Source organism: Arachis ipaensis, chromosome B2 (genome assembly GCF_059453495.1).
Source record: "Arachis ipaensis isolate K30076 ecotype BB chromosome B2, ASM5945349v1, whole genome shotgun sequence".
Taxonomy (NCBI): Eukaryota; Viridiplantae; Streptophyta; class Magnoliopsida; order Fabales; family Fabaceae; genus Arachis; species Arachis ipaensis.
In genome coordinates, this window is record NC_142437.1 from 1,488,445 (window position 1) to 1,548,297 (window position 59,853).

Genomic DNA, 59,853 nt, shown 5'->3' on the forward strand with positions numbered 1-59,853 from the left:
TTGACATGTATGTCAAGTGTAGTAAGATGGATCAACAAATAGGGTTTTTAAAAGGACGAAGTTGAAGGATGTTGTTTCTTGGAATGTTATGATCACGAGGTATTCTCATACTAGAATGTTTGGGCTCTCTCTCTCTCTCCATAAGTTAGGAGAAGAAGGGGAGGAGAAAGATGCAGAAGTTAGGGTTTCATGACCAAATTAGGTCCAAAATACAAATCTTGCTACATCAGCTAGTCATTACAGCATCCATGTAGCAAGAAGGGTGTCATTTCAGCATTCTATTTGTTGAGTCATCGCTAGAAAAGGATTGAGAGACCAAATTGGTACCCGAACCTGAATGTGGAAGACCACTATAGATAATTTTAAATCTTGGAGATCAAAATAGGTAATCACGTGAATCTAGGGACTAAAATAAGAATTTACTATGAAGATTGAATTTGAATATAACTCTCTTCTTTTTATTTTTTCTTTCTTTGGTAGTAGTTTTTTGGATAGGCTTCTTTGGACGTTTAGAAAGCCCAAAGAGTTCTAAAATGTCAAAATAAGCCCAAGCCTAGAAACAAAAGCCCCAAAAAAATTAAAATTTGGTTGGGCCTTTTGGCCCACACCGCACCCATAAAAAAAATTAAAACTTGGTTGAAAATACTATATATTATATATGCAAATGAAAAATCCCATGCACACAAAAATACAAAATAGTAACTCTTAGTCTCTTACTAAATGAAACAATCAATATACCATTATTAATTAATAACATACATATTTTTTTAGGAACTGATTGAAGAATTATTAGTAATTAAACTGAATAATACGTTTAGATTTATGAAAGTGTCACCCTTATATATCCCTTCCATCTACCATATATTTTCATTATCTCTAATAATTTGCATAATTATAGACACATAAATGAATACAGGAATTCTTGAAGTGCTTCTTGTTAATGCTAAAGGAATTAAGCACACAAACCTTGTTGGTATATATTTCTTTTTCTTTTAACTCAAATTTAGAAATTTTCTTTGCTTATAACTAATTTATGGCATTATATAGGAATACCTTCCTACTATGTTATTATTGAGTGTGGGTGTCAATGTCAAAGAAGCAAAGTTTCAAAAGGTTAGACTACCTTAATTAATTAATTTTTCTTTATTTCCGTAGTGATTCTAAATTCTAATTAAATAGTAACCTGAATAATTAATGGTGATACAGGGAAACATAAGAAACCTTGGTGGAATGAGAAATTCATATTTGATTTCTCATCTTTGGATTATAAAAATTCAACCTATCTTAACTGCACAATCATGGACACAAAACCCTATAGACATGGTGGATTTGTGGGTGAAGCCAAGTAATTAATTAATTCATCTCATGCATATTTTTTTCTTACTCTTTATTTGATGTCTTAAAGTTAAAAGGTAAATTCTATAGTATTTATAAATTGGTGTCTAATTTTGGTTTAATTTATTTTTTATGATAAATTTTAAATATTTAATAATTATTTATTTTTATATTTTTAAAATTAAATATTAATTTTTTATTTTTTTAATAAGTTAAGTAAACACTTTTAGACATAATAGCAATCACCAAATTAAAAATCAAACAACAAACTTTATAGAAAAGTGTGTAATAATTTTTAATTTTAATTGGTATTGTATTATCGAAAATGTTAACAAAAAATTTAACTAAAAATAATTAGAATTTATTTTATATAATATTTATTAATTATTGTTAGAATTAATAAATGCTAAATATGTGTCAGCAGATTTTTAGTAGATTGACATTTGAATATGTGTCAGTATATTTATAGTAAAAAAAAGTTTAATTATTCTATTGGTCCTTATAATTTCGCAAAATTTTCAATTAGGTCCCTATACTTTTTTTCTTTTAATTGGGTCCCTGCACTATTTTTTTTCAATTAGGTCCCTCTTAACAGTAATTGATTTAATTTTATAGGGACCCAACTAAAAAAAATTTGGTGCAGGGATCCAAATAAAAGAAAAAAAATGTAGGGACCCAATTTAAAAAAAAAAATTGGTGCAAGGACTCAATTAAAAGAAAAAAAAGTACATGACCTAATTAAAAATTTTACGAAACTATAAGGACCAATAGAGTAATTAAACCTAAAAAAAATTACTACCTTTAGTGTAACATCCCAATTTTTTGAATCAAATCATTATTTAATAACTAATTAATTAATTAAAATGGTAATGATTTAAGATTTGAATTTAAAATTTAAACATATGAAAGCACTAGTGGTAGTAAATCTCTAACCGACAATAAAACAACCTTTTAAAATATAGTCATAATTAATTCTACATTTGTTAGATTTGAATGATATTTAGTTATATGAAAAGATAAGAATACTAGCTCTATTCCTTAAGTTCAGTATAAAATCAAATTCAAATTAAATTAGATAGATAAATCGGTTACGAGTTCAGAGTAGAAAATCGCGCTCTTATCAGCCAGCCTGATATACTAACAGTATTTCGGGAATATCTCAAGCTGTGGTTATCCGATTTACTTCGTTTAAGATTCGTTTTAAAGCTCATTCAATTCTCTATAAATTTGTCTCTAATAGCTAATTCCAAATTCCAAACGTAGAAAAAGTTATAGGGCTCACAAAGTGACGATCCAGATTGAAGATTTCATCTAAATGCCTCCTAACATAATCTGCACATGTCCGAGAGCTATTTGATCCTTCCTTTCTCATTCTATACCCTTTTTCTATACAAAACATTCTAGTATACACAAAGTCTAGCCATGAAACAAGTCTCTCTTCACTAACAAAGCGCATCTATTTGCATCGGAATACCTAGCGGAACTTCACTCGAGGTAGGGGGTTTTTGTGCTAATTTTTATATGTCATGTTTTAAATGTTTTCGAACATAGATGTTAGCTTTATTTGCATGTCATGGTAGAATGTCTCTTTCCTTCATACGCTTTATGTATTATAATAACAATCTTATGTGCATTAAAGAACTGAGGGAATGATCCTTCGGTAAGGGAAGGTGACCCCCAAAGACAAGATAATCGAGATGATCCTTCGGTAAGGGAAGGTGATCGAATCGAGATGATCCTTCGGTAAGGGAAGGTGATCGGCAAACTTTTGGGAACCTTCGGTAAGGGAAGGGGACTCCCATCAATTTTATATAATAAGATATATTTGTTGATATAACTCTTTTCTTGTGTATGTCTAAATAATATTGATTGTAAATTGAACTGAGGGAATGATCCTTCGGTAAGGGAAGGTGACCCCCAAAGACAAGATATCGATATGATCCTTCGGTAAGGGAAGGTGATCGATCGAGATGATCCTTCGGTAAGGGAAGGTGATCGCCAAAACGTTTGGGATAAGAACCTTCGGTAAGGGAAGGGGATTCCCACTTTTTATACCGGTTTGAGCTCAATACCTTCCATAAAAGCTACGAGAAAAAGTAATGAAAAGTACAATGAAAGTGTGATCATGATTGTTCTTCTTTTATCTTTTTTGATTTATGATTATGTTTATTATTGCATTCAAAGATCATTCTTTTATCCAAAGTTCCTTTTTGAAATCTATGATATTCGTTAATGTCTTTATTTTATTAAGATCTATTCTATTTGACTTTTCTATGCCAATGTTACTATTGTTCTCTTGTTTATTATTTATTTTGCCTCGCTTTATGGCCTATGAGAACATCATACCAAGGTTTGTGAGTTTACATTTATATGTTTTAACGCTATAGGCATTTTGTATGCATTACACATGTCATAACATAAGTAAATGAGAAGCATCTAAAAGTCACACCACTCCGACTAATCAAGACTTTTGAAAATAATAATTGAACAACATTGCATCATCACTGTTTTTACTTTAAAAACTCGGAGTGGCTGGGGATGGATACGATGACACCATATAGATAAAAACTACTGAGAAACTTTTGTTTCTCACCCCTCTATCCGTACCATCTTCAGGAACGATGCAGTACGAAGCAATACAGTTGAGGTGAAAAGACAGGTGCACTAGTAGGAGCAAGCTACCGAGGATGTAGATACAAAACATTAAACGTTTACTTTAAGAAGGAAGAATATGCGATTGTTTTAGCCATAGTTAAACAAAATAAGAGAATTAGGATTTCCTATGTGTTTTGTTTTATCCTTTTTGACTGATTGCAATTGTAACTATGATGTTTTCTTTTTTATTTGGTATGAGTAAAGCTTGTCATTGTTGTGCCTTCATAGTTTAGCACACTGGTTTTTCATGTTAGTATTCTTAGATTCACGTATATTTTTCAACTAGTAACTCTTCTAATAAAGACTAGTTATTCAAATTTTTTTTATATAAATTATTTCATATTTGTTTTAAAAAGAAACAAAATTTCACATAGATTTCAGAATATCACCTACTAAATATAATCCAGATAAAGTTAATCTCAGTTTAAAAGTATTAGGGTGTTACATTTTGGTATCAGAGCAATTTGATCCCACAGGGTGCTTGCAAGATTAATCTATTACCATTTAGTTATAATTAGTGTTATACAGTGAAATCTTTTCTATGTGATGAAATTAGATTAGAAATATTTGATCATCTAATAGTAAAAGTTATTGTGCTCTTAAATGTTTTGTTTGAGGCTTATTGTCGTAATTTTGTGATCAAAATGTATAGGTGTTACAGGTCAAAACATAGATTGTCTAAGAACACTCTACTCATACTTAAAGACATAGCAAAATGCACGTGAGACATTCTCAAAAAAAAAAAAAAAGCTAGAAAATTATATTTTTGTCACATTATATGCTTAGCATGTGTTTTATTTATCCTCTCATCTTCATGTTGTTATATGATGTCTTTGTTATCATGATTATCGTTTTATACTTTATTTTCTTATTTTATACGCATACATTTTAATCATTCAAATTCTTTCATATGCAAAATCCATCATCTTTAAGTCTTTGTAATCGAGAGTACATGCATATTCTTATGTTTTTTTTATAAATTCTATTTTTATAATTATTACTACTATCTCGCAAGCCATTTAAGCCAAGAGTACATGTATTTTTATAAACTCTATGTGATTATTTAGTATGTCCTATTTGATCAGAGAAAAAAAAAAAAAAAAAATGAAGCAACTGACTTGCATGAGACTAATTACCTTTACTTTTTCGAACCCTGTTTATTATGTTTTTACTTAGCTTGATTGGACATTAGCTTCCTTGATTAGTTTTTTTTTTTTCTTTTCTTCCTCTTTGGTGTTTGAAAAAAAAAAAATGAATGAAATTATCTTTCATGTGAATCTATTTTATATATAATCATATTAAACTTAAACGTTTAATTCACATTTAGTGCACTTAGTTAGTTCATGATGAGAATAGAGAATAAAACTGTTTTGTAACTTTACTTGATTTGATTGAATGTATGGATTGATTGAACTTATGTATGTTAGGAACTATCATATATTCCTATAAAAAAAAAAGGGCAGATAAAAGGTAGATAAAACCTACTAGGATAAGATGAGATTGATTAGTATGTTCTTAGAAGAGGCGAATTTTGAGGACAAAATTCTTTTTTTAAGGGGGTGAGAATGTAACATCCCAATTTTTTGAATCAAATCATTATTTAATAACTAATTAATTAATTAAAATGGTAATGATTTAAGATTTGAATTTAAAATTTAAACATATGAAAGCACTAGTGGTAGTAAATCTCTAACCGACAATAAAACAACCTTTTAAAATATAGTCATAATTAATTCTACATTTGTTAGATTTGAATGATATTTAGTTATATGAAAAGATAAGAATACTAGCTCTATTCCTTAAGTTCAGTATAAAATCAAATTCAAATTAAATTAGATAGATAAATCGGTTACGAGTTCAGAGTAGAAAATCGCGCTCTTATCAGCCAGCCTGATATACTAACAGTATTTCGGGAATATCTCAAGCTGTGGTTATCCGATTTACTTCGTTTAAGATTCGTTTTAAAGCTCATTCAATTCTCTATAAATTTGTCTCTAATAGCTAATTCCAAATTCCAAACGTAGAAAAAGTTATAGGGCTCACAAAGTGACGATCCAGATTGAAGATTTCATCTAAATGCCTCCTAACATAATCTGCACATGTCCGAGAGCTATTTGATCCTTCCTTTCTCATTCTATACCCTTTTTCTATACAAAACATTCTAGTATACACAAAGTCTAGCCATGAAACAAGTCTCTCTTCACTAACAAAGCGCATCTATTTGCATCGGAATACCTAGCGGAACTTCACTCGAGGTAGGGGGTTTTTGTGCTAATTTTTATATGTCATGTTTTAAATGTTTTCGAACATAGATGTTAGCTTTATTTGCATGTCATGGTAGAATGTCTCTTTCCTTCATACGCTTTATGTATTATAATAACAATCTTATGTGCATTAAAGAACTGAGGGAATGATCCTTCGGTAAGGGAAGGTGACCCCCAAAGACAAGATAATCGAGATGATCCTTCGGTAAGGGAAGGTGATCGAATCGAGATGATCCTTCGGTAAGGGAAGGTGATCGAATCGAGATGATCCTTCGGTAAGGGAAGGTGATCGGCAAACTTTTGGGAACCTTCGGTAAGGGAAGGGGACTCCCATCAATTTTATATAATAAGATATATTTGTTGATATAACTCTTTTCTTGTGTATGTCTAAATAATATTGATTGTAAATTGAACTGAGGGAATGATCCTTCGGTAAGGGAAGGTGACCCCCAAAGACAAGATATCGATATGATCCTTCGGTAAGGGAAGGTGATCGATCGAGATGATCCTTCGGTAAGGGAAGGTGATCGCCAAAACGTTTGGGATAAGAACCTTCGGTAAGGGAAGGGGATTCCCACTTTTTATACCGGTTTGAGCTCAATACCTTCCATAAAAGCTACGAGAAAAAGTAATGAAAAGTACAATGAAAGTGTGATCATGATTGTTCTTCTTTTATCTTTTTTGATTTATGATTATGTTTATTATTGCATTCAAAGATCATTCTTTTATCCAAAGTTCCTTTTTGAAATCTATGATATTCGTTAATGTCTTTATTTTATTAAGATCTATTCTATTTGACTTTTCTATGCCAATGTTACTATTGTTCTCTTGTTTATTATTTATTTTGCCTCGCTTTATGGCCTATGAGAACATCATACCAAGGTTTGTGAGTTTACATTTATATGTTTTAACGCTATAGGCATTTTGTATGCATTACACATGTCATAACATAAGTAAATGAGAAGCATCTAAAAGTCACACCACTCCGACTAATCAAGACTTTTGAAAATAATAATTGAACAACATTGCATCATCACTGTTTTTACTTTAAAAACTCGGAGTGGCTGGGGATGGATACGATGACACCATATAGATAAAAACTACTGAGAAACTTTTGTTTCTCACCCCTCTATCCGTACCATCTTCAGGAACGATGCAGTACGAAGCAATACAGTTGAGGTGAAAAGACAGGTGCACTAGTAGGAGCAAGCTACCGAGGATGTAGATACAAAACATTAAACGTTTACTTTAAGAAGGAAGAATATGCGATTGTTTTAGCCATAGTTAAACAAAATAAGAGAATTAGGATTTCCTATGTGTTTTGTTTTATCCTTTTTGACTGATTGCAATTGTAACTATGATGTTTTCTTTTTTATTTGGTATGAGTAAAGCTTGTCATTGTTGTGCCTTCATAGTTTAGCACACTGGTTTTTCATGTTAGTATTCTTAGATTCACGTATATTTTTCAACTAGTAACTCTTCTAATAAAGACTAGTTATTCAAATTTTTTTTATATAAATTATTTCATATTTGTTTTAAAAAGAAACAAAATTTCACATAGATTTCAGAATATCACCTACTAAATATAATCCAGATAAAGTTAATCTCAGTTTAAAAGTATTAGGGTGTTACATTTAGAGTAGTTCTACCTTTGTTGATAGGTGAACGTCTCCTTTATCTTTAGAATATGTTTAGATCCCCTTTTAAATGAGTGGAAAGATAATAAGAGATATTTCAAAAATCGATTACTTATTCAAATAAGCAGAACCAAATCTCTGTGGTTATGACTCGTGTGCAACCTCTATAAAATCGAGTAAAAGAAACTACCTTTATTAAATAAATTTTTAACTTTTTAGATCTGACTTTATATTTTGGGCAAGATAGAAACTATAAATTTGGGCATTTTTTTTTCCTAATATTCTCGTCATATATATATAGAGAAACCTTACTCATAAGTAATTTATTAACAAATGTTAACACTTAATTCATTAATTATTGTTTTTTTTTTCGTTCTTTGTAAGATATATATTGTGAAATTAGTTGTTTAGTGGTCTTCTTATCTCTATATAATTTCATATTTATGAATCTTATTTTGAATTCATTTTCCTACAAAGCAGGGTTTACATAGGTGGATTAATCACTGAAGGAATTAAAGAAGGACATATAGAAATAAAACCAGCTCCATATAATGTGGTCCTTGAAGATGACACATACCAAGGACAGATAAAGATTGGATTAAAATTCTTTGCAAATGTAATAATAAATTTAATTCTGCTTTTATTTTTTGTGTGTTGAATTTAATTATCGAAATGAAAATCAACAATTAATTAGTATTTAATTTTTTGCAGAAAGAAAATTATGAGTATGCGAATGTGATGGGGAAAGAATTCATTGCTCCGAAGAAAGAAACAAATTCAATTGTTGGTTCTTTTATGAAGCTATGGAGGACAATATCATGGTGGAAAGTATTGCTTTTCTGTAATAAAAAGAGTTCTAATTAAAGAGAAAGTAATAAAGAGAAATTAAGATTATCATTTAATTTTGATAGAAACTATAATGGCTGCTACTATTTGTTAATTTTTATAAATCGAAAATGTTTAGTAACTAAAGAAAATCAGTAAAAAACAGACATAACTTATCTTACTTAGCCTTATTTATAAATTACCAGTTTGAACACGTGCTTCAAGACTCATGTAATGTCCTTAATTTGTTTTGAGTTTTTATAACTAAGATATTTCAACTCTATACTTTTACATTAATAATTAAAATATTTGACTTTCATCTTTGGTATCTCAAAATTCATGCAATTAACAACACATTATAATTAGATTATTTTCAAGGGTAATATCCTCTTTAGTTTCTTTATTAGCTAGGGAATTATGTGACTAGTTTTCGATTTGTATAGCACGTGACTACGTGTAGATAATAATAATAATAATAATAATAAATTAACAGCTTCTAGCCTTCAACTAATTAATAAATCATGTATGATTATAACACTTTAATTTATATATTTTATCTTTTTCTTTTAAGTGAAGGTAATTGCATTACTTTAAAAAAGTGATACAAAATCTAATATGAAATTAAAGAAATAGAAGTTCACTCTCAATTGAAATCATAAAACTACAAAAATAACCAATAATTTTTTTCTGGTGACAGAAAAAGAAACAAACAACAACTAAAAAAGGAAAAACAAACAAAAAAGAAAGTAGTTTTACTGGATACTACTTTCAAATTTTTTTTAAGACAATGAAAGTTCTACTTGAGAAAAAGAATTCTCATTATCGTCTTTGTCATGATATGTGCTATTGTATTTGTATTTCTCAAGATCAACCGGAGATCAGCACGTTATTTCTAAGACATGATATCTCGGATTTTCAACATCAAAGGATCAATAAAACAAGAGCAATTATGTACATTATTGACAATAATAAAGACCTTCACATAGTCTGTCTCATATATAATATTTCTTTGTCTCGAGTTCCAAACTAAAAAAAAGCTTCTCTAAATAACAAATAACTCTCCTTACAAAATACTATGACTCTCAATTGTTTCCAAATAGCATTATTGATACCTTTCCTTCCAATCTCTGCAAACACAAGCAAAACCAACACAAACACCATTGCCAGAATAGTTAGCATCACAATTAATTTTAAATGTACTTCCAAAAAAAATCCAAAAATCACTAATAATAGAGGAACCAATAAACTAAATAAATAAAAATATATTAGAAAATTAAAAAAATTTATCTTCTATTCATTTTCTGATAAATTTTTTTTTACTAAATTCGAGATCTGACAAATATACTTCTACCGATATATTTTATCCTTTTCCTTGTTTGTTACACATACTAATATTTAATTAATTTAATTAAACATAATGTTGAAACATCCCTATACGTGCATGCTATATTAAATAGTTTTGATTTTTAATATATTGAGGTAGTGAATACCGTAATTTCATTGTAGGTTGTTAGACTGTTAATTTCTCATCCAGCAGCATTGAGCCAAATGAAGACAATATTTTGAGAAATGTGGGTTGCACGTCTTTGAACATCTTTGTGCCTCCCAAACCCTAAAAATAATAACAATAATTGTTCACATGAATGCCTTTCTAACTAACCCTTACTTATACAATTATATAGGCCAGCTACTTTAGTACTATTAAATTTCAACCAACAAAATAGAAAATAGCCACTGGGATCCTATTTTCTAAATATTAGTTTCAAGCTTAGATAGGTTTTTTTATTTTTTTTTCATAAATATAAATTATTAGATACAGACAACTAATATATATATATTACTTTAAACAAGAATGACTTATTCACACAAAGATTGACTTATTTACATATATTTATTTATATATAATATCAAATTAATCACATTTATTTATATTTATTTACGTATATTATTTATAAGTTTTTAATGTATATTTAATATTTTAAGATGTATTTAGTATGTATGATAATTAATTTTTAGTATATATATATATATATAACATACAAAATGTCAGCTACTAATCAATTATTATAGGAATATATTTAGTGTTCATAAAAAGAATTTGATTATGTTAGTAAAAGTATTTGATTATTTAATTATAATATATTTGATTATTCTACTTTAATTATTCTAATTATTAATTGATTATTTTGTTAAAAAAATAAAATAATATGTATAAAGGCTCTTTTTTTTTTGTTAAGGTGGATTTTTGTATTAAGATGAATGTACTATGTATGTACTAGGGGAAATAAATGAGTATTGAAAGCTATTAAAATATTAGAGAATCATTGATATGTGTAAATTGAGCATCTTGATTTCTAGTTCATATGGTTCACATGCAGCCATTTCATTCAATCTTCACCCATAACTCATCAACCTGTTTTGTTGACCATAAATCCTTGTTAATTCATCTTTATCCTATCTGAAAAACCGGCGTATTATAAATTTATAATAGTGTTTTATAGCCTGGGAAATGAAGAGAATCTTGCATGGTAAATTTCACACAAGTTAAAACTTAAAAAGAGTAATAATAAAATAAGAGTTAAGAAAACCGACAAAAAACATTTAATATTATCAACTACCTAAACAATTAGTGATTCAGGTCAAAGTACAAAATAATGCAATCAATTTACAGCTAATTTAATCAACTTCGGTTGGTCGAGTGATCAACTCACTCATGACTCGTCTGTTTAAGCAAGTATCGAAGGTTCAAATTCCGTTTTGTGCATATAGTAATCTATTGGCTAGTGACAAATTCTTAAATAGAGTTCAAATCCGTGATGACTGACGAATTAGTCCTTACCCTATCGGACTAGAGAATACTGTGGCAACCAAAAACAATTTACAGCTAGTCTTAGATAATAAAATGTAATTAAAAATTCATTATTCTTGTTATTATTATTATTACCAAAAAAAAATTATGATAATTTTGTATAAGCCCATAAAAATATAACTCTTAAATATATGTTCTGTTTTACACGTTATAATAATGAGTACTTGTAACCAATGCAAACAAGATTAGAATAGTATTTAATGTTATGTCTAATCATACATATAATCACATTTTATGTCTTATTCTGCTCCTATACAATGATTTTGGACATATCTGCTACTAGCTTTTTCTTCTTTCTTTGGTTTCTTAGCTTCTGAGTCCTTGAAACAAAGCTTGCTTTCTTATTCTGGATAAATAAAGGCACAATCACTGAGGAGGGAACTGTTTCAAATGATGTTTATCTAAGCTACAGTTTCAAATTCAAAACCAAGCACAAATAAATTGAAAAAATAAAAGGTAACATGAAAAAGAATGTTGGGGACCGTTGCTTTTTAATTATTTTTAATGCTTTTGTTCCAACGGTTTAATTATTATTGGTCTTGAAGTTTAAAATTTTTTTTTAACTCTTTTTTTTTTTTAATCAATGTTCATTCTCACAAAGTTCTCAAACCAGACAATGCTTTATTCACATACACTTTACTGCATTCTACAGCTGAATTATTTTTAGGTCTCTTATAGCAGGAACATTCTTTGTTAGCTTTTGCTTTTTTGTATAAACAAGTCATGAACATACATGTTGTCACCTTTTTCTTTTAATATAGCACCTTTTTTCCTTTTTTGTTTTGTTTTGTTTATATAGCTTTGATTGCAATGTAAATTTTTTATGCTAAGCTTTTATATCATAGTATGACACACTACAAACTCAAAATATGACTCAACTTTCATGATTATGTATTTGCAGGGTATTGAGAAAAATTGAGCATAGATTAAGTTTTTGGATTTAGATATGGAAAATTCATCAAATTTTGATGAAAGTTCTGATTTGGGGTATCAGCAATCAACTTCTTCTATGGATCAAAATGATCAAAGTACTGAATACTCTCCATTCAGTGGTGATTCATTTGCATATTGTAGGAGTAACTCAGAGGCCTCAAACTTGTCATCATTAGAGCCTGTTGATGACAATCATAGTTTTGCTAGTAGTGATCTTCAACCTTCGCCGCCTTCTCGGTGGATTGCCGCCGCCACCATGAGAACCGAGTCTAGTCATCATCATGGAGCTGCTCTTTCAAGTCTTGGAGGAATGAAGAAGAGGATGCATTCACTAGATAGTAAATCTGATGATCTTGATCTGCTGGAGTCAGGTTGGTTTACACAACTTTTTGTTAAACTTCTATGAAAAATATTTTTGGTTGGTTTTAGTCTACATTTCTTTAATATTATTATGGTCCTTGTCACAGATATTATTTAGGGACTAAGATTAACTACACACATTTTTCATAAATTTGTTATATTTGCAGAGGCTTGAAATGATAATGAAGGAAAGATTTGCATAAAATTATCATAAATGATCCTTAAAAAGAAACCTCAAAAACTTATATTTCTTATTTTTGTCCCTGTCACAGCATAATTCAGGGACTAAGACCAGGTATGCACATTTTTCTAAAATTGGGGACTTAAAAACAAACTACACCTTTTCATGGACTAAAACAAAATTTTGGTATAATTTCATAAACTAAAATATATTTATCTATGAAGAAGTTTAGTTTTGTAGAAATTAGCTCAATTGTGTGGTCACTTGCAGAGCTTGAAATGATGAAGGAAAGATTTGCAAAGCTTCTATTGGGGGAAGACATGTCTGGTGGTGGAAAAGGTGTATGCACTGCAGTTACAATCTCAAACTCCATTACTAACCTTTATGGTAATAAATATCTTTAATAGAGGCAATATCTTACTTTGGTAAATGTTATTGTTTTTCTTCCACTAAACATGTTTTTGGTTGGGAAAATTCTGCAGCAACTGTTTTTGGACAAAACCTGAAGTTGGAGCCTCTGAAGGCTGAGAAGAAGGCCATGTGGAAAAGAGAAATGAATTGTCTTCTATCTCTCTGTGATTACATTGTTGAATTTGCTCCAACTGCACAATGCTTAGATGATGGCACAATTGTAGAGGTGAACTATAGTTATATTTTCATTTCTTTTTTCTCTTTTCTCAACCAACCGTTAGTATCTGATATCTGCTAAATTAGTTGAAACTAAAGTTAATCCTTTATCATAATGAACCTTTTATGTGCACTTTACCATCTATACCTACAGAGTGTACAATTCAAGGATATGAACAATGTTTTTTACATCTGGTTATGTGTCCCAGATGATGACAAGCAGACCAAGATCAGATATTTATATCAACCTTCCAGCTTTACAGAAACTTGACACATTGCTTATGGTAAGAAAATACACCTTGAATTTGCTTCTTGTGTTTGACAACAATGTTTTCCTCCCAACATTTTTAAGGTTATGAACAATGTTTTTTATATTTTGACAGGAAATATTGGATAGTTTCAAGGATACTGAATTTTGGTATGCGGAACAAGGGAGTATGTCGGGGAATTCGTCTCGGTCACGTGCCGGATCGTTTCGAAGGGTGGTTGTTCAAAGGAAAGACGAGAAATGGTGGTTGCCAGTTCCCTGTGTTCACCCTGGTGGCCTCTCTGATAAGTCAAGGAAGCACTTGATTGAGAAAAGAGATTGTGCAAATCAAATTCATAAAGCAGCCATGGCAATAAATAGCAGTGTTCTAGCAGAGATGGTTATCCCTGAGACATACATGGCAAATCTTCCCAAGGTTAGTCCTCATTGTTCACATATAATTTATTGAGAGTTCACTAAATTTGATCCTGATGGCAATAATGCAACTTTGTTTCTTCAAGAGCTATGTTTAATAGTAGAAAAATAGATAAAGACACTATCAAGGACAAACAGTTAAATTTTCATGTCAATTATCTTTTGGCCTTCTTTGGAAGTTACTTAGAACTACATTTGGCATAAAGGGTTACATCTACAAATGCATGACACTAGCAAAAATAAACCAACAAAATCTTCTATACACATTGAGTACATGAGAATGCATTTCCATTTCATTTTATTTGACTTTTTTATCATCAATTTGTTCAGAGTGGAAGAGCATGCCTAGGGGACACAGTTTACCGCTATATGTCTTCTGCAGACAAATTCTCACCTGATCACCTTCTTGATTGCCTTAAAATAAGCTCTGAACATGAAGCACTTGAGCTGGCAGACAGGGTTGAATCTTCGATGTACACATGGCGGCGAAAGGCTTGTTTAAGCAACTCAAAATCATCATGGAACAAAGTGAAGGATCTCATGGCCGAAACCGACCGCAAAGACAAGAACTTTTTGTTAGCTGAGAAAGCTGAGACTTTGTTGTTCTGCTTGAAGCAAAGATATCCTGAACTTTCACAGACTTCCTTGGACACATGCAAAATTCAATACAATCAGGTGAGTTTAACTATGTTCAAATTCATAATATAATATGCACTGAAAAGTGGTTGGTTGCTACTTCAACTCACCATTGCCTTCATTCTGGTATTGAGTCATGGTATATACTTTCTTCGAATTAAAATATTTGTCAATTTGAACATCATTGAAAGATGGATGTATCTAGCAACTAATTGTCAAGATATATTGATTTTTCAATGTACCCTGAAGAAAAGGTAGAATCGTAAAAAAGGAACAAGATGAAACTGAGCTAGACAATTTGACAAACACCTAATAGGCTAATGAAAGTGATGTTGTGCAGGATGTAGGAAAAGCAATACTAGAAAGCTACTCAAGAGTTTTAGAAGGCTTAGCATTCAACATTGTTGCTTGGATTGAAGATGTTCATTGTGCAGATAAGTCAATGAGAAACCAACATGTATAGAAACCAAGATGTTCTTCCATTCATGTACTTTTGTTTTTTCTCTTCTGTAAACTATAGTCTTTAAAACTTAGGTAGCAGATGATTGTATTATTCAATGGTAATCAAGTGTACCTGTATGAAAATTAGTTCTTTAACATCACATCAGATTACTATTTTCATATTCAGTTCAAAAGATAACAAGTACTATCATCATTTGAAAATTATTGTTGGATAAAATGGTCAAAATAAGCATAAAAATGGAGAATATTCAAATAGACGAGCTCAGTAAAAAAAAAAAAAATTTGCTTCATCACCAAATAAAATTGGTTAGAATACGTGATAAAATAAAATAAAATATAATAGAAACCCTGTAAATTTCAAAAGTTGTCACGTATTATTATTAATTTCAGTATTCAGTTATATTCTTAAAATGCGATAGAAGATTAGAAGTGCATATAAAATTCAAACGAAAATATTTTCGGGAGCAATAGGAGTATGAGCTGCGAATACTGAATAGTTTAACCCGCGAATCTGAGTCTCTAGGGTTTCACTTTCCCTTTCTCTTTCTTTTTTCTGATTCTTAATCTCTTTCATCTCTTTTCTGCTAAATCAAATCAAATATCTCGCATCGCTCCTTCGATACACCGCCTCCCTCTTCACCTTTCGCCCCTGCGGTTAGTTCTTATTCTTGTTATTGTTTGCTGAATGCGAATCATATATTTTATCCTTCAATTCTCATTTTGTTCTTTTCAGATGATGCTATCGTCTCTTCTTCGATAATTGTTTTGGATTGTTACACTTGATTTGCAAATAACGCTGTCCATTAATCCTCGGAATTTAATCTGTATGCATGTATTCTAGTGGAGAAATTGAAAGGAATGGAAATAATTTCATTGAAACTGTTAAGAGTATCAAAATTAAACTGGATCGATTGTTATTATGCTGCAGATCATTGAAGAGAGGTAATTTCTGACCGGAATGGCATTGGTTGTGATCTGCGGGCAACCATGCAGTGGCAAATCGAAAGCAGCACTCTGTCTAGCTGAATCTCTCAAAGAATCCGAAGTGAAGTACCAAGTGAGGATCATTGATGAAGCTTCCTTTCATCTTGATCGCAATGAGAGCTATGCAAATATGCCGTCTGAGAAGAATCTGAGAGGAGTGCTTCGCTCTGAAGTGGATAGATCCGTGGCCAAAGATAATATCATTATAGTGGACTCTTTGAATAGCATCAAGGGTTATCGATACGAGTTATGGTGTTTGGCTCGTGCAGCGGGGATTAGATACTGTGTTGTTTACTGTGACGTGGAGGAAAACAATTGTAGGAAGTGGAACGAGGAGCGCAGGGAGAAAGGCGAAGCTAGTTACAATGATACTATCTTTGATGATTTGGTGAGGAGGTTTGAGAGACCTGATAGCAGAAACCGGTGGGATGCGCCGTTGTTTGAGCTATGGCCTCACAGAGATGGAATAGACAAGTCTTCTGCTGCCATTCTGGATGCTGTTTCATACTTGACCAAGAAGGTGGATTCCAAAACCAGGGATGTCAAGATATTGCAGCCTACTATTGCGACTCAGACAAGTCGTTTTTCGGATGCGAATTCTCTGTATGAGTTGGACAAGGCAACACAGGAGGTGACAAACACTATAGCAGAGGCGCAATCACAAGCTCTTGGTGGACCTCTTGTTGGTATTTCTGTGGGGAAAGACTTGCCTACTATCAATATTTCAAGGCCAGTTGGGCTGCCGGAGCTTCGCAGGATGCGGCGAACCTTCATCAAACTTACGGGCCAAACAAGTTTAAGCGGGCCACCACCTCCTTCGGATGCAGACAGTGCAAAGAGAATGTTTATTGACTACTTGAATAGGGAATTAGGAACTTCTTGAGGAAACATTTTGGGATCAAACTTCATAGATTGATTGGGATAAAAACAGCTGCAATATTTTTGTACTACTAGATTCTGGGCTATTTTATGTTTTTTTAGGCTGTATTTGGAAGGGAGATGAAGACAGACTAAAAGATAGAGACTAAATTAAGTTTTTTTTATTGTGTTTGATGTAAAATATATTTGACTAAGTTATGTCTATCTTAGTATTATGTTTACTTGTTTAGTTTAAAACAAATATGGGAATTGAGGAGTAAATTTAGAATTTAAGAAGTTAAATGATAATATTTTTAGAAAGAAATAAAATTTCCATCTCCGGTCTTAGAAATGTTAGTTTTAAAAATTCAGTTTTCTATGTCCTCAATTTTTGAATTTGTATTTTTCTTTTAAGTTTTTCATGTCATTTTTCATCTTGACAAACTAAGCATTAATTTGTCTAAATTCCATTTAAGATTTTATCTTTGACTAAGTAAATAAATTACTATATGCACAAGTTAAAATTCAAACTCCCGAACTTATTTATCAGACTAATGAGCTATGCTCTTTTCTTTTGTACTTAATGTCGAAAATCAAAACGTCTTTACCTTCATATCAATCATCATCATTGACTCGTCTATTCCACCTCAATCAAATTTTACCCCAAAATAAATGTGATTGTATCTTCTTGTTACAAGTGAATACATGCTTTCTCGTGATATATTATCAAAATTACAATAAGAGAATTAAATTTAATGAAAAAGTTCATGCTAATGCTAATGCTAAAGGATCAAGCAGTTAACTATGGTGATCTGAACATAATATATAGTATCAAAGTACAAACAATGGTTGAGTGCCCTTTGTGTGTGCTAGTGCTCCTCCAAAAGATTATAGACATTGTGAACACACTCATGAGTACACTAGAGCATAAAAATGAGCATGAAACAGATCACATTTTTTGAGATATATTACTCAGATCAATTGGTAAATTTGAAATAATCATATCCCTATATATACAACAAACCTAAGAACTGTGCCAGGGAAGTGCACAATCCAAGATGAGGTGATTGGTGATCAACAGGGTTAGCAGTCAACCAAGCTAATTAGGGAAAAATCCCTACAACCCATTTTCTTCAAAAAAACAATGCCCCTCATCAGCCTCCTTTCAATCCAACGGCAAGAACAAAAACAGCATCTTTATGCCATTCATGCGATGATTCTCGACAACCGAAAACCCGCTGTCACGAGGGGCTCCATCATAAACTTTGAACTGATGATAAAAATCCTGTTAATCAACTGTCATCATCAACGGGACCAACGTATGTAAGATCTGTCCGTCTCACCCTTACAGCCCCTTTAAGCCAGCTGGCAGCTTTAATATTGGCAGGGTCACCGGTTCCTATGCTCACAGTATTACTGGCAGAAGGGCAAGATCCGGCACCATCTTCTAGAAGTGTCCAAGGATCAACTTCCAAATCATTATTATCTTGCTGTTGTTTTGACTTCCCTGATGCATTAGTTGCAATCCTTGATAAGGGAACCGCATTCCTCTGTGGGGCAGTCGAAGGATTCGTAAAGCTGGGTTGCAGGCAAGCAAGAGCAGATGGTGGAATAGGGGGTGGCTGGCACGAGAAAGAGCATCGCAGAGAGGGGAAGAATACAGGCATTGCAGCCTGGATATGCCACCGGATGGTGTCAGGCACTTGCATGCGGTCCAAGTCATTCTGTATTAGACAATATAAAAAATTAGACAACAATTAATGATGTCATCAACACAAAAATGGTTATTCAAGAAGACAAAAACTGTAATACTGGAGTCACCAAAACCAAAAGCTATACAACATCCATAGGTTGAAAGGCCAAACCTGCAAAGTCTCCAATAAGTCTCGATCGACTCCAGAAAAATCTCTCGTAGGTTCATTGATCGTCTTCGAACCAGGTTTAAGCCGAAGCCAACTCGGAGGATGAGTACTCAACAATCCATGCAAAACCAACAACAATCGATCAAATAAACCCTCAGCAGAAGAGTCTAGAGTTGCGCCAGTAGCAGCTTCAGTAGATGAATCCACCTCCCTCTTCAGCAGCGAACTTTCTTCGTGGACAAGCCGGCTACCAAGCAGACGAAGGATTACGGAAGCAAGTGAATATCTCATGTTCCGCACAGATGGCTCCCTGCAATATTAAACATGTGAAACTCCTCAATTGCCTCTATCATTGAGTATTAGAAGTTCCAACCATCATCCTAAACAATTAAAGCAAATTTCTAGCAGCACATATATCCTTAGTGGCTTAGTTTCAAATTACAAATTGATTTATTCAACTCATTTGCAGCATTGTAATTCAATTATTAAATATAGACAACTAAATCCATGAATGGCAGTCTCTTGGGCACATGAATTCTCCATTTCTCCCGGTCAAGAGAACATGAATGGCTAGACTTCCCCCCAAGTAGGTAACACTACTAAATAGGTAATCAAGAAAATATACCATTCATTCAAGTCAAGAAAAACAACTCTAAACACAACAAAATATACTCTTAACTACCTGTCAGTGCAAAGGATAGGAAGAAATCTCAAGAGCAGCTGCAGACGCAATGACATAGAAGCTCGTAGAGCCGAAGCAGATGGAGGAGAAGAATCTGTTACAACTACCTGTCGTCTAGCTAATCCAGGGCTACCACCTTTCATAGCTTTGCGGCTTACTTTGTTTGTCTGACCTTCTATTCCAGGGGAAGTACTTCCCACTGGCTTGCTTACCCCGCGTGTAACAGCAGCGATTTGTTGCTCTATATTATTTAACTGTTTAATCAAATCACTTGCAAAGGAATTGCGGGATTCGTCGGAGCCTTGATCTATACAAGGAAGAATTAACTCAATAAGAGCCTTCTCAGTCACATGCTGCTGGTCCCCACCAGTGCCTTCACAATCAGATGCTTGAGAGGACCCTTTTAGGCCTTTTTTCGAATCCATGCCATCTTCCACAACTTCTCCTTCTTCAAGACCTGTGGTATCAAACTTCTTATCCCCCTTGACAGTCACTGGATCTGTAGACGAACTACACCAACCCCATGGCTCCCAAAATTGAGCCTTAACAGAAAGCCCTTTACCCTCGGCAATATTTTGCAGCCTTTGTCTAATGGTCTTCCTACCAAATAGTACATCCTGGCCTCCAAGGAACCATTTAGCTTGCAACAACATCGAATCCTCTAGGGACCTACCAAAAAGATGAACCAACTCCGAGAAAAGGGGGGCAGCATCAGGTCTAACCAGCAACCTTGTGAGAAGTATTTCAATAAAATTGTTCTCATTCTCGGAAGCAGCAGCCGCAGCAGCAGCTTTCTCAGCACTAGGCGAGGTCATCTGTATAGCATCAGCTATGGACCCGTCATGTGCCTCCAGTTTTTCGATAAGGGCTTGTTCATTCAAAAGCAACCTGAGCGCAACCCACTGCCAGTGAAATTTTGCAGGTTGCAAGGTATCCAAAACATGAACAAGCTTATCTTGAAGCTTAGATTCATCAGAAATCCGGCTCCCCTCATCCTTTGTATACAAATTTTGTGGCAGCTTACAGTCAATCATGGCATTCAGAAAAATCCTAGAACGAAGAGGAGCAAATGCCCTGGATTTTAAATGCATATCGGAGCCATTAACCTCTAGCAAGTTTGCAAATTCAGCATCGCTTGCATCCACAGCCATAAGGTCATAAAGACCTTGACAGTCTCTAAAGCATACATCTCGGAAAGGCAAATGCTTTATTGCATCAGTTATGGCAACTGTTAGAGACTGATAAAGTTGATTAATGTCTTCACGGGTTGCAACATTAGCACTCAAAATAAATGGTCGCCACTTGACAAAGGCGAATATAGAATAGGCAGGCGGAAAGACCAAACTTACAGGCAGCATGCGCTGCATCCTTGAAAGTGCTATAATAGATGGTTCCCCGAGGAGTTCCACCACTAATCCTTCACACATGGTTCTGCAGTTTCCAACAAGCAATCTAAACCAGTGGACATGAACCTCAATTGAACTATCTGCCTTAAAAGACCCAACAGACCGCGCATTTCCATTTGAATTGGACCTCGTACTTCTTGCAAATTGTACAACATCCAATCCCTCCTTTAATCTGAGGATAGATACCATTCTCTCCAAGCTGGTAACACCATGTATAATGGCACCAACAACAAGTGCAGAAACAGCAGCAGCAATTTTTGTTGGTCTTGAAACCATAACTTTATTGGAGTTGCTTCCCACATCGTTTGGAGTAGTGCTGCCAGTATCATGGGAATCGGGGGAGATTTGAAACTGAGCTCGAGATGCTTTACTAGGAGCAAAAACGCCAGCAAGAGCATTAGACGCTTCTGTTGCAAGAGCAATCTCAAATACACGACTGTGGCGTTCTCCCAAGACTTCCTTAAGCAGGCATAGACAGGTTACATGCATTCGGAGTATACATTTGGCATAGTTCAAAGAACTTGTTGCCAACGTTGTATTCGAATGATTATTGCCAGGTGAAAAATCAGGCATCTTTGCTAATGTTGGACCGACACTGCCAACAATGGCAGAAATGGCAGAAGAGACTAACGATGGATCACCTTCTTGTGCAGCACCTGGCGTCTGCCTAATGCAGTCAATGAGGCCCATGACTATTTGCTGAGCGATTTGATATCCATTATCCCATTTTTCTAAAGCAGGACCTTTTGGTGTACCAGAAGCAAAGGCCTTCCTATCTTTTCCAAAGAGATAGTGAAATGCTTCTTCAACACTACGCTGCACTATGTCCCTCATGCCTGAGCCTACTCTCGAAGGTAACCGACCACCACTTATCTTCTGACGGAAAAAGTCATCAGGGTCCTCAACTCCAGATGGAACTAACCCTAACTCCCCATCCACTGACCGTTCAAGTTCAGAGGAAAGCCTTGCATCACAAGTAGTCTTAAAAGTTTTATCCCATTCGATAACACTAGTCACACTGCCGTATTTCTTCAATAAATACCGAGCGAATGCCAAGACTCCTGAACCTGATATCCTTCCATTAGATGCTATAATAGCAGCAGCACGATGCATTGCAGATGTCAGTGTGTCGGGAATAAGGTCTGCTGCAACAAGAATGTTCTCGTACCTGTATAGCAAGCAATGTGGAAAAAGAAAGTTCATTTTTTTAAAACTAAGAAATAAAAAATTGGAAAGAAACTGTCAACCAGAAGCATAAAGATCAAAATCAGATATTTTCAGCACCTTCTCAATGATGATATCAGAAAAGACTCTCCCACATCACAAACTTGGTTTTCCACATTCCTTGGCAGCATCATAACATTTCTTCCACTGTGAATTGTAGAATTTGAGCTATTGGGAACCTTTGGCAGCAACCAGAGGAGGAACTTCACAGTTGATACCAAATCATCAGAGTTATCCATCAAATAAAGCATTGCAGAAAGTTCATCCTCACCAAGTTTCCACCGTATTGAGCTTCTATCATCAGCTGTAGGAAAGGGCCTGCCAAACTGACCAACTTTGCCAACATTCTTTTCGGTCTCTTCAACCGACTGCCTAACAACCATAATTAACCAAGATGCTACTGCCCTTTTCTCAACAAAGCGTAGCTGCTTTAGTGATTTGCCAACGGAAACAATATCCCCACACTGGCTTGTTCGGATGCTATCAGCCGGTCTCATATTATCTCCATCCGTACCTGTTCTATGGTGAGGGCAGCTTACCTTATTATCACAAACATGACTAGTTGATGCCCCCTGGCTACCCTCGATTCTTGAAGCAGCCAGTTGAGCAAGACTCTGCGTCTTTCGCACATTCTTCTGACGACTCTTTGTAACCTGTTTGGTTGACTTTGGAGGTTGATCAACTTTGGGAGGCTCTGAGGATTTCAACCCCTTCTTCACCCACCATGTATCGTCATCATCAGAAAGAACTAGAGCAAATGAGCTTCTTTCATCGCTCAACTTTTGTCTCTTTGCTTTTCTACATTCTTCACACCCAGGTGTAGCCTCCACTTGATCAATCTTGCTGTTAGGCAAGATAGGTCTTCTAACACTGCCTTCAGATTCATCACTTGCTGTAGTGTTCAAATTAGCAATACTACTTGGTAGCTGTAACAAGGCCATAATGGCTCCTTTCAGTTCGTCAATGCTAACACCATCTTTTGCATTTTTAGAAGATGCGGATTTAGAAAGAGTAGTTTTAGATGGATCAGTTGCCGTTGTAACAGTAGAAGCCCCACTCTTTACAGAAGCTGGATGTCCTTTCCGCTTGATGGCAGATATATTGGCACTGCTAGCATCATCTTGCTTCCCACTTGAAGGAACACGAAGTATGAGGCGGCGTTCATTCAAGTAAGTTTGCAAGGCCTCATCAAGCTGCGGCCCTTCAACAATCCCCGACTCCTGCAAAGCATCACGAATAAAATGCCCAGGAAGTTGCTTTAAGATGCAATAGTGTCTCTTTCGTCGCTCCAGGTCAGCCAAATTTGCATTCAAATCCATTATGCCACTGACTATCAGCTGACGTACATACGCCAATGGGTTAAGTATGCCCGCACGTATGAGTTCCACCATAAATAGATGAAGCCGTTTAAGCCCTTCTCCTTTGTGCACTACATGCTGATCAATCCAACAAACTATAATATCATGGAGTGGACCAGGGCTTTCAAACATAACTGAAAAACTGTTACTTTTTGAACTAGATTTTACTTTGGAGACATTTCCCACATAACCTTGATTATGCCTCTGATTTGAACATTTCTCTAAATAACTGACTCTATGAGTGCTTCCATTCATTTGTCTTGGTGAAATCTTCATATCCTTCATCTTCATGTTTAAAAGTCTAACTGCCATATGTACTTGGGATAGATCTCTTCTGCCAGTGAACTTGATGTCACAAGGAGGAGTAGCACTAAAATCCCTGAATTCACATGTTGCCCACTCAGAGAGGAAAAACACTGAATAAACAAGTGATGTACTTACAGTCCCAAACCACTTCAGTGATAACCGTAAGCACGGGCTAACTCTACCAACCCAACTTTCCGATACAGTTCCATCACAGGGATCTTCAAAAAGAAATGTATATGCTCCACGTAAATCACCAAGCACAAGAGATTTATCCAAGGCATTTGCAACTTTGGCCAGACAATGACCTGCATAGCCTGGGCTTGCGGCCTTAGCAAGATCCTCGGCATGTTTCTGAATGCATGAAATAATATGACCGAAATCATCTGAACTATTTTTTACCTTCCCTGAAACTTCATTTAGTTTTAGTGCAAAACTCCCATCATTGATTGAATGTGAAACCACCGAGGATGGCAAAGGAAAGCAATCCAATGCAACGAAAGTATCCGGCACTGCAAGTATTAAATACCGTATCATCTCAATCAGAGCATAAGTTGTATAAGCCCGCCGAGAATTATCTACTAGATCTGATCCACCAGGAGCAGGATCACGAATAACACGAAGTGCTATTCCAGCCAGAGTGCGCACATAAGTTTGAGAAAGAACAACAGTTTCTAAAAAGCCATATATAATAGGCAATAACAGTTGCCAGACCTCCAGCCGTTCTTTTTCCTGGAAGGCACAGAAATGAGAAAATTAAAACCTGAAACCAAAATCAGCATATATAGAATTTGTTAAAATAGAAGATAGAAAATGTAAACCACCTGTACTTGATTCAAAACCCAATCAATGACAAGAGAAGGAAGAAGTAGCCCCTCAGAATTATGCCATTGAAGTAGCCGAACAATATACCACCATCTAAAATGTAAGGATGGCTCTTCACCATCAGAAATAGATAGTAACGGATCATTTTTGTGCTGTAGTGATCCAGCATAAGACATTTGTGGTGATCGCTCTTTATTATGAGTAGAATGAGATGCATTTTTTGAGAAAAACTCATCCAAAAGAGATTGCAAGTAATTGATAACATCTTTGGTCCAAACCTCAGAACGAGCCAGCTGAATTTTGTCAGCAGCCCCAGAAGAAATACTACCAGAACCAGGTCGAACCTGCAAAGTTCAAACATAATGTACCTTCAAATATTAAAAGGTGACAGCAAATCAGATAGATAAATATACCAAAATTGAAGAATCTTACCTGATTGAGATAAGTAACCTTTATAAACCAGGTGGCCCTCAGCAATGGAACATTATTCTTTATAAGAACTTCTAAAAGGGATGTTCTCTTATAACCATGAGGAACATGGTCAGCCAAAGAGCGTAACCTCTTATGCGGTTGAGATAATCCCTATAACAAAACTTTAATTGAGTTACTGAAGTACCAGCAATAGTAAATATATTTAAAGATTTTAGAGGCATATCAACCCATCAGACTGGACAACAAAAATCCTAAGGAATTGGCAATAGGAAATTACATAACAATATCTCTGCTATTCATTAATAGCTATGGCCTGTAAGTATCTTTCAGTAAATAAATACAATCCAGATTCCACCATGATTTCCATACCATACATCCAGCTGGATTACCATTCTTCGAAAAAATTAAGACCAATTTCATTAGGAACAAATAGATGGACCATACTACAAGACTTGCAAAAAGAGGAAAGCAGCGTGAGCTAGACACTAGCTAAGTATACCTCAATCCATTTCTTCCGGAAGTCTTCACCACATGGCCTTAATTCAGGATAAACACCAGACTTGGCAAGTTGTGATCCTGAGAGGGGCACGCCATATACTTGTCCAGCCTGCCAAAGTAAGCACAATGATGTGGATCAAATACATGCACGAAATCCAAAATAACAAGAGAACTGACAACAATGGAATTATCATAAAAGCAGAATGTTTAGAAAGGATAAAATGCAAAAAAGACACGGTTAAGGTTACCTTTCTCTTCTGAGCACGAGATTCATTGATGGCCCTAAGATGTTTTCTAATAGCCTGGAAAAAAGATGAAAGATACAAGAGTTAACCTGAATCTAAAAAGGCTTCAAATGAAAGAATGAACACAAAAAATAGAAAGTGGACATTGTGCTGTAAATTCAGAGAAACCAAAATAAACAGAGTGGAAATGAATATCCAATGAACACTAGAGGAAAGGGATTCACCTCCTTGCAATTAAGGACAACTGTCTTGTTAAAAGTTTGAACCTGGGATAGTGAGATTTCTCTAGCTTCCTGAGGCACACACAAAAAAATAGTGAACATTGTATACTTATCCTACTCCTGTAGCTGGGACCATGAGTGAAAAATAATAAATAAAAACATAATCAAATTTGGTATGAACAAAACAGCAGAACATAATGATGCACCTCAAGCCCCTCAACCGTTTCTTTATATCCAGATAGCAGATATTCCCTTGTTAGAGTCTCCTCAGGGCAATTTGGCGTTTGGGGGTGAAAATCTGGTGGTCCAAGCCTAAGAAGAAAATTATTTAATTTTAATTACACAACAATAATAAAAGCTTTCAGGTAATGCTTTGGGTAAATAAACAAAAAGCAATATAGAAAGAATTGGAAAATGTTGTACATGCAAAATTTCTATATGTAACAATTAATAGGTAAATTCAAGCCATAAAATAGCACAGTATAACACAATATTATTTATAACCCAAAGTAAGCAATATTTAAGCAATGAGCTATTAGGTTCATGAAGTACCTAGAATTCAACGGTTCTTTATCACACTTTAACTTATATGGGGCTAACTGTGGTTGTCGCCTGCAAATAGAACGGTTGGTTCAGAATGATTCACAGCGTCAAAATTGTAATTTATATTAAGAAAAACTATAAACCATGATAAAAAAAAAAAAAAAAACTCAACAGAAAAAAGAGAACAAAGAGATCGAACCACCTTCAATAGAAGAAGTGCTGCTATTCCAAGTATTCTAGAAATTTATAATAAAATCAAATGGCCAATCCTAATTTGTAATTTCAAATTCTAAGTTATGTAGATTCAATAACCAAGAATGCTTTTACCAATAACTAAATATGTGATAACTAATTGAATAATAAATAATTGTAAGGTTTGCAGATTAGAGAAAGAAATCAAATTTAAAAAAGAAAAGATATCTGGCTTAAACACCTTAAAAATTCTTTTCCTTAGTTAAAGTCAACATTTCCAGGTAAATAATTATTTAACTATTTCTATAAAATTAAGTATATTAATATTTCACTCAGAAGACAACAAATTTGACTTTTAAAATAAGATGCAGGTTTGACCATTATACAGAATAAACATAATCTGTTGCAAAGTTTTGAACTGTGTTATCATTAAATCAACTTCGTTTGGAACTAATACTATCAGCTGCTGCAAACATGCAAACACAGATATACACGTTATTATAGCCTGTCATCTACATAAAAGAAAACATCCAAGCAGTGCATCAAACTTGGCAATGTGATATTAATGGAACAACGTCAAGAGAAAAATTCTCTTACCTTGAATTCAAAGGGAAGTTAGCTGGCAAAGTAGATGAATCAGATCTTCCACCATCTCTAGCAGATGGCCCACCTATTGCACTGTTATTAACTGCACTAGTGCAGCTGCCAGCATGATACCTTTGCATTTCCCCCAACTATAACCGGCATACTGCCCCAAGCATCATACCACTACAAGTAGCTGTAATTAGCTAAACTGCATATAAAAAAGTGTCATCTAAGTCATTTCCAATCAATGCCAATCAAGCAAACAAGAAAAACATGTCAGAAGAAGAATGAAGGATAACAAGATGTTTAATTGAAAAAGGGATTGGCACATATTTTTCAGGATTAGTGGAGTTCCTACAGCTGCCAAGGATGGGATATAAATCAACTCCAGTCTGCAGAATGCAGTCAAAATGCTAGACACAAAACATATTCTAGAAAAATAAAAGAACACAACATCATAAATTCCTACAACGAATCCAATTTTCGCTCCAGCTGCTGGAGGAAGGAAAAGTTTTATTTAATATGTACATACCTATATTCCTTAATCCTTCTAAGAAAATGCACACACAGCCAAGTTAGAAATCTTCAAATATATCCCTCTAAAGCACTTCCTCTACCATTCAAATGTCAACATGCCAACAACGATATCATTAAATAAGTGAATAACAACCGTTAGACCCTGAAATAGTGATGAGAAAGTGGTATCTCTGATATAGTTTAAATACCGTTATGTAATGATGTGGCGTCTAACAATTAAATCATAAAGTTCCCATTAAACCTTCTCTAGAAAAGAATTCCACTGAAAACACGAAATGGAAAATTGTACCTATATAAAGTGCTACTACTAGCACTTCAAACTACAATATGAACTTCGTGGCAAATCATTTTGGAGCAGCCACGATTATAAACTCCAAAACCATATCTTAGGACTTAGGTAATAAATTACAAAGAGACAGACAGAGAGTTCCACAAACAATTCAAACCAAACCAAACCACTTCCGATCCATAAGTTCAAAACTCAAAGCAGAAAGAGAAAAAAAGAAAACATTGTTTTTTTTTTTCTAACAGTTCAGTTTCTCATTAGCTCATAATATCTAGCTCATATTACTGCGGCAGCGAAACTCCTTCAAATGCAAGGACAAAACCCACAAGCTCAATCACCTAAAAATCCTAACTTCACCACAAATCCAAGCTGAATTCTACATGGAGCTGAACATCTAATTTCAGAAACCCTAGAATCAAACCTAATGCAACAAAAAGCTTCGAAATTTGAACTACTAACCAAGATCTAAAGCTAGGGTTTTGGGCGGGGTCCAAATCTCGATTTTTTCAGAATTAATTTTTCTCTATTTTCTTCACCTCAAACTTAAGAACCAAATTGCGGGGTCGAAAATTGGGTCCCGGAAGCTAGGGTTTTCGATTGGGAATCCCGAAAAGAATGGATTTTTGGGAAAATTGGGAAACGGGGTTTGAAGAATCAGAAAAAGGGGAAAAAGAGTTGAGGGCATACCTGAGAAGAAGGGAAAATCTTCGAACTGGATGATTAAAGCGCCGAAGAGAGAGAAAGTATGAAAGAGAAACAAAACAAGAAGAATGGTTCGAAGCTTTGACTCTCGAGATTTTTTTTTTTTTTTTGGTGATGATGATGACGATGAGCCGCTGCTATTGTTGCTTCCTCTGATAGGAATAAAGGGGTGAAGAGGAAGGGATCTACAATAATAATTATTATTATTATTAAATTATTATAATAATAGTATTGTTGTTATTAATTTATTAATTATCATCATCTTTTTTCCCATCTATGCATCTTGTACAATTTTGCCCCTTTTGCTTGATTTTATTACATCTGTGCTTGCTTTAAAGGGAAAATTAATTAGGGGTAAAATGGTAAAATAAATCTTCATAAGCAATTTATTAGTACAAGGCACTAACAGTGGCAGTGAGCTTCACTTGTCTGATTCAAATAAAAAGAGGAATTAATCCCTGGAAAATAATGGTGTTAATGACTATTTATTTTTTCAAAATATATTTTTTATTTTATTATTATTAAAAATTCCATATGATACAAAAATTAAAATATGATTTTACTAAGTAGTATCCTAAACACAGTCATTAACAAGCTCAAAAGTAAATTTTTTTACCAATAACTAACTCAACTAAAATATTTACCATAAAAGAAATTCTCAACTTTGATTCTTAGTAACATATACACAACTATGTTAATAGTATATTTCTTATATAATAATTATTAATTATTTGTCAAATTTTTATAATGTGTTTAACTATGGTAATTATTATTTTTAAAAATGACAAGTTCAAATGATTAGTTAAAAATTGATTAAATGAATAATTTGAACCCCCTGTAATTGGCAATTGACAATTAAGCTTTCAGTGCATGCCATTAGATATGAAACACTAGAACCGTCAGTGTTGGTTCTGAAGATGAAGTTAATATTGTCACTTTTATGAAATAAACTGCATTGGATGTTGATTGTTGATGCAAAAACTTGAGTTACTGTTATGTTATTATTATTATTTTCTTCCTAAAAGTAGAATTTTTGTTGGCCTGACATGGTGCTGAATCTTATTGTGAACCAATATAAGATATGGTCATATATTTTATTTGGACATGCATCTACCGTTCAATGAAACCTTAGCTCCCAACTTAAAGGGAAGGAAAGAAACATTTGATTTCCAAAACAAGGCATGTCTCATACTTGGTTGAGTGTAACATCTCATTCTTGTTAAGTTCTTTTTGCTTGTGGTTTTTGTTACCAAGTTGTGAGATATGGATAAGAGCCAATTTTAGTAATCATCTTGATTAGCAAGCTAAATTTAAGGTAATATCCTAAAATACAACATAATAACATGAGTGAAGTTCAAAAGATATTAAGAAAAATATATTTTGTGCAGAAATTATTTTTAATATGAAAATGAAAATGGTGTTTTGGTTGAAAATTGATATTTAAAGTATATTATAATATTGTAGAAATCATTCAACACGCTCTTCATGTGTTGGTCAGGATGTTACCACGTGTCCAACATGCTTCTCACGTGTTGACTTCTCACCTACAAAATCCATCCATCTGTAATTACACCAAATAATTCTATTTTCAAAAAAAATACCAATATTTTTTTCATATAGAAAAAAAGCAGCCTATTTTTTATACTAATTTCTTTTTTTTAGCAAATTAATTAATTCTCTTTCACTAATGTTGTATTGGACCCTATGAAATTAACTAATTTGGCATTACAATATTGTATCCAATAAGAAAAAAATATTGAACAACTAGATATAGTGAAAGAAATTAATACATTTTTAACACTTAAAAAAAATTAATCCCAAAGCTAGTAGAAAGTTTCAAGGTTCTAGAGCCACTTTAATTATATTGCTGACCAAATTTTTGACTTTGCTCAATACATTGTACTTGATTATCTCCCATGATAACTCTTGTTGACAACATGTTTTGTCAGGGAACAAAAGATACTAATTTAAAACTATTAGGCAACTCATTAGTCAAAATCCTTGTAACTAAAGAATGTGCAATGTCTTAAGGTTCAAGATGTACTCAATAGGTACACAATAGTAATTAATTATTGGGTTTAATTACTATCCATTAACACTTTTAACATAATGAATAATTGAGTTAACTATTTTTATTGGTATGACAAAATTTAATTATATGTATATGTAAAAAAAAAATAATGCTACATGTACACCAAAATCAGTCACTAAAATCAGTTACCAGTATAAAATATATATTGAAAATAAATTAAACCACACATGTATTTATACACAAATACATTTATGACTGATTTTAGTAGCTGATTTTAATATCCAAATAGTATTTTTGAAAAAAAAAATATATTGATACCATATACCAGTTAAATCCAATATAATTTGAGTTCTGTATAATAGTTTTGAATTATTTTAAGTTTTAATACCAAAACTAGTGTGTTTGCCAAAAGGAAATCCACCATTTCCTTTTACCTCCTAAAGAAAGCATAGCTAAAAATTACAATTTCTAATTCTTTCTAACAAGAAGCCTACTCATCATATATTTGTTGCATTTAACTTAACAGCTTTAGCAAAATGTATTTCCATTTTGGTTTTCATTCATATTTAAAAGAAAAGGGTCACCAAACATTTCTTGCAATGCCATTATGTAATTTAGGACATTGTCTGGGTAAAAAATAACATAATGCCTTAGGCACATAGTGGCATATGGCTTCTTTGAAAAGAACATGTAAAAATATAGGAAAAATTTCAAGTGTACCGAAAATACTAGTGTTTCAGTTGTTTTAACCGTTTATTTCAATTAATATATATTATATATATTTTTTATAATTCAGATCAACAATTAAAATAACTGGAACACCAATGTTTTCGGTACACTTAGGTAGTGTTTGGTGGAGAGATAGAGACGAAAATATTGAGACTGAGAGACTGAGACTAAGAGACAGAGATTAAAATAAATCTCAGTATTCTGTTTGGTGCAAAATGGAAGACAGAAATTGAAACAAGAATGAAATTCTAATTTAATTTGTACAAAAGGATAAAATTGAAATTAATTAATTGAAATTAGGGTATTTTAGGTATAAAATGTTATTAAAGTTTCAGTCTCCATCTCTAAAAATTTTAGTCTCATGTGTCTCCACTTTTTGGAGGTACTAAAATACTGAAATTTTGGAGACAGAGACAGAAATTTTAGTACCAATCTCTAAACCAACAAACATGATACTAAGTCTCAGTTTCTGAGTCTCTGTCTCAGTACCTCAAAACAAACGCTACCTTAAAACTCTTCCAAATATATATATATGGACCAATTTTCTTTCTTTCTTTGCTTTTTTGATAACAAAAGGATTGGACCATTCAATCCTTATGCTGCTGCAGGGTTTAATTCAATGCTGGAATGGATCCATCTGTTTTCTGTGCCCACATTTTGAATACCTCTCATCCCTTCCTTTTCATGTGACAAATGGGAAAACAATATAACAAATTAACAATCCACTCATTCTCTCTCTTTATCCCCCACACAATGACACATGTATTATGTTATGCTTGTTGTGACTTGTGAATAATAATGGTACAGTCAAGAACGAATATATAAATTCTTTTCTCAGAGAATAAGGTTATTTGCATGGACCTAAGATTCTGAAAATTGGATTGCACATTGAACCCAAGACATCATTAACGATTCAATCAAAATATAATTCAATTGAGAAGTTAGATTTATGGATATGAGTTTTATAAAATTCATAATAAGTTCAATACGAGAAGCATAAGTTCTAATATATAGAAATAAAAATTAGAGAAAATATCATATTATTGGCCAAGACTTTTTTTTTCGGTGATTAGAGATTAAACAAAAAATAAATAAATAAATGTGGACGAGGCAACTAAGCCTAGGTCACAGGAGCAAAGTCTTTTTTGTAACTTTTAGAAACAAGAGACTAAATTAGAGAAAAGATTTATATATTATTAAGTGTATTTTAGTTGTCTAGAATGATACAATATAAAAGGATATTTATAGGTGTTAAAAGAATTGAAATAATAAAAACATAATATTCTATAATAAATATTCAGATATGCTAAATAATGCTAATTGATCATAATTAATTTTAATTATATTCTAACAGTAACTTACTAAGCATCCCATTTGATCAAAATCTCATTTGGTAGTTGCAAATTTGGTCATATAATCCGTAACGCAGTTGGGATTCCTTTGTATCAAATTAATTTCCACTTTCAATCTACATTTCATAACATTCAAAATCTTGCTTATCAAGTCGTGATGTGTGCTTTGACCAGCAATATTTTTGTCTTTAATAAGAATGTAGGCTTTTGGACAATTGGTTTTACAGATAACATTTCTACATCTCACTTTTTACGTTAAGATTAAATTCTTAGGGTTGGCAATGGGTAGAGTAGGATAAAATTTAGGTTTTACTTTAACTCTATCTGCGGGTTGAATTTTTTTTTTTTTAAATTCTATCCTATCCTAATCACGAATTGAAAATTTCTCGATCCTAATCCTACTTGCACTCTAAAGTTCTAAACCTTACCATACTCGATCCTACCCTTAAAAAAATAACAAAATTTTAAGCAAATATAAAATTTAACCATTCCAAATTTCATACATATTAATAAAATAGAAAATAAAAAACTAAGTTCAAATTAAAATTAAAAATAATAAAATCTTAAAGAAATTTAGCATAAAATTACAAATAATATGATCATCAATTAGTTTAGTGATTATTTCAAACTTTTATAAGAGAAATATCATGGATTCAACACTCACTTTTTTCATAATATATATATATATATATATATATATATATATATATATATATATATATATATATATATATATATTAGGGGTGCGGGTAGGTAGGGTAGGGTACGGGTGAACTCGCACCGCACCCCACCCTACTCGAACGGGTTGGTTCGGATTGGGTACCCGCGGGTAGGGTATAGATTGCCAGCCCTACCTCTAAATTGCAAAAAGTTCACCATAAAAAATAGGCGTCAAAAACAGGACACTCGTATACCCACGCAACCAAGCACTCGAACAATTACGCAAGACACAACCAAAACTAATCGTATATCCAAAACTACTAGCATCACAATTCACCTTGATCGATTTTAGACAGGAGACCACGTTAAAATAAAAAAAGGAGTATAAGTCTATTGAAAGGTGTTAATTTTATGTAGTTCTTTAACTGAAAAGCGAATAAAAGATATCACTTTATCAATACTCCACGAGTCCACGGATCATTTGAATTAAAAATATCATTATTTCATTCTCGTCAAATCTACCAACAACCCGCCAAGAACAACAATTCGTCAGATTCAAACTCCTTTCCTCCACCTTCGCTTTTCATAAAAACTGCCACATCAATTTAGAAATATCATTAATGACACTATTTAGGAAAAAATTAACTTACATGTGATAGATAAGAATAGATGCCGTCATTGAATTAATGAGGCAAAGTCTTCTCGCTCTATTAAGTAGTCTACCCTTTCAATTAGCAAGTCTTTCATGTATCTTATCAATGAAATGATTAAAGGAGAGTCAATTAGCTCTGGAATGGTGCATGTTAACCCTAAGATATTTGTCCAAATTCTGCACAAACCGAATCAAAGATATGCCCGTAAATAAGTCATTCCTCATGTTACTGACATTCTTTGAACACAAGGCTTTAGATTTATCCAAATTAATCTTTATGCCAGAAACTTTGTAGCAAGTATTGAGAGCATGCATAATAACTAGCACCTGAGTCTTCTTAACTTTACAAAACAGTAGTAAATCACCTGCAAATATTAAATGAGAGATCCAGGGATCCCTTTTAGTGATTGCAACTGAATCCCAAACTTGACCTGATTAACAATAATCCCAGACAAGCACTCCATATAAATGGCAAATAAATAAGAGGATATAGGATTCTCTTGACAAATCCCTCTTTTAGGAGCAAAGCTTTCAAGCTTGTTTCTATTCCACAGAAAAGATAGAAAAGAAACCCGAACCCACGCCACTATTAATCTAATAGTAACTATTGTTGAGAATAATGTTACAAAAAGAAAAAATAATTACAATACAAAAATCTTAAAAGTTAAAAACAGTCATACAAGAGGAGAATAATAATGTTAATAGTGTTGTTATTGGTGTTGATAGTAATAGAAGAGATAATGATAATAATAGGATATGATTGCAGAATTGAAGTAATAAAAATAGAAGTTATAATATAATGATGACAAAAATGGTAGTAATAGTAGTGATTGTAGATGATCTTATTATTGGAAAGAATTCCGTAGGATTTAAAATTTTCATAAATTTATAAATAAAACTCTTATAATATTAATTTTTATTACTATTTAACAAATTTTTTAGTAAAAAAATTATATTGTTTCAAAATAATTTTATTAGGGGTCAAAATATCTTTTTTATTTTTTATAAATATCGGCATGTCTTTTAAAAAAATAAACAAGTGTCGAGTTGAGTGTTTATTCTAAAATTTATAAATTTTTGTTTATTTGTCTTGAATTTTACATAATATGACTAAGTTATATTTGAAGCATCTATTTGACTATTAAATATAGTTACTTTTTTGGAAACAAAAGATTTAATAGATTTTTACATAGTTTCATCCATATTTTTTGGATTTGTAAACTATCATTTTTCCATTTTCAATCTTTTTAAAATTTATTTTTGGAAATGTGCTCTTTTGTTTGTTATGTTATAATTTTCACAGTAATTTTAATCAGATATATAATTTACACATCCTAAAAATCTTTGTTGTTTTTGATCTTCTATTTTTATTTGAAAATAATACATTTAGTTGTAATTTTAGTTTTATTTTGTGAAAAAAATCAGTTCAAAAAATTCACTTTAATTTCTTGTTTAGCTCTATATATATATATAGTAATGCTACACATCCATCCTGTAATTTTGTATCCAAATTCATTCAAGTTGGTCCAACACTAAAAAAATCCAATATCATTAAATGAAACGTAAAATACACGCGCCTAACACATACGAAACTGCTCTTGCCCAACGCTGCTTCTTCTCCTTCTCACGCTCGTTTACGCACGGAGCGGCTTCTTCTTCGCCTTCTTCTTCGCGTTCCTCCTCCTCCTCATTCTTCTCCTTATTTTTCGCGTTTCTTCTTCTTCACGTGTTTTCTCCTTATCGTCATTCTTTTGTTGTTGTTGCTGTTGTATTTTTTTATCTTTTCCACTTTCTCTCTCTTGTGAAGAAGCAGTAGAATGTGAGAAAGAAGAGTTTTGAATTGTGCAGAACAGAAATGAACCGAACATGTTATTATGGTGAAACAATTGTATAGTACTAAATGAATGGAACATTATCCATTATATAAATTCAAATTCGAACATCTTTCTGTATAATGAACCGAACACGTACTTATGGTGAAATAATTGTATAGTATTGAGTGAACGAAACGAAACATAATCCATTATATAAAATCAAATTCGAAAAACTTTCTGCATAATGAACCGAACGCGTATTCATGGTGAAACAATTGTATAGTACTGAGTGAACGAAACATAATCCATTATATAAAATCAAATTCAATCAGCTCTGCCTACAATTTACAGATTATCAATTCAATCCAATTCAATTCAATATAGTACACCTCCGTCCATTCAATTCAAATTCATTTCGTTCCTTATTTTATCCAATCCCTAATTGTATAGTACTGAGTGAACGAAACATAATCCATCCATTATATAAAATCAAATTCGAACAGCTTTCTGCATAATGAACCAAAACACGTACCCATGGTGAAACAATTGTATAGTACTGAGTGAACGAAACTAATCCATTATATAAAATCAAATTCAAACAGCTCTGCCTACAATTTACAGATTATCAATTCAATCCAATTCAACTCAATTCAGTACACCTCCGTCCATTCAATTCAAATTCAATTCAATTCAAATTAGCAATTGCATTCTATTCAATTCGATTCAAAATTGAATAATCCAAACTTCGTCAGTTTGATTCGTTTAAGAAGAATAATCCAAATTGCTCCTATTCAACTGGTTTGAAGTTGAGTCATGCATTCATTGTTTCAATTCAGAAGTGCAGATCGAAGAAGAAAACAAAGAAAAATATGAAGAAAATAAATGCAACGTAACTAGATCGAAAGAAAAAAACAAGGAGATGAACGCGACTAGAGGAGAACGATGAAAGCAATGCAGATCAATAAAGAAGAAAGTGAAGAAAAGACGCGAGCAGAGAAGAAGATTTACGTTGCAGCAGAAGGTTTACGTTGAGCAAAGCTTTAAGCTACAGCATGTTATATGTAGCGCATGTATGACAAATGAGTGAGGAGGAAAGAGAAAGCGTTTGACCAATATTACTTGGATAACTTGAATGCATTTTTTATATGAATGTAGAGCATTATATATATATATATATAGATAAAACCTGGTTGATAAGAGCTCCAACATCTTGCATATTAAAATCCATACACAAAAGTTCATTAATTTTATTTTATATTGACAAATTTCTTTGTATGTGTTATTCTAAAATAAGAAATCATTCCAAATATAAAAATAACGTTATATTAATTGTATAGAATTCATTTTAGAGTAATATACTATATAACTAATAAAATTGATTAATATTCTAAATATTTAATGTAAATTTTAAATTTGAAAGTTTAGATATATACAAATAAAATGTTGGTCAAATTGACTAATATTAAAAAAAAACATTGGTCTTCTGATTTTTTTTTTCATTTTAAACATAATAATTGATTAAAAATTTAATTTATTCCAATTATTCAATTCTATTATATTATAACGATTTTTTTATGACAAACTTAAATGAGGAAACAAAAGTGACCACGTCTCTGGCCTTTCCGTCTTCATCGTTCCCTGCTCAGTATGTATATATTTAAGAGTAAAGTAACACGTGAGATACATTATTCTCTTAAAAAATACTAATAAAATAATAAATATAGATACGTTACTTCTAAAATACTTTTACAATTAAAGTAAAAAAATCTTAATTTAACTAATTTATCTATGTCTATAATCATAAATAATTTTATTAATATTTTTTAAAAAAATTAATTTATTTAATATATAAATTTTTAGATTTATTTATCATTTTATTCAATATTTAAATATGAATGTGGGCATTTAATTGGTCGGTCCACTCTCTAACTTGGAAGAGTCAAAGTTTTAACAACCACAGTCCACGGGTCACAGGTGCACCTACCTAAATAGCTGCTAATAAAAATTTAATTTGTCTAAAATTAGAGGAACATGATATTCATTCTTTTACTTTTAAACTTTATAAGTAAAATTATAAGGTTATACTGTGTGTACACTAAAATCAGCTTATCAAAGTTCGTCTAATATAAAATATATGTTAAAATATAAATATACACTAAAAATAAATTAAATTACATATGTATTTATTTAGTAGTTAATTTTAGTGACTGATTTTGATATACAAATAATATTTTCCAAAATTTAAATATCATAACAAATATCTGCAATTAATTACCTGTTCATTGTGAATAAAATAATAAGGTATTTTCTTTGCATGAATAAAAATTTCCACATGCATAGCACAGAACTTTTTTTTATTCAATAAAAAACACAAAATAAACGTAATGTTAATATGAAAAGTAGTAAATATATATAGTAATGAGACATATGAATAACGTGGTACTTAATTTTGATTGGATCTCAATTCCCAAAGGAAGAATATAAATTATTCCCTTATTTAATAATCTGATACAGAAACAAAAAAAAACAAAGAAAGAAAGAAAGAGAGAGCGATCAAAAATGGAGGAAGGAAGAGATATAGATCCAAGAAGTGGGTTCTGCAGCTCAAACTCAGTCTTCTACAGCAAAAGGAAGCCACTTCCACTTCCACAGAACCCATCCTTGGACGTCACCACCTTCATCTCATCACACGCCCACCATGCCAGGATCGCCTTCATCGACGCCGCCACCGGCAACCACTTCACCTTCCACCAACTCTGGCGAGCTGTGGACGCCGTCGCCTCCTCCCTCTACGACCTCGGCATCCGCAAGGGCAACGTCGTCCTCCTCCTCTCCCCAAACAGCATCTACTTCCCCGTCGTCTGCCTCGCCGTCATGTCCCTCGGCGCCATCATCACCACCACCAACCCTCTCAACACCGCCGCCGAAATCCGCAAGCAAATCAACGACTCCAAGCCTCGCATCGCCTTCACCATCCCTCCCCTGGCCTCGAAAATCGCCGCCGCCTCCCCCTCGCTCCCGATCATCCTCATGGAGGCCGACACCAGCAGCAGCTTCCCTTCAGCCGTCACCACCCTGAGCCGCATGATGGAGAAAGAAAGCAGCTCAAGCCGAGTCAAAGAGCGAGTCAACCAGGACGACACGGCCACCCTGCTCTACTCTTCCGGCACCACCGGGCCCAGCAAGGGCGTCGTGTCTTCTCACCGCAACCTCATGGCTATGGTGCAGATCGTTCTCGGCAGATTCAACATCGAGGATAGCCAGACCTTCATCTGCACTGTCCCGATGTTCCATATATACGGTAGTAACTACTAACTCACTATTTTTTCTTTAGAAGGTATTCTTAGCTAACAAATTATTACATGCATATACCGTGGAATTTGAATTTGACCTTTTTTTTTCTTTAGAAATAAGATTTTAGATAAACACAGAAACACTATGTCATTTGAGTTATAGTTGATAAATATGACGCTTGCTTAATTAAGGACTTGTTTGGGTGAGTTTTTTAAAAAAGATCTTTTTTCGAGTTATCTTTTTTTAAAAGATCTTATAGAGAAGTAAAAGTAATTTTATGTTTGGATATCTCATGTAAAAAGGTCTTTTTATCAATCAATTATGTTTGGGTATAACAATATAAAAGTACTTTTTTGTTTATTTATTACATGAAAAACATCTTTTTTTTAAGGAAAAAAGATCTTTTAAAAAAAGATGTAAATTACAGCTTCTCAAAAAAGATCTTTTTTGATTTTACTAGTGCTTTTACTTTTACTACTAGAAATTTGCCAAACACGTTAAAAAATAAAAAAAGATCTTTTTTCATTGAAAAAAGATCTTTTTAACAAAATAATGGCGCCCAAACATGCACTAAATCGAGTACCAAATTATTCTTCGTCTTAAATGAGCGTTAGGATAAATTATTGACTAGCAACAGAACTTTAAATAAAACTTTAAAATCTGTGACGAATTAGTTCTTAACTGTATCCAGTTGAAAATAAAAGATAGATAGAAACTAACTGTGTTAATAACAGGGCTGGTGGCGTTTGCGACGGGACTTCTGGCGGCGGGGGCCACAATCGTGGTGCTGTCAAAGTTCGAGATGCACGACATGTTGTCGGCGATAGAGAGGTACAAGGCGACGTACCTGCCGCTGGTGCCGCCGATTCTGGTAGCGATGCTCAACAACGCCGACGCGATTAAGGGGAAGTACGATTTGAGGTCTTTGCATTCGGTGCTTTCGGGTGGAGCTCCGCTGAGTAAAGAGGTGATAGAAGGCTTCGTGGAGAAGTATCCGAACGTGACCATTCTTCAGGGTTATGGCTTGACGGAGTCCACCGGAGTTGGTGCTTCCACCGACTCCTTGGAAGAGAGCCGCAGGTACGGTACGGCGGGGCTCCTCTCTCCTGGAACCCAGGCTAAGATTGTCGACCCTGACTCCGGGCTCGCCCTTCCCGTGAACCGGACCGGTGAGCTCTGGCTCAGGGGTCCCACCATCATGAAAGGTACGTTACTAGGTTAGTTAGTGCTTTTCCTAGTCAACTTTTTCTCTCTTTCTTAACGTTTTTAGTTTTAGCTGTTTTTGGACTTTGGAATTTCTTTATCCTTTTGAGGGGGTAAACTTGGAATTTCTTAATATGGATTGATTATGATTTATCATTAAGATTTAAGAGCTAGTGGATTCCTTGGCCCTACCATAATATAGCGTGCGCATTGATATATCATAAGGCAATCTTATTTATTTATTTAATTAACTTGGAGTAAAAATGAGTCTTTTTTTTATTCATTGAAAGTTGAAAGTTGAAACATATTAGTGGACGAAAGTGTTAAGAGTGACGGTGATGGCGCATGCATGCAGGTTATTTCAGTAACGAGGAAGCAACGGCGTCTACGCTTGATTCAGAAGGATGGTTAAGAACAGGGGATGTTTGCTTCATCGACAATGATGGCTTCATATTTATTGTGGATAGGTTGAAAGAGCTCATCAAGTACAAGGGATATCAGGTATAACTCTTCATATTTGTTGTCAATTATTGTTTTCATAAGAAGACAATGAATTTGTACCTTTATTTCACATTTCATTCACATGCATTGTGTTGTTATTCTCAATATTTTAGGTGCCTCCAGCAGAACTAGAGGCCTTGTTGCTCACACATCCAGACATTGCTGATGCTGCTGTCATTCCGTAAGTCTAGTGTTTCATTCGTTAGGTAGCGTTTGTTTTGAGGTACTGAAATAGAGACTAAGACTCAGTATCATGTTTGTTAGTTCAGAGATTGTTACCAAAATTTCTGTCTCTGTCTTCAAAATTTTAGTATTTCAGTACCTCCAAAAAGTGGAGATATAGGGAACTAAAATTTTTAGAAATAGAGACCGAAACTTTAATAACATTTTATATTTAAAATACCCTCATTTCAATTAATTAATTCTAATTTTATCTTTTGTGCAAATTAAAGTAGAGTTTCATTCTTGTTTTAATTTCTGTCTCCCATTTTACACAAAACAGAATATTGAAATTTATTTCAATCTCTGTCTCTTAGTCTCAGTCTCTCAATCTCAGTTTTTCTGTGTCTGTCTCTCCACCAAATGCTACCTAAAAGAGCATAATTCATTCATTATTCATGTTCCGTGCATCAGGTTTCCAGATAAGGAGGCTGGGCAGTTTCCAATGGCATATGTTGTAAGAAAGGCTGGAAGCAGCATTTCGGAGAAGGAAGTGATGGATTTTGTGGCAAAACAGGTTTGAATCCAATTAACTCTAAGCATTCCTTTTTTCATTTTTGTGAGAGTCTCAGTTACTTTATATCTTGTGTGTGATGCATGCAGGTGGCTCCATACAAGAGAATTAGAAAGGTCGCTTTTATATCTTCCGTACCCAAAAATCCATCTGGCAAGATTCTAAGGAGGGATCTCATCAACCTCGCAACCTCTAAACTCTGAAAACACTTTTAACATTTTTTTTATTCGGGATATGTATGGCTCTCCTGCAATTTTAGTTATTATGCCTTGTTTATATACTTTTTTCAGGAGATTAATAAAAAGTAATAATGTACGTATGTTCCTAATTTGTTTTCTCAAGATAATGTTCATATCTAGTGTTCCTTTAAGAAAATTCAATTATCACATTTAATTTAAATCGACTTATTAGTGCTTAATTTAAAAACGAGAATGTTATGGAATAATACTTTTAGTGAAAAAAATAGTATTAGTTCAAAAATAAAAATATTAGAGACTAATATTTTTTATCAATATTAATTAACACTTTGAGTTTGTTTGAAAAGCTTCAACAACTTTTTTCTGAGCTTTTTACTTATGAAAAGTCACATTAATGTTGTTTAATACAATTTTTTAAATATACTTTTGAATTAATGTCTTACTTTTATATTATTAAAATTTAAAATTTAGTATTTAAGATTTAAAATTGATCAAATATTAAAAAAATAATAAATTTTGTTTGTCATTAATTCAAATGCAAGAAAAGAAATATTAATAGTCTAACCACAGGTAGCTAAATGTGCATTCATAACACCGTAGTGTCAATGGTTTCTCAGATTATAGATAGTGTCAGAGGGGATTAATGGTATGTGTTAAATTAATGATCTCAGTTCTTGTGTGTATGCTAATCTGACTAATATGGAATTTAGTAAGATAAAGGAGTTAAATAACTGAAAAATAAGATTAGTAAGGAATACTCATGGTCATGGCCTTATAATTAATATGTTTTCAATATTTTTATTTGAATTTAATAAAACGAATGTGCACACTACATATAATCATTCGTACTAAGTTCAAACCTTGGTAATTCCAGGCTTGTAAATTCGACATCATGACCAAAAAATAAAGTATAAAAAACAGGTAAGGATGATTATCATTAATCAAACAAAATCATAGCACACCTCCTTATTCTATACTAGATCTTGAATTCGTTCCTTCTATTATTCTTTAGATGGCTCACTGCTCATATAGGGACTGCAATTTCAAGAATAAGAAATAAGCAAAGAGAAGAAAAACAAGAACAAAATAGAAACAGATATGCACAAATCATAAAGAAATATTAATGTTGAGGAGAGTTAACAGGATGATTAACCTCGTGTAGGATAATGCAACTAATCAAACAGTAAAGGAAAAGTATAGGGTACCAATATATTATCTGCCAACTTATTACCAATAATAATTAATTATTATATTTTAAACATATGTATAAAGAGACACATCTAAGAAATACATCTATAAAAACATTTCTATTAGACACATTTATAAAAAATACATTTTTATTAGACACATCCACAAAGACACTTTCATTAAATACAGTCATAAACAAGAGTTGGCAGAAGTTGGCAGAAATATTGTTGGTAACGTAGCGGGATTGAACAGTAAAATGTTAAAAAGTGCTTAAAAGATGCAGCGAAGTTGTTGGTGACCACACACCATAAATAATATCTACTGCACGATTTGGTTTCATCATCTCCTGCCAAAAGGGTTGCCCTGTAACTGTAGCTACAATGGAAATTGGCCAAATGTCACCATGAAGATTATTTTCTCAAGAATGGTGTTCTAGAATTAGCACATATATAGAAATACAAAACAATAAAAAAACGAAGAAAAGCATGAAATTGCTTCTTCACCTTCTCCGAGCCTTCTTCAAAATTTGCCTTCTTTTTGGGTGTCTCATCTTCAATAACACCAGCATCATCACAATTCTTTTTGTGCATCTCTTCTTCCATACCACCACCTTCATAACGGTTGGAGTCCCTAGCTGGTGTGATTCTACTTAAAAACAATTTAAACAAATACAGTTTTGACCAGCAATTTTTTTAGTTTACATACGCTTGAGAAATGACCTTAACATAGATGAACAATGTTAGAACTTGAAAAGAATAAGAGGGATTCAATCTTTACCAATATGCATGAGTGTACTTAACTGCTTATACATGAGGAATTGACACCACAAGAAAACATAAAAACGAAGAGGCAACAATTAAAGGATAGACTTAAAAAGAACAACTAAATGTTTAGAACATCAATCAATATATGAACAAAAATTTGTTATTTCTTACTCGAGTCCATCTCTGAAGCTGGATCCAAGACAGAAAGACATAGAGGCATTTTTTTTCACTCGGTCCTCTAAATCTTGATCTCTTTGCCTTCAATTACAAAACAACAAAACTTTATAGTAAAAAGAAAAAAATAAAATAAAACACAAGTTAATTGACACAGACTTGCCTAAAGTCATCATGATCCTTAATATCACATCTCTCACAGCGTGTAGGAAGTTGAGCAGGACTAAGATCCAAGAAACGATCTGCCAGGAAAAGGTGGGGGAGTCAATGTGTTCAATAATTCGTGATGGTAAAAGTAAAGTTATCAAGAGGGAGAAAAGACTAGAGAAATTCATTTAAGATACCTAGTTTAAGTCGTTTGGCATATGCTACGTGCATTTCATCAGGATTCATTTCATGGACTGCACCAAAAAAATACTTGGCGGAATCGGACTTTTCGGTTGATATAGGCTTCCCCTCCCACATCAACTTATGAAGGAAGCCAAGAGGAATATAAGGTTGAACCATTCTCTTGGGAATCGAGGACGTCGAAAGCTTATACTCATCTTCCTACAAAATAGATAGTAACGAAGAATTTTTTGAAAAAACATTAATATAACGAAAAAAGGTAGGCTCTACATTAAGTAGAAACATGTTTCACATAGGAAAAAATCGAACAATGCTGAGTGTTTTGAAATGGAGATGGTGGTGCATAAGGGGAGAATGGAGTCATTTGTTAGTAAAGGGAAGGAAGGGACATCTAAAATTGTGAAAGAACAAATCATGAAGCAACATGCTAGAAGGAAGATGTAGTTCAAGTTGTGGGTGATGGTGATGGAGCTTGTAATCTTGTGGCAGCAGGGAAACATACATGTTAGAGGAACAAAGGAAACAAAATGTTTGTGTCTTGTCTAGTCCATTAGCTTGACTACTTAGACCTTTATTTTATAATATTTCAACAGGTTTGAGTATGTATGCTGCCATTTAGAGTTTTATTAAGGTGGAAACTCAGGTGGAGTCAACTTCGCAAGTTGATAGCTTGAGAGTCTATAGATGACAATTTAGTTAAATCTATCAAATTATTTAGGGCTTGTTTGGGTGAGCTTTTAAGAAAAAATCTTTTTTCGAGTTATCTTTTTTTAAAAGATCTTATAGAGAAGTAAAAGTAATTTTATGTTTGGATATCTCATGTAAAAAGGTCTTTTTATCAATCAATTATGTTTGGGTATAACAATATAAAAGTACTTTTTTGTTTATTTATTACATGAAAAACATCTTTTTTTTAAGGAAAAAAGATCTTTTAAAAAAAGATGTAAATTACAGCTTCTCAAAAAAGATCTTTTTTTGATTTTACTAGTGCTTTTACTTTTACTACTAGAAATTTGCCAAACACCTTAAAAATAAAATAAGATCTTTTTTCATTGAAAAAAGATTTTTTTTTTAACAAAATAATGGCGCCCAAGCATGCACTTAATAGTTCTCAACTATCAACTTCACAGCTTCCACTTTTTAATAATTAGATGAGAAGAAAATGAACTAACCCCTTCCTTTCGTGTGTCATTGTAGTGTTTCATAGCCAAAATATGCCAATGACAACGACGCTCAAAAATCCCTTGTATCTCTTCTCTGTAAAGGGTGATAAGGGAGAAGTGATTAAGAATATGTATTAAATGTTAATTTGAATTGCATTGAATATGTATTAAATGTTAATTTGAATTGCATTAAGATACTTGGGCGGATTTGGTTCAGTAAGAGTATAGCCTGCATAGGGGACTCTGGCTGCTATTGCTGATGGTGATGGTATATTGCTAAAAATTTTTGGTGTCACATATCTGTGAAGGACAATTAATTAAGAATGAATGTATATGAATGGAATTGATATTGATATCTCATCTAAATTAGGGCATGTACTCACTTAGAAGCCTTTGGTTTGGGAGATATCTCATCTCTGTGAAGGACAATAAATTATATTAACTGAATTGCAGTGAGATATATAAAAATTAGGGCATGCAATGCAAGTACGGACTTAGGTTGGGGAGAAGGAGGTGGAAGATCCTTGTAAATTGTATCGAGAATGCCTGGTTCATAACGAGGATTGAGTGGATCATAACGAGGAGGTGATGCTGCTGATGATGCCGTGTCAAGAATTTCTTGTTTGTCATCTCTGTGAAGGATAAGAAGGAAAAATTGATGAAGTAGATATGAATGGAGTTGATATTCTAAATGAGGGCATCTACTCACTTTGACGGCGAAAAGCTTCTTCCTGATGAGAACGAATTTGCCGATGACATGTCAGATGCGAAAGACGAAGGGGGAGATCCGGGAAAATCCTCTCAATTTTTTTTTAACAATTGAGGGAGTAAAGTGTGATCTCCCACCATTAATTTTATAAATGGGTCCAGAAATAAATATGAGAGAGAGAACAATAAAAGGTTAGAAATCACATTTTACACTCTCAATTTTTTTTTAACAATTGAGAGGATCCATTCCCGGGAGATCCCTCCTCTCAGTTTCAAACTCTTTTATAGTTTTGTTTTTACTTTTTAGCCCCGCCCTATACGCCTTCGCTTTGACATGGGCACGTGGGAAATCAATCCGTTCTTTTTCTATTCACAAAAAAAATCTCTTTTTTTCAAAAAAATATAAATAAGTTACTAACTTTTTTTAAGAAAATATTTAATATTTAAATATTTAAATTCTTTCGCTTAAAATATACAAGGACAAATAAATTTTTAGTTTTTCATTCAAAATATATAAAGATAAATTAATCCTTTAAAGGGACTTAGATGCCTCACTCTTAAAAGTGAGCGATGTTATTGAATTTTTATTTAGTCGAAGACTTATTTATCTTCGGAATAAAAAATCAAGGACTTATTTATCGTTTACTTTTTTTTAGTTAACCAGACCATTTTTATTTTTCATATTTTTAAAGTAAAATGACAAATAGACTTTTCAATATTTATATATTAGAAAATATTATTTGTATACCAAAATTAGTCACTAAAATTAGCCACCTGTAAATACATGTGTAGTTTAATATTTTTTTAATATGTATTTATATTTCAGTATCTATTTTATACTAATAACTGACTTTAATGACTGATTTTGGTATATACTTAGTATAACCCTTATATATTAATCTTTGAAAAAAAAACTACTAATAAAATTCTTTGTGATAACAGATATGGACATAATATTACCGTATTAATTTTTATCATGACGGTAAAATGATTTAATTTGAACATAACTTTTATACGTCTGTAATAGTGGAAAACTTTTATTTTTTCCTTCAAAAATTAATATGTACAAAGTGTAAATATTCAAAGACTTATTTGTTTTTTTAGTTATTTTTATTTGTATTTGATAAAAAGAATGAGCATAGCAGAGATAATCATTACTCATTAGTATAGTACTAACTTCAAAGTTAAAATTTTAAAGCTTAGTAAATTCAACAACTTGATCAAAAATAAAATATACAAAACAAGTAAGGATGATTACCAAACAAAATTATAGCACACACCAACTAAATTAACCAGAAAATCAAACTCCACAGAATCTACAATCAAACACCTTTGGTCCCAAGAAAACTCATACTTTGTCACTCTAAAGACAAGAATTTTGTTTCTACTTTTGCAAGAAGCAGTTGCAACTTGCTTCCCTTTCACTTCTTGCCCATATTCGAGTATCTTCACTAACCATTTTAACTATTTACTATCTCAGAAATGCCATGAATGAAGCTTTGAAGGACATAAAAGGTGGCAAGAACAAGAAGTAGTCAGTAAATCAGTAATCATTTACACATTGCTTCCACTCTTCTTGTCCTTCAATTCGAATCGAAACTGACAACAGTTTGAAGCATCAGAATGTCTAATCCAATATCATTTCGTCCCATTTCGCTCTACTCCATTGCTTTCCATCAGTCCAGATATGTACAACTCAATATTGTATCCTCCATGAGTTCTGCAAGAATGATCTCACCCATTTCGAAACCAACGGCTTCAGCATCAAACCGAAGATCCATCCACATGCTACTTTTTTCCATGTCTTTCCTGACAATTTTGTCCAAAGTTCGAGGCGGGGGTAAGGGAAGGAAATGCCAGCACATTGCTTCCCAAACCTTGACAATAACCACTTTCATATTTGGACTTGGCCTTATGCTAAGATTCTTCACAAAGGATACAAAAGGTGAGACAGCAAAGTAATGCCAACAAACCTCCATCAGAACTTCATTGATACAGTCATAAAGAAGCTTCTGATCATGGCAAAGCTGGTTTGCTGGAAGCTCTTCCTGATCAAACAATGAAGGATCTAGTATCTTATCCGAGGAATGGCATTTCATCAATAATTGATCCATAGTCAATTCAGAGGCTTGCAGGACTGATTTGATGTACTTGTATATCAATTCATTTTCTTCAAGGCAATATTTTCCTTTCTGGATTTGGTTCACAGGTGAATAGTCTTGTTCTTCGAATTCAATATTTAGCGGCCGTACTGCTACTTGAACTGAAAATCAAGAATGAATGTGATGTTAGATTAAAATAAATATAGCAATCAGAAAAAGGTATGCTACCATGTGTTATGCATTGTCAAGAGAAGCATGATATAGCAACCTCCTTAAGAATTAAATTTGCATCCACAGATAGCACTAGTGCAGGAATTCTTACTAGGTTGATATTCGGAGTAACTGGGGCTGATTTCATCCTCTATGAATGGTGTATCAAAAACAGATACAGGACTTGGCCTCCCACACATTTCTGCACCACTTTCTAGCTCTTCAGTTTTCTTTGTGAATGAGGACTGAGATGATGATGGTGGGGTAGATTGTTGGTTTTCGCCTATACCGTCCTGCTGAAGGAACAAATAATAGTTTAGGCTTTAGATACAGTTTTGTGGATATTGAATACAACATAATTACAAAGATCAATTTATTCTCAAACCATTGATTTGTGTAAAAACTTAATGCAATATGAAACATTACTAGAGTGAAGCATTGACCTCAGTAATTTCTAAGATATCACAACTCTGTTCATCATTTCTAATGCTGAGGTGAATTGGTTCTGAGAAAGATTCCAAGATATTGATCTCTTTTTCAGATTCTACATCACCTGCACACAAATAAATTATAGAAACTCCATAAGTAATAGACTAAATGCAAACATGCATGCATCTACTACTTAAATGATAACATTACCTTCGACAACTATCTCGTCTTTAACAGCACAATAGCCTTCTGCTTTATCAACATGACTAAGTTCATCAGGAAAATTTGATTCCAACTTAATTTCTCGTACTAAATTATTAGAGCTTCTGTCACGTATACTTGACTGCTTCTCTGGATTATCAGTTTCCTGAGCTAAATTATTCACAAAGGTTGCCTGTTTGGGGGACATATTGTCATAAGCCTCCCAAGTTTTATCCGAGGTAGAAAATCTTGTCTGTTCAGTCAAAAAATGATGCTCCCAACGCCTTGAAGGACTGCCAAGGGGCGAAAAGTTGTACTCCGGAAGGGATAGAATTCTCCCAAGGGTCTTGGAAATCTGCCTACTCGACATGTCCATGTTCTCATCACTCCTACCTATCACCTCAGACAGATGCTTCTTGGCCTCAGTGTATAAGTGAGAGGCCCTTTTCTTTTTATAACTACCAGTTTCTTGCTCGACAATCAATTCCGGATCTTTCAGTTTAGTAGGCCTTGCAATTTTCTCAAGGAAGAAATGATCTTTGTTAGGAGATCTCATTCCAACATTGTCTTTAAGAATGGCTTTGTTGCTAGGCCTTTGACATTCAGCAGGGTATCTTTTTGAGATGCCTTCAGGATTTGCATGTTTCTCTCTTCCCATTGCATGCTTCAACTTGTTTTTTAAATCTGTAAGCGAAAAATGTGAACTACCTCTTGCAGAAGGACTACTGTGTTTGGCAGTATCATGAGATTGCAGGGATGAGGCAATGTTGTTTCTGGTTTCAGAACTTTGCAACCCCATTGATCCAGGCTTCAGAATTACAATTCTATTTGAAGTCTCAGTTTTGCCATTCTCATTTGTTGGATTTTTCGGCTGAGACTTTGTTTTTTTCCTGAAGAAGTTATGCTTCTTGTGGTTTACAGTCTCCCTTGTTGGTTCCACATTTCTAAAATCTTGTTCGGTGAAGTTGGAACAAGTAACAGAACTATATTCATTGTTATCTCTCCCATGAGATTTCGCAAACTCTTGTATACATTTCAACAAAAGTGAATTTGGGTTTTGTAGAAGTGCAAGAAACAATTCCTTGTCTGAGCTTATAAACTGAAGTGCTTCCATAAGTTCATGGGAATGAAGGTATTTTCTAGCTTCTGCCAGATCTTTGCCATTCAGTATCATCTGATTCACAAATTCATGAATTACCTCTCTTGCAATGTTTTCAGAAATTGCATGCTTCTGGTTTGACTGAGTATGAACTCCTCTATCATTGCCATGCTTCACAGAACAAGACTCTTTAAAGTGACAAAACTCTTCAATTATGTTATCCAGATCAAGATCATCTTTTGATTGCCGCCGAGAGTGTTGATTATGCAAGTACTTGGATTTCATGGTTGCATCCAAATTCAGATTATCAATGTCCATATCACAGCTTTTACTGCTAGATTTCTTTTTCCTTTTGTAATCCGTCTGCTGCGGAACTTCACATCTTAACCTGGATCCATTTGGTTCTACTTTGGCATTATATACATCCTTCTCTGTGGTTTGATCAATGAACATCTCTTCTTCTATGAGTTTCTTCACACTATGCTTAATAGCACCAGTTTTCACTGTTGGCCTCTTACTCTCTCCAGTGTCCTGAAACATGACATATTGATATCAATAAATGCACAAACATCCTTGTAGCAGTAACTGAATTCTTCTAGTCTCCTAAAATTTGTTAACTTTCACTTGTAATGAGTTTCAATTGAATAATACAAGGGATGGCCAGACTCACAAAATTGCCATGAGAAACTTCATCCAAATCGCTCAACATCTCAAACTTGTTCTTAGAAGGCACATCTCCTGAAGGAAAAAGTAATAATTAAATTAATAATTGATATTGATTTATTTTTCTTAATCAAGCACAGCTGCACACAAGTATATTCCACAATAATAATAGATAGGCTATCCTGCACAAATATGATTTGTAGATACTACAAGAAGTTATGATAAAATTAGTCACAAGTATAAGAAGTTTAAGGTAGTAGTATTTGATGTAGATACATGTACAGCATGCATAGGTGAGAAAAAATGAAATATTCATGATTGTAGATAGGGAAAGTATGTTCTGATGAAAAGTTTTATAGCATTCTAGAAAATTTTTTGGAATGAAAAACATCAATTACTCCACAACTATTTGGAACACCGATCTATGAAACTATAATGTTTAACACCATTCTTACCAACAACATGCTTGCTGCTTCGCCTTCTATCTGCAATCAACTTGCGAGTTGAGTGACCATGGCGGAAATCAAACATACTAATAAAGCCCCACATACACCCTGACTTGTCTTTCTCATACCGGATGGAGCGCCTCTGAGACTTCTTTGCCATAATGATTGGGCACAGTTGACTACGTTCTTTCGTCTTTAGGCCTTATTACAATCGTCATCCGAACCACTTCACTGGTAAGATCATGCTACCTGATCAATGAACAAAACCATTAAGCAAATATATGTAGTTAAAAATCATTAGAACACTATGATCACTCCCTTAAATCTAATGCCATAGCTTTGTAGTAAGTATATGAAGAACAATGCTCTTTATGCAAACTTATAGAGAGGATTCAAACATAGCTACAGATATATCATTGAAAATTATCAACTTGGTGAGGTAAAACAGAACAATCATTGGATGGTAAGATTTAGAGGCTACTGAATCAAGAAACACAACAAGAATTTAACAAGTAGAAGATCCAACTAAATTGAGTGGTTACCAATTTAAGTCATGTAGCTAGAAGTCTAGAACTAAACTAGCATAGGAAAAACTGAGATTGATGCAACTAAGTACCTGCTACTATGAGGCTTTTTGAATCAAACAAAGAATCTAGGAATTCAAGTTCAGCTCCCCAAGTTTCTCAACTGAGTGAAGCTCAAGGAGTCATAGTCATCGCTTCCTTTGGAGGGTAAGGTATCAATACCTTGTTTGTTTCTACTGAATTCTAAAAGTTTCCACAGAGAAAGCTGAAATAAATCCCACTCATCTTCTCCTCTCTTCAAAGAAAAGTCCAAACTGATACACAACCATTAATAAGGCTTCAGCTTTTATAATTGGCATGTAATCAAACACTTGCAGCATATTGATCAAACTTGACGGAGAAGATTGATCAAGCTTATCTTCAATAATGTTCAGTGACTCAAACAAATCCAAATTCTATAATCACCAGTTCATGATGAGCTCCATCAGTAGCTATGCACAGCAGAATCCATGGCTGCACCAAGTGATGAATTCATATCCTTCAAAAGTTGATTGAACCATTTAAGCAAATCAACAAACAGAACAGGGGCAATCCAAATTCCCAATGATGTTCCTCCTCCACCAAGAAAAACCAAAATGTATGATGAAAGCTTGGAGCTTTTTTTATCTTTTGTGTGTATGTATGTTTTTTTTTTTCCAATCTCAATCTCAACTAGATAGCAACCTGAATTCTCTTCACTTTAACACTCAAAAATACTTTTTTTTCAATGGAAAATTCTGTATTAAAACACTTGATATTCTATTTACCACGAATGAAAATGGAGACTTTTTGCAAATGGGGGGTGTGTTTGACAGCGAAAAATGAAGAAAAATGGAAATGAAAGCACCGACCCACTAATATTTTTGAGGAATGATTCTGATTCTGAGAAGAAAAAAAAAAGTGAAAAAGGAGAGAAAGAAAAATGGTGGTGACTGGTGTGGTTGGAGAAGGATGGAAAGTGAAAGCTTTACAACAATGGTATTAATCTTTTTAGTATTATTATTAGTATTAGGATTATGGTACCAAATACAAATACAAATACAAATATGACAGTTGAAGTTAGCTAGATTGAAGGCCCCACACAACATGTCTTCCTATGTTGGTGTTTTTTGTAGCTAAAAAATTAAGGGAAAAAAATGAGAAAAAGAAAACTAGGGTGGATCTAAATTATAATTTTTTTTTTAAATTATGAGTAAGACTCGAATTTGCTACTTTTAAGTGAGAATGAGAAGACCAGAGACGAATCTAGAAAAAATTAACAATGGGGCAAAAATATATAAAATAAAATTTATGTATAAATATTTTATTTTATCTTTTTTTTTTCATAGTATACTCTAACATAATATATCAAGGATTAATCTGTCGTGGATCTGAAATTCATTTAAGAGCCTGTCATTATCTAATAAATTATTATATATACAAAATAAAATTTAAATTCTTGATTCTTGCTTAAATGAACTACTGATGTTCTAAGACATATTTTAAATACCTTCTAATTAATTAGTATCATGAAGCTAATTATTATTATTCTTTTAGTTAATTTATTTATTTATTTTAGGAATAAATATAATATAATAAAAAAATAAATATTAACATTTATATATAATTATATTTTTTTATCAAATTTTTTGTGGGGACAAATAACCCCTCTTACTTCTACTTGGATCCATGCTTGAAGAAGACTATACTATTTAAGTTATAGATCGTTGGCGATCTAAATTATAGTTAGTAAATGAAAGATTTATCAACTTAATCAAGATCATTAACTACTACATACACATGAAGAAGACATAACATTTTATTTAAAAAAATAGTTACATATGTTATTAATTATTAAATAGAAATAAAATATTTAATTTTTATGACAATTATCTTAAGATTTACAACATATCATGAAACAATAACTAATTAGGTGATAACATAAAATATTTTAAACAAGGAGTAGAACTCACTCTTTAATTAAGTCTTATCTAAGCTTTTATATTTTGTTTCTATATGAAGAATTGATTTCTTTATTTCATTAGACTACAATCTTGTTAATTAAGCTAGTTTCTAATTTAATAAGGAGCACCAAGTTTGAAACCATTTTATTTTTATTTTTGAGTAAAGTATCGTTTTTGTCCCAAACGTTTGGGGTAAGTCCCAAAGTTGTTCCTAACGTTTCAATCGTCCTATTTAAGTCCCTAACGTTTCAAAATTGACTCAATGTTGTCCTACGGTTAAGGATCCGTTAATAGAATTGACGGCGGGACAAAATTGAGACGATTTTGAAACGTTAGGGACTTAAATAGGACGAAAACATTGGGGACAAAAACGATACATAAAAATAAATTTTATTTTTATCCTTCAATAATTTTAATTTTTAATATACATAATATTCAATTATTTTTTAAATTACAATTAATCACATTACTTTCATTCTAAATAAATTAATTTGTTTATAATTTTATTCTTAAAGTAATGTAATTTTTTTATAAATAAATAAATTTTACACTTTCATTCTAAATAATGTAATTTTACTTTCATTTCTTAATCACATTACTTATAATTTTTTTAATAATTTTACACTTTCATTCTAAATAAATTAATTTTTTTATAATTTTACATTTAAAGTAATGTAATTTTTTTTATAAACAAATAACTTTTACACTTTCATTTTTAATAATGTAATTTTACTTTTATTACTTAATCACATTATTTTTTTTATAATTTTACACTTTCATTCTAAATAAATTATTTTTTTTTATAATTTTACACTTAAGTAATGTAATTTTTTTATAAATAAATAAATTTTATACTTTCATTCTAAATAATGTAATTTTACTTTCATTACTTAATCACATTATTTATAATTTTTTTTTTATAATTTTACACTTTCATTCTAAATAATGTAATTTTACTTTCATTACTTAATTACATTACTTATATTTTTTTAATAATTTTACACTTTCATTATAAATAAATTAATTTTTTTATAATTTTACGCTTAAAGAAATATAATTTTTTATAAATAAATAAATTTTAAACTTTCATTCTAAATAAATAATGTAATTTTACTTTCATTACTTAATCACATTACTTATATTTTTTTTTATAATTTTATACTTTCATTCTAATCACATTACATTATTTATTTAGAATGAAAGTGTAAAATTTATTTATTTATAAAAAAATTACATTACTTTAAGTGTAAAATTAAAAAAAATAAATTTATTTAGAATGAAAGTAATGTGATTAAGTATAAATGTGATTAAAAATAATTGAATATTATGTACCGTAAGAAATTGATATTATTAAAGAATAAAATTAAAATTTATTTATATGTTTCGTTTTTGTCTCCAACGTTTTCGTTCTATTTAAGTCCCTAACGTTTCAAAATCGTCTCAATTTTGTCCTGTCTTAACAGGCAGGACAACATTGAGTCAATTTTGAAACGTTAAGGACCTAAATAGGACGATTAAAACGTTAGGGACAATTTTAGAACTTACCCCAAACGTTGGAGACAAAAACGATACTTTACTCTTTATTTTTTATTTTGAATGAAGTTCTTTTCTATTTCATGTTTCTAAAGTTGACAAGTCCAAACCACTATGATTGAAGTCATCACCACAATATCCACAAAAACAATGAGAGAGATTGAGAATTTGAGATCACAAGAGGAAAAGAATTAACGTGTACGCCACTAATTTGAGCTTTAACTATGGGATTTCTCTTATTCAAATGATAATTTTACATTGTGCTTGTAATCATAGCTTGTCCATACCTATATTATTATATAAGTAAACCTTAAATTAAATTAAATAGTATATATAAGAAATTGAAATTTAATCACGCCATGGCAATTTTTAATTAAAAATTAAAAATATAGAAAATTATTACAAAATTTTAAAGTTAATTGCTCCCCTATTTAAGGTAGAGCATATAAATGTTGCTTTTGGGGCCTGCGTTGTTATCCACTCCTCGCACTATGATTAATTCACCCTTTCGGGGAGACACATTGAAAAAGAAATAATTTTCTTTTTTTCATAGTCTTCTTATGAAAAAAATTTGAATTGAAATATTTGGGCTTTCCTTTTTCCTGCCTTGAACAAAATGTCATCTCATCATAGAAAATTGAAAATAGAAGATTTCTTCTTTTATTTTGTGGTAGTATTACACAACCTATAGTTTCTAATATAGATAATAAGGAGTTACTTAGATAAAGACATATAAAATATCTTATTTTAAAGATATTTTATAATAATTAAAATTTTACATATATAATTAATTGAAAATTGTGTTATTTCTATAAAAATTAGATCAGACAAATTAATTTGGCCGAAAATTGATGAACTAAATTTAAAGTAAAACTAAATTAATATTCTTTTTTATAAAAAATGACTACAATAATTGAATAATTTTATTTTAAAAAATGACTAAAATATTCATAATATATACATAATAAGAATATTTTAGTCATTTTCATAATAGAGATATTATAGTTATTTCTTATAAAAAAATATTAATTTAGATCGGTTCAAGATTTAGTTCACACCAATTTTTTGGTCAGATCAATTTATCTAATCTAATTTTGACAAAAATAATACGATTTAATTGATTATATATATTGAATTTTAATTATTAAAAAATATCTTAAAAAACGTTCTAAACATCTTTATTTAAGTGATTCTCCAGATAATAAGCTTAAAAATTAATATTCCAATCTTAATTAGGCTACTATATACTAACTATATCATGGAAAATACATGCATATTATATACATTTTTTTTATATATTATTAAATAAAATACTATTTTAATTCTCAATATTTGAAATAAATTCTAATTTAATTTTTAATATTTTAAACATTCTATTTTAATATATTAAAAACTAAACTAAGATATTTAAAAATGTTAAAAATTAAATTAAATTTTAACTTAAATATTAAAAATTAAAATAATACTTTATTTTGTATTATTTATCATGCTCTTCAATTCTTTTCATGTACTTAACTTTTCTTTTCAAATACATCTCCTAAACTAACAATGAAGCAAATAGTATATATATAAGATCCCCAGGTATTAATTTTTTTGTTTTTTTTTTTCCAATGAAGATTTTTTGGCCAAAACAAATTTACTTCACTATTTCAACCGGCTAGGGAGGAGATTCGTATTGTTCTAATTAAATTATATATTAAAAATAGTAATGAAAGCGTAAGTGTGACTTAACTGATCAAATCACTTTAGCATAAACATTGCTTTTTTTGACCCGGTAACTTTCTTGTGTTAACAATTATTACGATAAAAATGATTATGGAGTTCTAAATTCGAATCCTCCGTATTATAACAGGGAAAAAGCAAACTTAAGTATATGAATAATTTTTTAATTAGCAAAACTGGTACTTTTGTTTATTGGTTTTGAAATTTAATGGCCGCGCTTACAATATTAAATATCATAATCATGATGTACCAAATTAGAAGAACAGAATAAAGTGAAAAGAAAATTAAATAAGAATAAGAATAAGTTAAAGTGATTAGAAAAGGAGACCTCATCATAATATATAATGCATGAGTTTAAGGAAATGTAGTAAAATTAATAGCACAAGACTAATCATTAAAAAAATGGACTTAATTGAGAAAACAAAATTAAATCTTAAATAAAATGTATTTACACAAAATAAATAAGTAATAGTAGCTAGTTTGCAGATCAACCACTAAAGTTTGGTTCAATGCTTAACCAAAAATGTTGGGGTTCAGACCTGAACCTAACAAGAAGAATAATAGTGTAACATATGCTTATAGCTTTGTGACTAACTGAGATTGTGTTTAATTTTTTCTGTGACTTAAATAAGCTAAAAAAAGAAAAGAAAAACAAATGAACTGTTTAAATAGAGGGACATATTTAATTAAGATTATTTTTAAATTCCTCCTAAGAAAAAGGCCACTTGATGAAGTTGTAATTTTATCGTCATTTTTGCTATAGTGTTTGTCATTATATTTCTATCTCTCATAATTAAACGAAAATCAATACATTAATTCTAATACATGATATCCCTTATTTTAAGATGATGTATAAGATCATGTTTAATTGTACTTTGTAGGATCCAACTAATTAGAAAATCAACAATGCTAGGGAACCAAGAGGGTATCAGCAAAAAACCAACCAAATGCCTCTGAGTGAATCTAAAACTTCTACGTGAATGGTGTTTATGCTAGGCATTAGGTTGTTTCTTCTATTAAGTATCAGAATGTTTCTTTTTCATACTAAATAGATGTTCTTTTATATATTTTATAAAAATTTTTTATACTAAGAATCGGGATTATTAAAAGTTCCGTGATCCCCACCCCTATTTCTCCAATATATCATTTAGAATTTTAATTTGGGATGAGAAGCAATTAATATCAAATATTATAAATTAAAACAAATAAATTAATTAAATATAATTATAAATTAGTTAAGTTATTTATTTTTTGGCTGATCACCTCTTGATTCGATATACTTTTCCTTAGAAAATAGAGGAAGTAAACCCAAAAAAAAAAAAAGGTAAAAACTGGTTAGATGCTTTATCTAAATGTTTTGCTCCTAACATGTTTCATTAATTGGCTAATAAGGAAAGAAATTAAAGCTATCCTTAGTTGTTGGAAGATCCAACAAAAGGGAAGAGTTTGTGTCATTAACTTCTTATGTGATAGTTTAAGATTATAAAAAGGGCAATTAATTGCTTCCATTTAGAGCAACACTACTCTAGTCAATTAAAGTAACAAAGTATTTAAGTTAACCAAATATCATATTAAAATTGAGCGACTCTATCTCAATGTTAAAATCTAATTCAAAAAGCAATCAACATAAACTTCATACGTATTTTGTTCCTACTTGTAGCACTTGTATATCAAAGAAAGTTGTGGAATCTATTGGAGCCATCGTCCATGGATATGATGCTTTTGTTATTAGATAACAAAAAGTCTTATAGTGTCACATCTTTTGGGACCACATATACCTGGAATCTTATTCCGAATTAACTATAGATAATGCATATATTGGTGCTTATTATATAAAAAATATTTATAGTAATAATAGACTAGATAATATAGGAGACTCTTGCTTTTAAAATAATGTATAATGTTGTTGCACAAAGTAAATAGGAAAATAATCTAATGTGAGTACATACATGGTCCAAAAAAAAAATTGAATAATATTACTCAATTTTAGTTTAAGATAAATTCTATGCAGAAATTTTTAGACAACAATATTTTTAACCATAAATTAGTATTTGTTCGTTACCTGAAGATTTCGAGTACTCGACGGTTCGGGTGACGACGAAAGGGTGAGTGGGCGGGACTCCAGAGTGACTTGGTGCGAGTTTTCGGACGTGAGTTGGAGGCTGGTGATGCCGGAGGTAGAGTGGACGAAGAGGGGGTGACCACCTGCAAAAACACTCCG

The 59,853-nt window shown here is 32.3% G+C and overlaps 7 protein-coding genes across 21 annotated transcripts; 4 read left to right on the forward strand and 3 right to left on the reverse strand.

Moving 5' to 3' along the window:
• Window positions 1-906: 906 nt before the first annotated feature.
• On the forward strand, window positions 907-8,755 carry LOC148572782 (Calcium-dependent lipid-binding (CaLB domain) family protein). Its single transcript, XM_088504769.1, has 5 exons — window positions 907-973; window positions 1,048-1,113; window positions 1,207-1,345; window positions 8,372-8,507; window positions 8,603-8,755. Exons 1-5 carry the CDS (start codon window positions 907-909, stop codon window positions 8,753-8,755), a joined length of 561 nt encoding a protein of 186 aa, XP_088360895.1.
• A 3,082-nt stretch (window positions 8,756-11,837) lies between these two features.
• ROPGEF3 (RHO guanyl-nucleotide exchange factor 3) lies at window positions 11,838-15,625 on the forward strand. Of its 2 annotated transcripts, none has more exons than XM_088504505.1 (8): window positions 11,838-12,041; window positions 12,487-12,889; window positions 13,330-13,446; window positions 13,542-13,696; window positions 13,896-13,970; window positions 14,070-14,369; window positions 14,699-15,043; window positions 15,345-15,625. In XM_088504505.1, the coding sequence occupies exons 2-8, from the start codon at window positions 12,532-12,534 to the stop codon at window positions 15,465-15,467; spliced, it is 1,473 nt and encodes a 490-aa protein (XP_088360631.1). In that variant the 5' UTR covers window positions 11,838-12,041; window positions 12,487-12,531; the 3' UTR covers window positions 15,468-15,625. The 2 variants fall into 2 exon arrangements, with proteins under 2 accessions (XP_088360631.1, XP_016178911.1); XM_016323425.3 differs by lacking the exon at window positions 11,838-12,041 and adding an exon at window positions 12,164-12,252.
• An 80-nt stretch (window positions 15,626-15,705) lies between these two features.
• On the forward strand, window positions 15,706-17,570 carry DRL1 (KTI12-like, chromatin associated protein). The gene is made up of 2 exons (XM_016323431.3): window positions 15,706-16,120; window positions 16,395-17,570. The coding sequence occupies exon 2, from the start codon at window positions 16,425-16,427 to the stop codon at window positions 17,331-17,333; it is 909 nt and encodes a 302-aa protein (XP_016178917.1). The 5' UTR covers window positions 15,706-16,120; window positions 16,395-16,424; the 3' UTR covers window positions 17,334-17,570.
• Window positions 17,571-18,079: 509 nt separating this feature from the next.
• On the reverse strand, window positions 18,080-29,363 carry CCT (RNA polymerase II transcription mediator). Its single transcript, XM_016323439.3, has 13 exons — window positions 29,195-29,363; window positions 27,697-27,892; window positions 26,917-26,976; window positions 26,571-26,676; window positions 26,368-26,436; window positions 26,147-26,200; window positions 25,900-26,007; window positions 25,401-25,550; window positions 24,968-25,312; window positions 22,543-24,875; window positions 19,853-22,426; window positions 19,174-19,480; window positions 18,080-19,032 (listed from the first exon to the last, which is right to left on the reverse strand). The coding sequence occupies exons 2-13, from the start codon at window positions 27,822-27,824 to the stop codon at window positions 18,601-18,603; spliced, it is 6,666 nt and encodes a 2,221-aa protein (XP_016178925.1). The 5' UTR covers window positions 27,825-27,892; window positions 29,195-29,363; the 3' UTR covers window positions 18,080-18,600.
• A 9,493-nt stretch (window positions 29,364-38,856) lies between these two features.
• On the forward strand, window positions 38,857-42,554 carry LOC107621422 (putative CoA ligase CCL5). Of its 2 annotated transcripts, XM_016323446.3 has the most exons (6): window positions 38,857-39,749; window positions 40,477-40,947; window positions 41,301-41,446; window positions 41,560-41,627; window positions 42,080-42,182; window positions 42,269-42,554. In XM_016323446.3, exons 1-6 carry the CDS (start codon window positions 39,008-39,010, stop codon window positions 42,380-42,382), a joined length of 1,644 nt encoding a protein of 547 aa, XP_016178932.1. In that variant the 5' UTR covers window positions 38,857-39,007; the 3' UTR covers window positions 42,383-42,554. The 2 variants fall into 2 exon arrangements, with proteins under 2 accessions (XP_016178932.1, XP_088361006.1); XM_088504880.1 differs by lacking the exon at window positions 42,269-42,554 and having other exon boundaries at window positions 38,929-39,749; window positions 41,560-41,669; window positions 42,045-42,182.
• A 593-nt stretch (window positions 42,555-43,147) lies between these two features.
• LOC107628099 (uncharacterized) lies at window positions 43,148-46,968 on the reverse strand. 10 transcript variants are annotated; one of them, XM_021114560.2, is made up of 11 exons: window positions 46,723-46,968; window positions 46,508-46,645; window positions 46,397-46,429; window positions 46,212-46,313; window positions 46,023-46,107; window positions 44,847-45,051; window positions 44,666-44,744; window positions 44,500-44,586; window positions 44,068-44,209; window positions 43,871-43,939; window positions 43,148-43,411 (listed from the first exon to the last, which is right to left on the reverse strand). In XM_021114560.2, exons 1-10 carry the CDS (start codon window positions 46,770-46,772, stop codon window positions 43,904-43,906), a joined length of 957 nt encoding a protein of 318 aa, XP_020970219.1. In that variant the 5' UTR covers window positions 46,773-46,968; the 3' UTR covers window positions 43,148-43,411; window positions 43,871-43,903. The 10 variants fall into 10 exon arrangements, 8 of the variants coding, with proteins under 8 accessions (XP_020970219.1, XP_016186392.1, XP_016186391.1 ...); XM_016330906.3 differs by having other exon boundaries at window positions 43,871-43,933; window positions 44,068-44,212; XM_016330905.3 differs by having other exon boundaries at window positions 44,068-44,212.
• Window positions 46,969-47,890: 922 nt separating this feature from the next.
• Window positions 47,891-53,444, reverse strand: TRM15 (GPI-anchored adhesin-like protein, putative (DUF3741)). 4 transcript variants are annotated; one of them, XM_088504874.1, is made up of 8 exons: window positions 52,861-53,408; window positions 52,488-52,709; window positions 51,881-52,120; window positions 51,433-51,500; window positions 49,673-51,293; window positions 49,477-49,586; window positions 49,146-49,326; window positions 47,891-48,984 (listed from the first exon to the last, which is right to left on the reverse strand). In XM_088504874.1, exons 3-8 carry the CDS (start codon window positions 52,029-52,031, stop codon window positions 48,398-48,400), a joined length of 2,718 nt encoding a protein of 905 aa, XP_088361000.1. In that variant the 5' UTR covers window positions 52,032-52,120; window positions 52,488-52,709; window positions 52,861-53,408; the 3' UTR covers window positions 47,891-48,397. The 4 variants fall into 4 exon arrangements, with proteins under 4 accessions (XP_088361000.1, XP_088360998.1, XP_088360999.1 ...); XM_088504872.1 differs by having other exon boundaries at window positions 49,146-49,329; XM_088504873.1 differs by having other exon boundaries at window positions 52,488-53,444.
• Window positions 53,445-59,853: the final 6,409 nt, after the last annotated feature.

What these genes read in the sequence shown, in the direction of transcription:
- LOC148572782 (XM_088504769.1), top strand. Translation starts at nt 907, where the DNA reads ATGAATACAGGAATTCTTGAAGTGCTTCTTGTTAATGCTAAAGGAATT. An exon ending in AAGAAGCAAAGTTTCAAAAG is followed by an intron (nt 1,114 to 1,206) that starts GTTAGACTACCT and finishes ATGGTGATACAG; the next exon opens with GGAAACATAAGAAACCTTGG. An exon ending in GGATTTGTGGGTGAAGCCAA is followed by an intron (nt 1,346 to 8,371) that starts GTAATTAATTAA and finishes CCTACAAAGCAG; the next exon opens with GGTTTACATAGGTGGATTAA.
- ROPGEF3 (XM_088504505.1), top strand. Translation starts at nt 12,532, where the DNA reads ATGGAAAATTCATCAAATTTTGATGAAAGTTCTGATTTGGGGTATCAG. An exon ending in TCTTGATCTGCTGGAGTCAG is followed by an intron (nt 12,890 to 13,329) that starts GTTGGTTTACAC and finishes GGTCACTTGCAG; the next exon opens with AGCTTGAAATGATGAAGGAA. An exon ending in GCAAAATTCAATACAATCAG is followed by an intron (nt 15,044 to 15,344) that starts GTGAGTTTAACT and finishes GATGTTGTGCAG; the next exon opens with GATGTAGGAAAAGCAATACT.
- DRL1 (XM_016323431.3), top strand. Translation starts at nt 16,425, where the DNA reads ATGGCATTGGTTGTGATCTGCGGGCAACCATGCAGTGGCAAATCGAAA.
- CCT (XM_016323439.3), bottom strand. Translation starts at nt 27,824, where the DNA reads ATGCAAAGGTATCATGCTGGCAGCTGCACTAGTGCAGTTAATAACAGT. An exon ending in AAACGGTTGAGGGGCTTGAG is followed by an intron (nt 26,437 to 26,570) that starts GTGCATCATTAT and finishes TGTGTGCCTCAG; the next exon opens with GAAGCTAGAGAAATCTCACT. An exon ending in CTCGTGCTCAGAAGAGAAAG is followed by an intron (nt 26,008 to 26,146) that starts GTAACCTTAACC and finishes TTACTTTGGCAG; the next exon opens with GCTGGACAAGTATATGGCGT.
- LOC107621422 (XM_016323446.3), top strand. Translation starts at nt 39,008, where the DNA reads ATGGAGGAAGGAAGAGATATAGATCCAAGAAGTGGGTTCTGCAGCTCA. An exon ending in TCAAGTACAAGGGATATCAG is followed by an intron (nt 41,447 to 41,559) that starts GTATAACTCTTC and finishes TCAATATTTTAG; the next exon opens with GTGCCTCCAGCAGAACTAGA. An exon ending in GCTGATGCTGCTGTCATTCC is followed by an intron (nt 41,628 to 42,079) that starts GTAAGTCTAGTG and finishes TCCGTGCATCAG; the next exon opens with GTTTCCAGATAAGGAGGCTG.
- LOC107628099 (XM_016330905.3), bottom strand. Translation starts at nt 46,772, where the DNA reads ATGTCATCGGCAAATTCGTTCTCATCAGGAAGAAGCTTTTCGCCGTCA. An exon ending in ATGACACACGAAAGGAAGGG is followed by an intron (nt 45,052 to 46,022) that starts GTTAGTTCATTT and finishes TCTATTTTGTAG; the next exon opens with GAAGATGAGTATAAGCTTTC. An exon ending in AGCTTCAGAGATGGACTCGA is followed by an intron (nt 44,213 to 44,499) that starts GTAAGAAATAAC and finishes ATTGTTTTTAAG; the next exon opens with TAGAATCACACCAGCTAGGG.
- TRM15 (XM_088504871.1), bottom strand. Translation starts at nt 52,031, where the DNA reads ATGGCAAAGAAGTCTCAGAGGCGCTCCATCCGGTATGAGAAAGACAAG. An exon ending in AAGCAGCAAGCATGTTGTTG is followed by an intron (nt 51,501 to 51,880) that starts GTAAGAATGGTG and finishes TTTTTCCTTCAG; the next exon opens with GAGATGTGCCTTCTAAGAAC. An exon ending in ATATCTTAGAAATTACTGAG is followed by an intron (nt 49,330 to 49,476) that starts GTCAATGCTTCA and finishes TTGTTCCTTCAG; the next exon opens with CAGGACGGTATAGGCGAAAA.